The 65,982-nt window shown below is 66.0% G+C and overlaps 4 protein-coding genes across 8 annotated transcripts in view; all 4 read right to left on the reverse strand.

Annotated features, from left to right (window-relative positions):
- Positions 1–13,135: 13,135 nt before the first annotated feature.
- ETV3 (ETS variant transcription factor 3) lies at positions 13,136–23,164 on the reverse strand. 4 transcript variants are annotated; one of them, XR_012766364.1, is made up of 5 exons: positions 21,094–21,506; positions 19,929–20,166; positions 17,443–17,558; positions 13,776–15,018; positions 13,136–13,673 (listed from the first exon to the last, which is right to left on the reverse strand). XR_012766364.1 is itself a non-coding variant. In XM_075445166.1 (5 exons), exons 2-5 carry the CDS (start codon positions 21,137–21,139, stop codon positions 13,835–13,837), a joined length of 1,584 nt encoding a protein of 527 aa, XP_075301281.1. In that variant the 5' UTR covers positions 21,140–21,156; positions 23,059–23,164; the 3' UTR covers positions 13,136–13,834. The 4 variants fall into 4 exon arrangements, 3 of the variants coding, with proteins under 3 accessions (XP_075301281.1, XP_075301280.1, XP_075301282.1); XM_075445166.1 differs by adding an exon at positions 23,059–23,164 and having other exon boundaries at positions 13,136–15,018; positions 21,094–21,156; XM_075445165.1 differs by having other exon boundaries at positions 13,136–15,018; positions 21,094–21,505.
- A 1,242-nt stretch (positions 23,165–24,406) lies between these two features.
- On the reverse strand, positions 24,407–26,642 carry LOC104336208 (uncharacterized). Its single transcript, XM_075445023.1, has 6 exons — positions 26,315–26,642; positions 25,777–25,957; positions 25,582–25,701; positions 25,287–25,378; positions 24,804–24,888; positions 24,407–24,708 (listed from the first exon to the last, which is right to left on the reverse strand). The coding sequence occupies exons 1-6, from the start codon at positions 26,640–26,642 to the stop codon at positions 24,414–24,416; spliced, it is 1,101 nt and encodes a 366-aa protein (XP_075301138.1). The 3' UTR covers positions 24,407–24,413.
- Positions 26,643–30,100: 3,458 nt separating this feature from the next.
- On the reverse strand, positions 30,101–36,724 carry LOC142364930 (SLAM family member 8-like). Of its 2 annotated transcripts, XM_075445196.1 has the most exons (7): positions 36,179–36,715; positions 33,075–33,416; positions 32,212–32,505; positions 31,961–32,080; positions 31,770–31,861; positions 31,044–31,168; positions 30,101–30,936 (listed from the first exon to the last, which is right to left on the reverse strand). In XM_075445196.1, exons 1-6 carry the CDS (start codon positions 36,354–36,356, stop codon positions 31,052–31,054), a joined length of 1,143 nt encoding a protein of 380 aa, XP_075301311.1. In that variant the 5' UTR covers positions 36,357–36,715; the 3' UTR covers positions 30,101–30,936; positions 31,044–31,051. The 2 variants fall into 2 exon arrangements, with proteins under 2 accessions (XP_075301311.1, XP_075301312.1); XM_075445197.1 differs by lacking the exon at positions 30,101–30,936 and having other exon boundaries at positions 31,050–31,168; positions 31,781–31,861; positions 36,179–36,724.
- Positions 36,725–47,176: 10,452 nt separating this feature from the next.
- Positions 47,177–65,982, reverse strand: part of KIRREL1 (kirre like nephrin family adhesion molecule 1) — a 24,842-nt gene continuing 6,036 nt past the window's right edge. The window contains exons 2-15 of the mRNA XM_075445364.1: positions 54,748–54,897; positions 53,534–53,683; positions 51,857–52,014; positions 51,596–51,746; positions 50,490–50,595; positions 50,185–50,333; positions 49,959–50,086; positions 49,741–49,867; positions 49,515–49,615; positions 49,215–49,413; positions 48,952–49,059; positions 48,702–48,841; positions 48,524–48,601; positions 47,177–47,670 (exon numbers count right to left, since the gene is read on the reverse strand). Coding sequence (XP_075301479.1) covers positions 47,200–47,670; positions 48,524–48,601; positions 48,702–48,841; positions 48,952–49,059; positions 49,215–49,413; positions 49,515–49,615; positions 49,741–49,867; positions 49,959–50,086; positions 50,185–50,333; positions 50,490–50,595; positions 51,596–51,746; positions 51,857–52,014; positions 53,534–53,683; positions 54,748–54,897 — 2,216 coding nt within the window. The 3' untranslated portion in view covers positions 47,177–47,199. The remainder of the gene's footprint in view (positions 47,671–48,523; positions 48,602–48,701; positions 48,842–48,951; positions 49,060–49,214; positions 49,414–49,514; positions 49,616–49,740; positions 49,868–49,958; positions 50,087–50,184; positions 50,334–50,489; positions 50,596–51,595; positions 51,747–51,856; positions 52,015–53,533; positions 53,684–54,747; positions 54,898–65,982) is intronic.

Here is a 65,982-nt window from a genome sequence, read left to right on the forward strand (position 1 = left end):
AGGAGCCCCCCAAGAAACAGGGGGCCGCGGAGCCGAGGCCTGCGGGCGGTGGGAGACGGTGAAAGCCCAGCCGGGGTCTCGCCGAGGGGTGCGGGCAGCACCCCGGGGTGGGTGCCCCGTCCCCCCTCCCAGCCCCAGCCACTGGGTGCTGCTGTGGGATCGGTGATGCCGGCGTCGCTGCCCGTGCTGGGGCTGCGGGCAGGGCCCCCCCTGCCCGCACCGAGGGCCCCCCCAAAACCCACAGCCCCCCCAGAAGCCCTGGCACCCGCTGCTCCCCGCAGCCCCCCGCCCGCCCCGCAGCCCCCCACCCTGCCTCGCCCCCAGCCGGTGTGAACTTACGGGTGCTCCCCGCCATGTCGGGGTGCCGGGGATCCCGGTGCCACGGCTCAGCGGTGCTCAGCATCACGCTCGGCACCCACTGCGGGGACAAAAGGGGACGTGGCAGCACTGTCCCCAACCAGGCTGGGGACCCCGGCCCCCCTGCGTGGCTGGGCACGGCGGGGGGCACGGCGGCGGGCAGCGAGGCCGGGCAGCGGGCGTCCGGCAGCGGGCAGCTGAGGAAGAGGAGTTGGCTGAAGTTGAACTTGTAGGTGAAGCGTTTGCCCTTGGTCTTGCGCAGGATGCGCTTGCTGTAGTAGTACCTGGGGAGGGGGGGGGGGGTTAGCGGACAGACGGACGGACATCCCGGCTGAGGGCTGGGAACAGCGTGAGCTGAGGGGTCCTGCGGGATGGCTGAGGGGTCCTGCAGAATGGCTGAGGGGTCCCACAGGATGGCCGAGGGGTCCCGCGGGATGGCTGAGGGGTCCCGTGGAATGGCCGAGGGGTCCTGCGGGATGGCCGAGGGGTCCCGCGGAATGGCCTAGGGGTCCCGCGGGATGGCCAGGGGTCCTGTGGGATGGCTGAGGGGTCCTGCAGAATGGCTGAGGGGTCCTGCGGGATGGCCAAGGGGTCCCGCGGGATGGCCAGGGGTCCCGTGGAATGGCTGAGGGGTCCGGCGGGATGGCTGAGGGGTCCCGCGGGATGGCCGAGGGGTCCTGTGGGATGGCCGAGGGGTCCTGCGGGATGGCGGGTGCCACCCCGTGGGGTCCTCCGCGCCCCCCCCAGCACCTGAGCGCCCGGCTCAGCTTGTCGTAGTTCATCTGGGGTTTGCGTTTCCTCCTGCCCCACAGCCGCGCCACCTCCTCGGGGTCCTTGATGACGAACTCCCCCTCCTCGCCCCGCTGCCAGGCGATGACATGGCGGAACTCCTCCTGCTGCAGCAGCTCCAGGATGAAATGCCAGAGCTGGATCTGCCGCGACCCGGGGCTCCCCTCGCCTTTGTACGCCCAGTCGGGGCAAACCAGCCCTGCGGAGCGAGCAGGGCCAGCTTAGGGGTCTTGGGGGGCCGGGGGCCGTCACCCCAAGGTCACTGCTCCCTCCCAAGGTCACTGCTCCCTCCCAAGGCTTTTTACACCATGCCCCATCCCGGAGCGGCTGCGGGTCTGCGGAGAAGGAGCGAGCCCGGGCGCAGGCAGGGATGGAAGCGGGGGGCTGAGGGTGGGCGCTGCACCCCTGGGCTGGGTGCTCACCTGAGACCCAGCAGGAGCCGGGCAGGACGGGCAGCCCCGGGGACAGGCAGACGCGCTGCATCCTCCAGCCTGCGAGCAGAGAGCAGAGGGGGTCTGTGGCCAGCACCCAGCGCCCGGGGTGCACCCAGCACCGGGGGGATGCACTCAGCACCGGGGGGGTGCACCCAGTACTGGGGGTCTGCACCCAGTACTGGGGATTCACCCATCACTTGGGGGACGCACTCATCACTGGGGGTCTGCACCCGTTATGGGGATGCACCCACCACTGGGGGGATGTACCCAGTACCGGGGGGCCGCACCCAGTACCGGGGATTCACCCATTACCGGGGGGATGCATCCAGCACCAGGGATTCACCCATCACTAGGGGGCTGCACCCACCTTTGGGGGGAATGCACCCAGCACCAGGGATTCACCCAGCACCAGGGGTTCACCCATCACTGGGGGGCTGCACCCAGCCCCCGGGATGCTCCCAGCGCCGGAGGATGCTGCCGGGGTGGTCCGTGACCCCCCGGCTGCGGGCTCACTTGCGGGGGGTTCGGCGTCACCAATAAAACCGAAAACCACCGGCACCGACCGCTTCCCACGGGGTCCCGGGGTGGGGGGGACCCCGACCCCCTCCCAGCCCCACTCACCTGCAGCCCCGTCGCGGGGGGATTCCCGGGTGGGAGAAACCCTCTGAGGGTCTCAGGCAGCATCACCTGGATATATAGAGGGGGTGCCGGGCAGGGTGTAAAGCTGCTTACCCCCCCCCCCCCCCGCAGCGAGCAGCGGCGCGGAAGGAGGGGGGGGGGAGTGGAGGGTTGGGGTGCAGGGGGGAGGTTTGGGGGTCCCTGCCCGGTGAAGGATCCCGACTGGTTCATTCACAGCCCTTGGGGTGCAGGTGCCCGGAGGTGGGTGCTCCCCATGCCCCCCCCCCCGGTTTTATCTGAGTGGGATTTCAGATTCAGCCAAAAAAAAGCAGGGGAAAAAAATGAGGGGGGAGCGACGGGGCAGGGGGATGGCAGCTTCGTCCCCCCTCCCGCTCCCTCCTCTCCCTCGCCCGAGCGGCCGCGGCCGTTCCCTGGTCTGGGTGGGGGGCGATTTGGGGTATCTGGGTCAGAGCCAGGGGGTGAACGGGGCCCCGAGAGCAGCAGATCCGAAGGGCAGGGGGCTGCGACCCCCTCGTCCCCCCCCAGGGGCTCCGGCAGCGATGGAAAAGCTTCGTGCCCGTATTTTCCCTCTCCTAATCTGCTTTCCTCTCCTCTTTTATTCCCCACCTCGCGCTAACGAGGGCCTCGAGGCCTCTTTCAGGTCTCTGGTGGCGGGTGGGGGTCCGGGATCCCCGGGGGTGTCTTCCTGGGGTGCCCCATCTCTGCGCGAGGGTCCCCCCCCAGGTTAGCGGGAGAGGAGCTGAGCGGGGACCACAGACACAGAGTTGGGGGGGGGGGCTCCGAAGCGGGGCAGGGGGTCCACAGCGCCCTGCTCCGGGGGCGCGCAGGGAGCCAGGGCGCCTGGGGCCCCCCGGGACGGGAGAGGGGGACAGCGGGGGGGGGGGAGGGTGTTTGGGGCTGATCCCGCAGCTCTGGCTCTCCGGGCTGGGATTTGGCCGGGTTCCTGCCCCTTTATCTCTCCCAAATCCCGCTCCAATCTCCTTATCGGGGCCCCCCCAGCCCTGGGGGGCCGCCACCCCCGCCCCGCGAAGGCAGAGGTGCAGGGCCTGTTGGTTTAAAAGCATTTAATGCTATTAAAACAAGCGGCTTAGGGAGCATCGGAGCAGCCGGGAGCTTGGGGGGGACCCCAACGGGGCCGAGGCGGGGGCCCGATCCCGGGGCTCATCCCAGGTAGGGGGCCGGGGAGAGGGGCTGCTGCAGGGGGATGGGGACCGAGCAGCACTGCAGCCACCCTGGGTGGCACGTCACCCCCTCATTCCCCGGGGCCGGGAGCCCCCCCGTGCCGTGGGGTCTGCCCCCCACCCTGGCTGGGGGCCCCATCCCGGGCTCGGAGCATCCTCCGACGCTCACGGCGGTTTCCCCCTTTCCTCCCCAGCCCCTCTCCTGGGATTGTGGGGTTTAAAAGGTTTCAGACAGAAACTCTAACCGGCCAAGTAGGGGGGGGAATGAGGATGACGAGGGGATGAAGGTCACATCGGAAAGTCACAGCCCTGGAAACATCCAGGCGAGGGGCTGAGAGGGGGTCCCTGTGGAGTCAGGCCGGTCCCTGAGCACGCTGCATCCTGCGACGATGGCATCCCCTGTCCCCTGCTTGGTCCCCTCCTGTATCCCAGGGCTGGATAAAACCCATCCCGGGGCTGGATGTGTCCATCTGGGGCTGGATACGGCCATCCTGGGGCTGAATATGTCCATCTTGGTGCTGGATATGGCCATCCTGGGGCTGGATATGGCCATCCTGGGGCTGGATGTGTCCATCTGGGGCTGGATATGGCCATCCTGGGGCTGGTTATGGTCATCCCAGGCTGGATACGGCCCTCCCATGGCTGGATATGTCAGTCCAGAACAATGTCAATGGCAGAACTCAGAGGGTTGTCATCAGCGGCGCTGAGTCTAGTTGGAGGCTGGTAACAAGTGGTGTCCCCCAGGGGTCAGTACTGGGCCCAATCTTGTTTAACTTCTTCATCAACGACCTGGATGAAGAGTTAGAATGTACCCTCAGCAAGTTTGCTGATGACACCAAACTGGGAGGTGTGGTAGATACACCAGCAGGCTGTGCTGCCATCCAGCGTGACCTGGCCAGGCTGGAGAGCTGGGCAGAGAGGAACCTGATGAGGTTCAACCAGGGCAAGGGCAGGGTCCTGCACCTGGGGAGGAACAACCTCATGCACCAGTACAGGCCTGGGGCGGACCTGCTGGAGAGCAGCTCTGCGGAGAGGGACATGGGCATCCTGGTGGATGACAGGTTAACCATGAGCCAGCAGCGTGCCCTGGATGCCAAGAAGGCCAATGGGATCCTGGGGTGCATGAGGAGGAGTGTGGGCAGCAGGGTGAGGGAGGTTCTCCTTCCCCTCTGCTCTGCCCTGGGGAGGCCCCATCTGCAGTGCTGTGTCCAGTTCTGGGCTCCCCAGTTCAAGAAAGATGAGGAGCTACTGGAGAGAGTCCAGCGGAGGGCTACGAGGATGAGGAGGGGACTGGAACATCTCTGCTATGAGGAGAGGCTGAGGGAGCTGGGCTTGTTCAGCCTGGAGAAGAGAAGGCTGCGAGGGGACCTTATAAATGCTTACAAATATCTGCAGGGTGGGGGTCAGGAGGACGGGGCCAGACTCTTTTCAGTGGTGCCCAGTGACAGGACAAGGGGCAACGGGCACAAACTGGAGCAGAGGAAGCTCCAGCTGAACCCGAGGAAGAACTTCTTCCCTCTGAGGGTGATGGAGCCCTGGCCCAGGCTGCCCAGGGAGGCTGTGGAGTCTCCTTCTCTGGAGATATTCCAGCCCTGCCTGGACACGGTGCTGTGCCCCCTGCTCTGGGTGACCCTGCTTGGGCAGGGGGTTGGGCTGGGGGACCCACAGAGGGCCCTTCCAACCCCGACCATGCTGGGATTCTGGGATTCTGTAATCCCAGGGCTGGATATGGCCATCCCGGGGCCGGCCATGCTGGGCACTGGGGGAAAGGGGGGCACTGGATCCGGCTGCTGACCAGGGAGCAATTACGGCCGCCCTGAGGAGTGGGGCTGGGATTTGGGCTGGGATTTGGGCTGGGATTTGGGCTGGGATATGGTCGGCTTCATCCCCCGAGCCCAGCCCTAATCCTCAAAGCTCTTTGGGGTTTTCCCTCACTGCCTAAATCCTCTTTGGAGCCGGCAGCGAGGGGGAGCGGCATAGGGGCACCCGCTCGAGCAAACGGGGTGCAACCCCACCCTCGCTTGGGTGAAACTGGTGAAACTGGGAAACGGACCCCGTTCCCTGCCTGCGGGCAGAGCTGGAGGCACCGAGCAGCTTCGGGAGCACGACGCCGGCGCGGTGACCCCGAGCAGAGCCACCTCCTGCGCCCATCATCAGCAAAGGGACAGCCCCGGGGCCGTGGCGGCCGGCATCTGACCCACTCCGGGAGCGAGAGGGGCTCCGAGGGGTGCTGGGACCCCGGAGGGAAGGGTGCACGGTGCCAGTCCCAAAGCGTCCGCGCCGGATCGCTTGGGGGTCTCCTACCTCCCGCTGGCGCCCGGCGTCTGTCCCGCCCGCGCGCTCCTCGCCTCTGGCGCACGCGGCCCAACGCCTTTCGCCGCAGCCGTCCTCCTCTTCCTCGCTCCCGGTCCCCGTGGGTGATGGGGATGTGGCTCCCCGTGGGACACCGGCCGGCGGCACCGATGGGGACAGCTGGGAAGGGCACCGATGGGGTGGGGTCCCGCCGGAGAAGCGGGGATCTGGCAGGGATGTTTGGGCCAGGATGGGGTTGCACCGCCGCGGAAAACCCTCCCGGAGCCCCGGACGAAGCCCGGGGGCACCCGAAGGACCGGCAGCCCGTCCCTGCCCGCACTGCCCATCGCCGTGATCCGGGCGGAGCAGGTGATGCCGGGCAGACGGAAAGGCGACGGGACCCTCTCCGGTTTATCCCCTCCAGCGGCGCGGGGTCGTGTCCGAGCCGGGAGGGATTCGTCCGAGGGGAAGAGCCGGGACCTGACGGGGCTGGGGGCACGGAGCCGGGTGCCATGGGGACAAACCCCGCTCGGCTCCACCGTCCCAGGAAGGCGACAGCTGGGAGCAGCGTCCCTCCCCGCTCACCCCAGTGCCGGGGAATTAAATCCCGGTGCTGTTTGCTGGTTAAATCAAGCACGGCTAACGCGATGGGAAGCGCTACAGGTCCGGGTGGGGGGCACCGACTGACGGCGGTGGGAGAGCATGGTGGGAGACGGGTGGGGGGACGGCTGCGGGCGGTCCCACGTGGGTGCTCATCCCCTCGGGACCCGCAGCCATGTTGCAAACTGGAGCTGCCCATGCCCACAGCGCCTGGGAATCTCCCGGCTCTCCGCGCCGCATCCGTCCCCGGACCGTGGCACAGCTTGGCCGGTGCCGAGAGCCCCCATCCCTGTGCCCGGCTCCCACCGGGATCCAAGCCCATGGCACGCTGCGGCGGGAAGCACGACCGCCCTGCATGGCCACTCTCACCATGGGCAGCCGCACCGTGCCCCCGGCACCGCTCCAGCACCCGGGCCAAGCTCCCGGCCGCCACGGCTCCGCCGCCATCGCCCCGAGCCCAGTCGGAGCCAGGCAGCGCGGAGGCCGGGTGGAGCCGGCGAACGTTTCTTGCCGACCCGGGATCTGGCTGCGGATCCCGCAGGGCGTAGCCGGCTCGCGACTGCCCACCCATTGCGACACCGTCAGCCGCCCCGGCGCGGTGCCAGGGCCCCGGGCGCTGAGCTCTTTGCCAACCGAGGCGCCGGGCGAGTTCCTGCTCCTTTGCCTTCCCTCTTCGTCACCGGGAGGAAGGGCCCGGGCGGCTCGCTATCTGTTCAGACTTGAACGTCGAGAGCGTGCCGGGAACGTGCCGGGGCGAGCGGGGTGGGGAGGGAGCAGTGCCGGTGCCGGACCCTCGACCCATGCATGGCATCCCCCTGCCCGCTGCGCCGGCACGGAGCTGGGGGGATGCTCCCGGTCCAGCCCCGGCATCTCGCTGCCGACAACCCAACCGCCGGCAGCTGCCGGGACGTCCCCATCTCCCCCGGGACGGAGCCGCACAGCGGGAGCTGGGATCGATAAGTCATTTCTGACGGGTTAATTCCCCCCCCACCCCACCGGGAGACCTCGCAAATTAAAATGATAATGAGATGGGGTCGGGAGGGAAGGGGGGGAAAGCAAGCGGTGGGTCGGGAGCTGGGATGAGCTGGGATGAGCTGGGATGGCGGTGGGCATCGGCGGCTGAGCGGTGGGGTTGGCACTGGGGGGAGAGGCCAAACCTGGGGGGAAAGATGGGGGGGGGGGGGTAAAAGAAAAAGGGAGAAATGGGATGAAAAGGGAAGGAGGACGAGCAGAAGGGACAAGCGGAGGGGAGAAGTGGAGGGGAGAAGCGGAGGGGGCTCAGCTGAGATGAGGATGAGGGACGGGGTGAGAGGGGGAGATGAAGAGCGAGGACGCGGCGAACTGGAGATGGGGAGAGAGGAGTGAAAGCAGAATGGGCAGAAGACGATAAAAGAGCAAGAAGAGGAAGGGAAAAGGGAGGACGGAGGCAGGAGCCAGGCGAGGGGAGCTGGGAGACCATGCCGGGAGCAGGATGCGGCCCCGGTTCCCGAAGCCCCTTCAGGTCCCATTAGCGGGGATGGAAGGTGACAGCAGCCGATCGATGGCAATCGCGCCGACAGACTCCCGGTAATAAACCCATTTCACTCACATTTCCCCCCGCCCCAGCCCCCTCCAGCACCCTCCCTCCCCGCCACGACCCCCCCCCCAAACAACAGCCACCCCCAGGCCCATTTTCGGCTGCGGGCCACGTCGTGCACAGCCCACGTGCTGGGCAGGATCGGGCACTGGGGGCTTCGCAGAGCCGGGAGGACGCGGCTGATCCCCGCTCCTCCGCCTCTCGGGGGGCCCTTCGGGTGCCAAGGGGGGGTTACCAGCACCCCGGGCAGCAGCGGGGCTGGAGGCGGTTTTAATTGCCGTTAAGAGGAGGTTGGGACTGGATGAAAGAGCTTTGGGGTTTTCTTGCACCGGTGAGTTCGGGTGGTTCCAACAGCAGCAGGCTCCCGCCGAGCCGGGGGGTGCTCCCGGCCCAAGCCCCGCGGGGAGCGGAGACCCCCGGGAGAAATTCTGGGGGCGGGGGGGAGGGATGCCAAGAGCCCCAGGGGACTCGTGAGCGCGGGGCGGCGAGGGCGCGGGGAAATCCCCGGTGGGTCCGCGGGCTTGCTGCCCTCGGGGGGGGGACCTCCCACGCGCCCAGCTGCGCACCAGCATCCCCCCACCCCGCTGAGCCGCGCAGCCCCCCCCAAAAAGGCTTCGGAAAGTCCCGGAGAGTTTTTTCCCCCCCCCTCCCATTCCCAGCTTTGTGTTTTCCAGCCTACCCTGACGCCGGGCTCCCCGCACGATGCTCCGGCGTCGGGGGGATGCTCGGCCGCGGTGCGGGGCTGCGGTGCTGGCCCCTGGTGCTGTGCCAGGCTGTCTACCCCCATCAGCCGTGGGGTGCAGACCCTCACCCCCCTGTTCCCAGGTCATCTTCCCCACCTGCAAGCAAGAGCACGGGGACAGCGATGGCCTCGGGGTGACACGGAGCAGGTTGGGGACAGGGGACCCCCCGTCCCTGCCCCAGACCCCGCCGGGGCTCCTGCTCCTCCGAGGGAGAAGGGAAAACCCCGTGGGGAGGTTTCTGAATCCTTTTTCCTTCTCCAGGGCTCCGACTGATGCCCTGCGGCGCTGGAGCCGCAGAACCCGGCACCGACTGCGCCAACGCAAGGGAGCTGGGAGCCGGGGGACGCAGCGGGGACCCCCGTCCCACCCCGCGAGGACACGGCGCCGGGGAGCAAAGCCGGGCTCACCTCGCCCCAGGCCTATTTTGGGACGGAGCGGGCGAAACGCGGCCGTGGGCACGGGCAGAGGCCGGGCTCAGCGCCCGTTAGGTCACGGCGATGGCGTCGGCTTGGCGTGACCGCCGCGGGATTTGCCCGGGGGACGCGAGGCGCGACGCCGGGATCATCAGCATGGCCATCGGCGCCCGGCACGAGCTGCTCCGGAAAATTCCGGCTTGGATGTTGCTGGAAATTGCTAAAGACGAAGCTTTGGTTTTCGAGTTTGGGCTCTGATCTCTTGTTATTTCTCCCTGGAGAGCAGACGGCGTTCTGCTCCGGAGCAAACCTCAGCGGGACTGGAATGGGGCTCGTCTTCGCCGTGGGATTGGAAGAGCGTTTGCCGTTCTCCCTTCTAATCGAGAAGCTGGAAAAGCGCCTGTAAAAGTGTGGATTTTGCCCTTATTTTCCTGGCCGCTCTCTCCCTGAGAGGGGCCTGATCCTGCACAGGGGCTGGCAGCATCCCCAGGGTGGGGGACGACTCCTCCAGTCCTCCAGCCAGGACCTGGTTTTCCCGAAAATGCCTCAGATCCCCCCAAGATGGGGCTGGGATCGCCCCACCGAAGCCACTGGGCTCGCCGCGGCCACCAGCAAGAGCAAAGCCCGGCTCTTAACCTCACCCCTAATTGATAAGGACTGATCGAGAAGCGAAAAAAACCCACCCCGAGGATTAGCCGGCTGGGAGGGCCCTGGCGCCTGTGTCCTTGAAATTAACGGGCGTTTAATTAAATACATTTCTTAGGAGGTTAATTGTTTGTCTGAGGAACGGAGCGGAAAGCTCTCGCCAGGCAGCTCGGGGTTTCAGCTGCCCCACGCCCGGTGCTGCTGCCCCAGCAGTTCCGTCGCCGTTCAAAACAGAGTAATGATAATTAATAATAACGATAGAGGAGTAAGAACTGCCGGGAAAGGGGCCGGCCGCGGAGCAGAGCCGGGTGTAAGCACAGGGCTGCGAGCCAGCAGCTCCGTCCCCTTATCCCCTCCTGACACAGATCCCTTTCTGTCCTCGGAAACAAGAGAGAAAGAAAATCAAAGAGCCCCGAGTGGGGACCCCCGCGCCAGCCCCGCTCCACCGGAGGAACCCTGGCGGGGGGAGCCCCGTGAGTCCCTGCGCAGGGAGCGAGACACCGGTTTGAGTCAAATTCACAGAATCACAGAATCCCAGCATGGGGGGGGTTGGCAGGGACCTCTGTGGGTCCCCCAGCCCAACCCCCTGCCCAAGCAGGGTCACCCAGAGCAGGGGGCACAGCACCGCGGCCAGGGGGGCTGGAATATCTCCAGAGAAGGAGACTCCACAGCCTCCCTGGGCAGCCTGGGCCAGGGCTCCGTCACCCTCAGAGGGAAGAAGTTCTTCCTCGGGTTCAGCTGGAGCTTCCTCTGCTTCAGTTTGTGCCCGTTGCCCCTTGTCCTGTCGCTGGGCACCACGGGGAAGAGTCTGACCCCAAAATCCAGACTCTACGAGGGCGCAGCTGGGGCCGTCCCAGCCCCACATCCCCCCTCGTCCAGCTTCAGCTCTGCCCAAAGCCGCGCTTGGAGCAACGCTCCGTCCATCCGTCCGTCTGTCCCGGGACGGCTCTGCAAGCGGCAGCACCGACGCTCCCCGGGATCGCCCCGGCGAGCTCCCGGCAGCAGCGCGACCAGGGCCAGGAGCGACGCGGCCCCCGAGCAGAACCCGCCAAGAACCGAGCCGCTGGCAGAAGCGCTTATTTAAAAGGTTTATTTAACTTTTTAATTTGAGGTAAAATACTTTTTTTGTTTTTTTTTTTTCTTTCAACTTCCATAACAAAATACAGAGCTATCAGATACCCCTGGAAAAAATATGTATATTATACATATATTTCTATAACATTACATCATATATATATAATATATATATGCAAACTTTTTTTTTTTGAGACTTTATAGAAAGTGGAACGTCTAAAGGCACTGCACAATGGAGTATTTCAAGACTACTTTACACGGGTATGTACACATACGCACACGCTCCACCCCGCTCTCCGTGGGCAGCCGGCTCACGCCGGCCCCGCCGCACGCGTACGCATCCCTCCTAATCCCTGCTGAATCAAGTCTAGGAAAGTCAAAGAACATGCCTCAGGAAAAGTGATTTCTTTTTTTAAAATATATATATAAAAAAAAAAACAACACAAAACCCCAACAGCTTTCTATCGGTAAATACTTTCTCCTTAAAAGCACTCTAAAAAAAAAAAAAAATCAATTTTTTTTTTTAAACAATCTGATTACAATTATTCCAAACCAAAAGAAGAAATTAATTTTTTTTCTTTAAACCCACCAGGATCCATAAGAGAGAAAAAAAAAAAAAAAACCAACCCCACAAGTTACTTTAAGAACGAAAACATAATTATGGAATAAATAAAAACAAGGGACAACCGAGCAACGGGTGGAACCTCCCGAGGTTAATGCTTCTGGAGAGGGGCTCTTCCTCCTCCTCCTCCTCCTCCTCCCCTGGATTTGGGGGGCGGCCGGGCAGCGCGGGGCTCGTTCCAGCTCTGCAGCTCGATCAAAGTTCCGCCGGGCTCGGCAAGGCGCAGCCGATCCTCCCGGCCCCGGCTCGCTCGCGTCCGTCGCCACCGAGACAGCGGCTCGTTGTCCCGGTAAAAGTCTCTTTCCTACGGATTCTCTATGACTAAACAAAGCAAAAATGGTTTAAACATTAACATGCTCTTGATTAATTAATTAATACAGGTGGACGTTGAGATTTCAACCATTTAAACTTTACAAGTTTAAATATTTTGGCACATCGGAATATATATATATAGATTTTTTTTTTTTTTTTTCTGCTCGTTTATTTAAAACGTATTTATAAGCGCCCTCCGCCGAGGTCGCCGCTAGGCAATGGGAAGCCTGGTCGGGAGGAGCCCCTGCCCCACGCTGGGGGGGCTCCCCGCCCGCCCACCCCCCGCTCACTGGTCCGGCGGCCCGAGATCCTGAGTCCTTTATCCCTGAACGCCGAGCTCCCGGTTTTTGCAGTGCAATGGCTATGAAGACAACCCCCCCTCCCCTCCCCAGCCCTCCAAACCCACCACAAACTCTTAAAGCCAAACCAGTTCAACTTTTTTTGGGGGAGGGGGACTTTTTTGGGGGGGTTTTTTTTTGCCTTCAGCGCAGGGCGGCTTCCCCCCGTCCCCCGCCCCAGGCTCCGGCACTTGGGGGGTGACGATTTGCATCGCTGCTGGGAAAGGCCTCGTGTTTCTAATTCCTGAGTTCACTCGCCGAGCCCCTCGCCGGGGGTCCGGATCGAGGGGGCTTCTTTCCCCGTCTCCTCCGCTCTCGGCTCCGGTAAATCCCAGCACCGGGGCGGGGGGGGGTCCGGAGCCCGGCCGGGGAAGCCGAGCTCGCCCGGGTGAGCCGATGCCGGCGTCGCCGCGTACCACCACGGCATCTCGTCGCGGCACGGCCCGACCAGCCCCGTGCCCGCCCGCCTGCAGCGTCTCTAAATAATCCTCGGCGACCGAGTCCTCGACCGGAGGAACCCGCCCGCGCCCGCCGCTCGCCTCCGCCCGGGACGCAGCGCTCTCCCCGCAGAGAACGGGTGGTTCCAAGCTCCCTGCGAGGAACCGTTCGGGGATTCTCCCGCCACGTTCCTGGGTGTAACCCGGCGCCTAAGTTAATCAGCCTAACGAGAAACGCGGCTGCGTAGGGAAATAGCAAGATTTACAGCGGGGGAAAAAAAAGCCAACACGGCGAGATTTACAGCGCGAAGCTCAGCCCTGCAGAGACGGAGCCGCCCCGTCGCTCCCACCGGGCCAAACCCCGGAGCTCCCGCGGCACCCAAGCTCGGCGCGGGCTGCGTCCGCCACGGACCCCGCTCGCGTAAAGTGTTCGCGTAGTTAAGGCATGAGTCAAAGTGATAGGGGAACCAAACAAAGGGAATTGGATCGAACAACGCTCCCGTCATTCCTCCGCCATGAACTCACCGCAACCACCTCAGCGCTCGTCTCCCAATCGCTCCCAACTCCACCCATACAATTAGGGGGGGGGGGGGAAAAACCTAGGGTACATTTTAATGCGTCTATTAAAGGCATTAGGTTATTTTTTTTTTTTTTTTTCCCATCCCACTCCCTTCCCTGAAAGATTTTGAAGGTTTTGCTCATGGCTTCTGCAGTATTTCAGCAAGGCGAAAAGGGACGACTTCGCCCACCCCGAAGCGCTCCCGCGCTCCGCCGGCCGGGACCGCGGCGGCTCCCTCCGCGGCAGCGTCCCGCCTCGCCGGGCGCCTTCTGCCCCTTCTCCCCCGCCCCACAAGAGTGCAATATTCCCTCGCCCCGGCCCCGCCGAAATGCAGACGGCTCCCGAGGCCGACGCACGGCACGTCTCGGGCGGGCGGGACATCCTCTCCCACCATCGCACCAGGCTCCGTGTATATATATATATATATATATATATACGTGTGTATATATATATATATATATAAAAAAAGGGAACTAGATGAATTTGGAGATTCCTGCTTCTATAAATACTAGAGCGCATATAAAATAGACCGTGTCTGGAGTTCCTCCGGCCTGGCGGAGGGCCTCGACCCCGCTGGAGTTCGTGCAAGGCCCGAAGCTCGCGCGCAAGGGCGGCCGGCTTCCCTCGCCTCTCCTCCTCGGAGCAAGACAACCGCGTCTCACCTGCAAGTCAACAACGAAAACAAAGAACACAAAACCCCTAGTTTCTAGAATTACCAAACCAGGCTAGCCCCAGCCCCCCGCCCGCCCCCCACGCTCTGCAACCTTGCTACATAAATACACAGATGTTTTCAGCGCAGACGGACCGCGAGGCTCCTCCGGGCTTAGGTGTCGGAGGCGGCAGTGGCCGACACGGCCTTGGGGCCCGCCGCGAGGTGCGGGCTGCCCAGCGCCCCGTTCCAGTGGACGCGGCCGTTGGGACGCTCCTCGGGGATGTCGGCCTGCCGGTCACCGTTCCAGCGGCGCTTGAGACGCAGCTTCGGAGGCATCAGGGCGTCTTCTCTCTTCTCCTGCGCGCCCAATTCTCCGGTGGACTCTCGGGATGGCTTCTCCCCGCTGCTCTCCCCTTGCTCCTGGGATTCTTCGGCCGAGAAAGCGGCCTGGCCGGGCGCCGGCGGGGCTGGGTGCCACGACGGCGCAGCTGGTCTGGCAAACACAGGCCCCTTCTCCTCTTCCAGGCCGGCTGCCGCGCCGGAGCCTTCCTCTCTCTCGCTCTTGTCTTTGCCTCTCGCCGGTGGCTCTTCGGACTCCGCTTCCTTGTCCATCGCGGGCTCGACCTTGACCCTGGGAGGAGGAGTAGCTAGCTGGGGGGCCGCCGGCTCCTCCGCGCTTTCCAGTCTCTCTCTGTTTTTGCGTCCCACGGGGGGAGGCTGCAGCTTGATGGGGAACTGGGGCTGCTCCTCGAGGGGCATTTGGCACTGTAGTGGTGGCACCATGAGCGGGTAGCGGGGGAAAGTCCGCGGACTCAGGTGGTAGTTGAAGACGGAGCAGGCTTGCGAATGCAGGTAGTGTTTCATTTCCTCGGGGTTAAAGGAGAAGCAGCTGCTGCCTGTGAAGGGGCTGAGGCCCGGAGAGGGGCTGTAGGAGAAGAGGGTGGGAGTCAGGGACAACGCCGGAGAGATGGGGACGTTCAGGACCCCGCCGCGCCCCGGCAGAGGGGACACGGCAAAGGGGCTGTGAGGATCCGGGTAGATCCCAGGCCTGCTGAAAAGAGGGAGCATGATATCGGGCTTGCGCTTCTGGTGGTTGACGCTCCCGGCGCCCACGGCGTTGCGCGAGGCCATGAGATCCACGCCACGGCGCCAATCCGAGGAGCTGTCCTCCAGCTCCGGCATGTCCGGCTTCCTCTCGCCGCCGTCGCCCAAGGCTTCTGGGTTGGGTGGGACCAGGGAGCCGCCGGAGAAGCGGCTGGGCTGGGCATCGTCGGTGGGAGAGTGGCTGTCCAGCGGCGGGAAGTGGAAGCGGGACGAGGCCGTGGGGACGGGAGGAGCGCTCTGCGGCACGACACCTGGGGCAGGGGAGAAAGAGAACGGCAGAGAGTTAACGAGCGCGGCTGCCGAGGGAGTTAAATCAGAGGTAAAAAGCTGCTTTTTTAGGCTGCGCCCGCAGGCGTTTGGAAGACCAACACAAAAATACCACGCGCTATCAACGACGCGGCAGACGATTAGATGGGAGGTGCCTTCCCCATCTGCTCCCTTCCCCTGCCCACCCCCAGACCTCGCCACTGCCGGGGATGGAGCCTCTCCTCTCCGCCCCGGCTGAGGTTTTGTGAACCTCCAGTGCCACCGAACTTCCACTTTTGGACGCCCTCCCCTGACCTCCTCGCTCTGGTTTAACCAGAAAACGTCTCGCCGCCGGTGCGTTAGGAGCGCGGTGAAGCAATCGCGCTCGCACGCCGCCGGCAGAAGCGCTGCCGGGAAACCTCAAGCTCTCGGGGCTGACTGAACGTCACGGATTTGTGCTTTTCTGGGAAGACGTCGTCTCTCCCGACGCTTCTGCCGGTAACGCTGCCAGCGCTGGCTCCTCTTCCACCACCTGGCTACAACCCGCTCGTGCCACAGCCAGCCATATTGCAGCAAGCTCCTCCACTTGCTTTCTCCCCTTCACAACGCGCCCGGTCGAGTCTCCCTTTCCTTCCAACCTGCCAGAGTCGAGAGCAGAAACCTGATTCCAGTGCCCCGAACAGGTTTGATATCCCAACCCCCATCCCAGCCAGAAGGAAAGAAAACAGGTTGTAATTAGACAAGTGCATTCCAGTTCTCCAAACTTCTTTTTTTAAATGCGTGCCCCAGAGATAGGAGGGAGTGGCTGCAAACAGGGAAAAGGAACAGCAGTGAGCAATATTGAGCTGGAACTGCCCAGACTCGTCGCTGCAAGTAATTATAGATTCGCAGCGCAGCTCCGTACTACATCTTCCACCCCCACGCTTTGGCTACGGGCTCCTGGCGAACACACTTCCCCCTCCGCGCTGCCATAAAGGCAGCGTGTCCCACACAGGTGAAGCAGAACGCCTTTATGGAGATCTCTCTTCTCCCAGCCCCGTTTCGGGGTTGCTCTTTGCTCAGAGGACAAAGCCTCCTGCCCGGCTGGGGCTGCCCAGGGCCGGGGAGGGACGCAGGTCGCTCCAACCGCCGAGCGCTCGCCGCAGTACGGAGGCACAGCCTACACGAGCAGCGGCGAGAAGCGCTCTTGCCCACACGTAACCTGTTTTTCTCAGCCGCCGGGGTTTCGGAGTCAACATTCAAACCCCACTTTCCCCTGCCCTCTCCCTGCCAGACGGATCTTCAAGGCTTGCCCCGGGGCGCTCCTCACGAGGTGAGAACTCGGCGCTCCGCACTGTAAGAAAGGCTGGTCCAGGCGCCTCCGCGCTCTCTTTGCCGCGCAGAGTTCGCAGCCTCGGCCCTCGCTCTAATGACTTCCAGAAGGGGTGGTGGTTTTTTTTTTTGACAGACTTGATGGCCACTAATTTCCCTGGTTGCGTGGGGGCTGTGCAGTTACGGAGGCAATCGCCCCAGCTGTGGAAATCTAGCTACGGGGGGGGGGGCTTGGCTCCACCCAAAAGGATCGTGCGGGCAAAGGACCCTCTTCCGGAGAAACCCCGGGGCTGCTGGCTGGGACAAACCCGGGGCGAACTCCTGCTACTGCTCCTGGCAAGAGACTCCAAAGGCCTTCTAGGATGAGAAGGGAACAATGATGCTCCATTCCCAAACTCTTTTTCATTATCCTTGAGTGTCAGCACGCCGTTCTGTCGCAGAGAGACTCGAGGAATACCCGAGATTTCAGTCAAACCCAGACGAGTTACTAGTCTTCTCTGGAAACCGCTCTGCGCTCGCTACCGCCTTCCTCTGAACTCCAGCTAGGAGCTGGTGAAGCAAAGTTCCTTCTGACACAAAAGGAGCAGAACTGAAGCAAACAAGGGGCCTTTGCAGCAGCAGGGAGGAGAGCAAAGTGCTGCTAAGCCGCGAACTTTCCGACAGCGCTCACGTGCGTGCCCTGCTGCGCACCTCTAAGCTCCTTGTCAAGAAGGGTCACATTTATATGGCCCCATAAACTTAGGGACAAGCACGTGAGCCAGGCAAGGTCCCTGCAATGGAACAAAACCCCTCTTACCCCAAGGCCGCCCGCCCCCCGACAGCAGAGCAAAGCAAACCCGCGGCACCCATGAAGCCAGGCCCACAAGCAAGCTTGAATAGGAAACCCTAACGCCTCCGGCCTCCCCTGAAGACAACCACAGCCGCGTCGGTGACAAACCCGAGGGAAAGAGCGCTCCAGATAAGGCTTTATCAGCATCCAGGCATTCCCACCGCAGCGGCGCTCATTGCCCCGGCGGTCTTTCGAGCGTAGATGACTGCGAGGGGATCTGCAGAGGCTGCGGGGCCCGCGCTCCGGGAGCGGGGCTGGTTCAGAGAACCAGCCCCCAGCCCGCACTCACCATTCGGCCGAATGTTAATGAAGGGGTAGTTGGGCATCACCAGCTTGTTGAAGTTGAACTTGTAGGTAAACCTTTTGCCTTTTGTCTTGTGGAGAATCCTCTTGTTGTAATAGTATCTGCGAACGAGAGTTAAGGAGATCGATCAAAGCAAGCGGGGATCTGTTTAAAGGTCTCGTTGCTTTTAGCGCCGTCAACATCCACCTCTGACGTACCGACAAAAATGACGCTGCCCAGAGAATTTCTGTCATTAATACAAGAAAATATGCAGTCGAGCGGGAAGTTTCCGAACGACACCCGCTCCTTTCCGAAGGCGTTCTTTAGCGGGTACGCTTCAAACCGTTTCACAGGTCATTGTGTTCCTTAGAACATGTGGGAAAAGGCGAGATCCCGAAGGGAAGTGAAAGCTGAACAACAGGCCAAGCCTGTACGTGCTGGCCTCACCCCTGTCCAAACTGGGACCAGTGCCACGGGTTGGGAGGGGGGGGGTCTCCTGCAAGCATTCCGCGCTGCGCCGGCACCACCTCCCCATTGCCAACTGCCCCGCAGCCAGGGAAGCAGGCACGGTCGCTCCGCGGGGGCTGTGACTGCCGGGGGAACGCTACAGGACCCAGAACCGGAGAGGAAAATGCCGGTGAATCTGTGAGAGGGGAACATGTAGCCGGGCTGGGGCAGCACAAAACTCAGCGCAACGATGGAGCGGAGCAAAAAAGGGACCAAATCACCCAGCCAGCCTCAGATTCGGTTTTTATTCCTGCGATCCCCAAGGCCCAGGGCATCAGGCTGGAAATGGGGAGAGCTGGTTTCCGCCGCTCTCGCGCCTGTGAGCAAGCTGCGTCCCTTCTAGTCTCTTTTAGTAGAGACAGCAGTGACAGGACGAGGGGTAATGGTTTTAAACTAAAACAGGGTAGGTTTAGGCTGGATATAAGGAAGAAATTCTTTACAATGAGGGAGGTGAAACACTGGAACGGGTTGCCCAGAGAGGCGGTGGAGGCCCCATCCCTGGAAACATTCCAGACCAGGTTGGACAGGGCTCTGAGCACCCTGATCTCGTTAGCGGTGTCCCTGCTCGCTGCAGGGGGGTGGGACTAGATGACCTCTAGGGGTCCCTTCCGACCCAAAACTTTCTCTGATTCTACGATTCTGTTCACCTTCGGATTAAAAACACCCCCTGGCCTTCGCAGGCAGCGTCGATGAGGGAGAGCGGGTGCCCAGAGCCAGGCCTGACGGCCTGCCCACCTCCCTTCCTCACCCTCACGGCACCGAAGGCAGAACTCGGCCGCCGAGCCGGCGGGCGTAATCCCCACCGCAGCCTCCTCCCCGCTTACACCCCCACTGTTTGTCCTCAGCCTCCCAACACCGGTGTACAAACAGAGGCGTCACGCGCGGCCCAGCGCCGCCGCTCTCTGTACTTAGGGGGTGGGTTAACGCACGCTGCCACTAAACAAAGCAGGGCCGGCTCCGCGCAGGAGCGGGGAAGGAGCCGCGGGTCCCGAGCTGAAGCGGCTGCCGCTACCCGCAGAGCTCCTGCCCCGCTCGGCACCGAGATGCCAAGAGCTGAGCAGTGTTGGTAAGTGGAGTTGTTTTCCACTCCCGTGCACCAATTACGGCCTCGGTGCCATTCAATTTATTGTTTCCTTCCTGTTCCAGTATGAGACTCTCGTGTTTGCTGCCTTGTTTGTCTTTGTCAGCTCCACCCAGGAGGTATCAGAGGGCGTGAGGCAGCGAAGTCCACGTTACAGGCTGATAATGCCCGGACCTGTCAGGAACCCAGCCACTCCTGCGGGTCACAGCCTTGAAATGCTGCAATACTGCAGAGGGTTGTGCCGCTTTTCCACCGTCTGACTTCAAAACAGGAAGGCTCAAGGCCTTGTCTCACTCCAGGGGACACCGGTGACCAGAGGGTGTCCTTAAGGATCCCCAAACTGGTGCCACCAGGGCTTGGGAAACAGCCAGTGAGGGTCCTTGCCATGAGACCAGCCCTGAACCTCTGCGTGGCACAGCTTGAGCAGTAGAGAGACAAGCACAAGTTCTGTTAGAAAGGGGAGTTGCTTTCTCTGAAACCCTTGATGGTGTGATAATAGAGTAACACCTCTGGTTTCCTCCCACACCTTCCTTGCTCAAGCCAGCGGCGGCAATAGGAGCTGAGAAGAGAGACAGAAAAGCTCCCCGGGAGGAAGGAAGGACGGAATGAAGGACGGACGGCAGGCATCGTGATAACGACACCCTGAAGGAGAGGTGCACCTTCATATCGCGGCGTGGTGAACCAGGGCCTCCCTCCCCCACTCCTCTCATCGCACCCAAGCCCAGCCAGACCGACCCGAGCACTCAGGCACCCCAGAACTCACCACCCCACACAAACCTCGCAGAAACGCAGGTGCCACCGCACCAGGGACGGAAATATCTACGACAGTTGCCCAACGGAGGCAGGGGAGGATGGGAGGAGGGCTTGTTACTGGCCCCCCACCTCCATGGAGACTCCTGCTCACCTGAGCGCCCGGCTCAGCTTGTCGTAGTTCATCTGGGGTTTGCATTTCCTCCTGCCCCACAGCCGGGCCACTTCGTCGGGGTCCTTGATGACGAACTCCCCGTACTCGCCCTGCTGCCAGGCGATGACATGGCGGAACTCCTCCTTCTGCAGCAGCTCCAGGATGAAATGCCAGAGCTGGATCTGCCGCGACCCGGGGCTCGACTCGGTCTTGTAAGCCCACTCTGGGAAATGATAACCTTGGAAAAGGGTGAAAAAAAGGCAAAAAAAAGTCATTCAGACAGCGACAGGAGCTCGCAACCGCTGAGCTCCTCAGCGTATTCATCGTGTTTTCTCCAGAGCCACAAGCGTCGCTGGGGGCTGCGATTCCATGAAACATTCACCGTGGCAGCAGAGAAACCCGGCTCTCCCACTCCACCGCTCGTTTTCTTACTCATGTTAGCCCCCTCTCCTTGGAGCAGCCCCAAACGCCACCGAAGAAAACACCAAAAAGGGTAAAACTGAAAGGGCCGTAAGCGTGAGCAGCAGCGGAAAGGAGCCCAAAAGCTTCAGCCACCACTACCATTTGGGCTCCAGGTGGCTGAAATAAGGCGAATAATCCAGATTTGAGCATTTGGAGCGCGGCTGTGCAGTGCCCGGCGCCTCCAGCTCCCCCCGCTCCCCGAGCACGGCGCCCGCAGATGTTTCTGAGCGACTGCCAAGCCCGGCTTTCTCAGAAGAGTTTCCCAGCACAACTACTACCGCGAGGGCTTGGGGGTTTTTTTTGTTGTTGTATTTTTTTTAAATTTTCCAAATCCTCGTGGCTGCAATTTCAGGCTCCGGCAGCGTGGAAGGAGTTGCGGCACGCTCCAACGCCACCCGCCCCACCATCGCGGGCGGCGACGGGGACAAACCCCCGCCACGAGCTGCGGATCCACCTCCGAGAGCCCAAATCCTCCCGAATCCAACATCCCCCGGGGAAGATTTATTTGCATATTCAACCCGGCGCTCTCCCAAACTCGCCGCCAACCCACCGAGCAGACGTCTGATCGATCCTCGCTCGCACGCGGCTTTTTGCCCACGTAAGAGAGCTTTGGGGAGAGGTGGAATTAATCCCTCCCCGAGCTCTTTTATCCTGGGAGAAGAATTCGTAACAGCTGAGCGACTCGGCCTTTAGACTTCCTTACCTCCTCCTCCTTCTGGCTTATCCACAATGCTGCAGCCTGCTTTCATTTTCTCCCTCCTGCTGACTGCGGAACAGAAGGAAACCGGCATCAGCGACACCGACGCGCACCGTTAGCACCGGCGGCACTCGGGATTTCTCCGGAGAGGCCGCCCGGAGCCGGAACCCTGCCCGTCCCCAGAGACGCCGCCCGGGCTCTCCCCGACCATAACCACCCCCGGCCGGTTTTCCGCCCCAAAATAAAGCCGGAGTAATCCCCGCCGTTAAAATCCGGCGAAGGGAACGCGGCGGCACGGCGGGGCCGGCAGACAGACAAAACAAGCCCAACACAGTTTGTCTTCTGTTAGCAGACGGGCCCCGCTGCCAAGATACACACGGGGCTGAGCTCGCCCAGATGTGCCAGCGAGGGGGGGGGGGGGCGGGGAAAGGGGGGGGACGGGAACAAAACCCCGGCTCCTGCCGGAGCCCCCCGGGTCAGATTCCCGGCGGTTTAGGGCTCGGCTCGAAGCGGTCGCTGCCAGCAACCCTGAAAATCAGGCGTTGGGGTCCGTGCCCCCTGAAAATCAGGTGCTGGGGTCCGCGCCCCCTGAAAATCAGGCGTTGGGGTCCCTGAAAAATCAGGTGTTGGGGTCCCCCCTGAAAATCAGATGTTGGGGTCCCTGAAAATCAGTTGGGGCCCCCCCTGAAAATGAGGTACTGGGGTCCCTGAAAATCAGGCGTTGGGGTCCCTGAAAAATCAGGTGTTGGGGTGTCCCCCCCCTGAAAATGTGGTACTGGGGTCCCCGAAAATCAGGTGTTTGGGTCTGTACCCCCCTTGAAAGTCAGGTGTTGGGGTGTCCACCCTGAAAATGAGGTACTGGGGTCCCCGAAAATCAGGCGTTGGGATCACCCCCCAGAAAATGAGCCATTGGGATCCCCTCCCCGAAAATCAGGAGTTGGGGTCCCCCCCCGAAAATGAGGTACTGGGGTCCCCGAAAATCAGGCGTTGGGATCACCCCCCCCCCAAATCAGGCGTTAGGGTCCCTGAAAATCAGGTGTTGGGGTCACCCCCCGAAAATGAGGTACTGGTGTCCCCAAAAACCAGGCGTTGGGATCCCCCCCCCAAAAAAATCAGGCGTTAGGGTCCGTCCCCCCAAAAAATTAGGCGTTGGGGTCCTCCTCCCCCAAAATCAGGTGTCAGGGTCTGCCCCCCCCCCCGAAAATCAGGCGTTGGGGTCCGTGTCGCCCCCCCAAATCAGGTGTGGGGTCCCCGAAAATATGACGTTGGGGTCCCCCCCCGCGGTAAAATGGGGTCCCCCGGGGTGGGGGGGAGCCGCTGCCACGGCCGCCGGCTCCCGCTCGGCCCCGTTCCCGCCGGGTTTTCCCGTCCGAGGAGGTTCAAAGGCTGCAAATGGCTGCCGGGAGGGGCCGCGGCGCCGCGGCGGCGGCGGGGCCCGGGCTCCCGTTACCGCTCCCTGCCGCCGGCCTGTCCCGGCCTGCCCCGGCCCGCCCGCCGCTCCCGCCCCCGCGGCTCAGCCGCCCGGGCCCTCCCGGTCACCGGATCCCCGCTCCCCGCCGCCGGTGGGAATCGTACGACCCCCCCCCACCCCCCGCCATCCCCAAACGTCCCCCGCCTACGGAGCGAGGCGCCCGGTTACCGGGGCCTCCCCCGCAAGGCTCCACGCAGCTGGGTGCTGAGCCCGCAGCCCTCCAGGTAACCGGGAGCTCCCCGTTACCCCCCCTAAGGACTCCAATCGGCGCCGCACCCCCCCCCATCGCCGCCAAAGTCCTCCGGTAGCCGGGCCCGCCGCCTCCGCCTCGCCGAGGGTGTCCCCCCCCCCGGTAACCGGTCCCCTCCCAGCCGAGGCCTCGCCAGCAGCCGGGCCCGCCGGGTCCCGCCGCCGCCACTCCGAGCCTGCGCGTACGGAGGCCGGGAGGAGGAGGAGGAGGCGGCGGCGGCGGGGGGGCCGCGCCCGGTACCGGGACCCACCTGCGGGGCGGCGCGGGCCGGGCGGGGTGACGCGGGTGCGGTGGGGCGGCGGAGCGCGGCCGAGCCGCGGTGCCGATGCGGGGTGCGCTCCGCCTCGCCTCGCTGCTGCCGCCGCCGCTGCCTCCCCCGCACCGCCGCCGGAACCGGAACCGCCGCCACCGCCCACACGCTTCCGGGCACGCGCCCACGCGCTTCCGCTTCCGGCCCGCGGCGGGCGGGAACCAGCATGGACGGCCCCGCCTCCCCGGCCCGCCCCCCTGTGGCGCTGCGACGGGTGGCGGCGCGGGACAAACGGGGGCGGAAAGCGAAGGGCGCGGCGGGCGGTGGGGGGTGTACAGGGATCCAGCTGTGCGGGGATCCGGCCGTGCGGGGATCCAGCTGTGCGGGGGTCCCGGTGTGCCGGGTCCCGCTATATGGAGATCCAGCTGTGCAGGGGTCCAGCTGTGCGGGGGTCCAGCTGTGCGGGGGTCGTGCTGTATGGAGCTCCAGCTGTACAGGGATCCAGCTGTGCGAGGGTCATGCTGTATGGAGATCCAGATGTGTGGGGGTCGTGCTATATGGGGGATTCAGCTCGGGGAGGATCCAGCTGTGCAGGGGGGTCAGGCTATATGGGGCTCCAGCTGTACAGGGATCCAGCTGTGCAGGGACCCAGCTGTGCGGGGATCCTGGTGTACAGGGGTTCCAGCTGTGCAGGGACCCAGCTGTGCGGGGGTCCTGGTGTACAGGGACCCAGCTGTGCGGGGGTCGTGCTATATGGAGATCCAGCTGTGCAGGGATCCAGCTGTGCGGGGGGCTCGTGCTGTGGGGGTATCCTGCTGTATGGGGCTCCAGCTGTGCAGGGGGCCCACGTTACCAGGATCCAGCTGTGCAGGGCTGCTGCTGCATGGGGATCCAGCTGTGCAGGGGTCCCACTTTGCTGGGCTGCAGCAGTGCACAGGGTGTGACTGTGTCAGGATCCAGCTGTGCGGGGATTCAGCTGTGCGGGGGTCGTGCTGTATGGGGGATTCAGCTCGGGGGGGATCCAGCTGTGCGGGCGGGGTCAGGCTATATGGGGCTCCAGCTGTGCAGGGGTCGTGCTATATGGAGATCCAGCTGTGCGGGGATCCAGCTGTGCAGGATCCGGCCACACAGGATCCAGGCCCACAGGGACGGGGCTGTAGGGGGGGGTCCAGCTCTTGCAGGATCCCATCCCATCCATCCCAGTGCCGGCCCCATCCCTGAGCGTCACCCCATGTGTCCCCCCCCCATCACCCAGAGCCCCCCACCCCACCACAGAGCACCCACATCCCTGTGTACCCTGGGGGGGGGGGGCTTTGACCCCCATAAAGCACCCCACACCTCGCCTTCACCTTCCTTTATTGGACTGAGCAGTGAGCCAAGGGGGGCGGGGGGGGTTGGGCCCCCCCTCCAGCCTGTCCCACCCTTGGCTTTGGGGAAAGGGGACGTGGCAGCCCCCCAGGATGCTGCTGCCCCCAGACACCCTCCCCCCCTCCCCCCGAGTCCTGCTGTGCTCCCCCAGCAGAGCGGGGGGTGACAGAGACCGGGGAGGGGGCAGGAGGGGGGACGCGGGGGGGACACGCCGGCGGCCGGCACTCCACGGCGTCGAGCCCTGCCCGGTGTCCTGAGCGCTCGGTGGTCCCCATCCTGCTCCTGCTCGGGGACAAAGCGGGGTACAGTCAGTGCGGGGACGGAGCTGGCTCGCTCCGGGGGTGGGGGGACGAGGACGGAGCCCCCCCAGTACTCACCGGCGGCGGTGGGCTAGGCGAGGGTCTCGGCATGGCTGCCGGCGGCCGCCTGCACCTGGCTGTAGATGGTGGTGGGGTGGTCTCGCTGCTTGGGGCCGGAAAAGAGGGAGAAGCCCCCCCTGAGGTGCCAGCCCTGCGGCAGGGACCCGCCGGCGGCCCCGGGGACGGGGTGACGTGCCTTCAGCGTCCCCTCCCCGGCCACCCCCGGCGAGGCACGAGGAGCTTGGAGCGGAGCTGGGCAAAGGGTCGGGAGCCGAATTCGGCCCCGGCATCACCAGGCAATGGGGCAGGGGGGGAATTCGGCTGCAGCGTTGCCGGGCAATGGGTCAGGAGCCGAATTCGACCCCGGCATCGCTGCACAACGGATCAGGAGCCAAATTCATCCCTGGCATCACCGTGCAACGGCTCAGGAGCCGAACTGGTCCCCGGCATCACCACGCGATGGGTCAGGAGCCGAATTCGGCCCCGTGCCCCCAGCCTCACCCACTGCTCTGCCTGCGGCGGGGGTCTCCTCTGGATCTCGGCATACGCTGGCTCCGGCGCGGTGTCCTCGCTGGAAAGGGAACCGAGGGCGGCTACGGAGAGAGGAGCAGGCGGGGGTGAGCCGAGGGGTGCCCGGGGAGCCGGGGTGTGGGGAAGGGGGGGCTGGAGCCACCCCGGTCCAGGCAGGGCAGGCAGGGACGGGCAGGGAGACCCACAGCCAAGGACCAAAGCCCCAGGTCCCTCTTTCCCGGCTCCGTTTGCCGCCGGGACGGAGCCTTGACCCGGCAGCGCCCACCTCCCTCCGCCGCTTTCTTCCTCCTCTTCTTCCTCCAGAGCCAGAAGATGCCGAGCAGGGCTCCGGCGCTCAGGGCCAGCAGCACCAGGCACACGTACCACCTCGGCCGGCCGCGCGACGCTGCGGGGACAAGCTGTGGTGGGTGCCAGCACCCCGCTGGCAGTGCCACCGGGGTGCCGGGGGGGTCTTTTTTACCCTGCTGCCAGCACAGGGCGTCGAGGCGGACGGAGACGTTCCGCTCCTGGATGGCATTCCGGGCCACGCACGTGTAGCTGGAGTTGAAGGCGGCGGCGGGCACGGCCAGGCAGAGCGTGTGGCTGTCCCCGCAGAGCTGTCCCCACGGCGTCCCCGGGGAGCTGCCGAGCTGCCAGGAGGGCTCAGCCCCGCTGCCGGCCGGCACCCAGCACCGCAGGGTGACGTTGCATCCCTGGGACGTGCGGGAGAGCACCCGGGGCTGGACCTTTGGCTCCGGCACGGGCTCTGTTTGGGGTGCAAACAAAGCCCGTCACGGGACCGAGCCTTGCCTGGGGACACCCCGAGGACACTCCGGGGATGCCTGGGCTGGGGGGACGGCGAGAGGGCACGGCGAGGGGAAGTGCAGGTGGGGGTGGCTCGTGGTTAGTCATAAACCCAGGAAAATCCCCGTGACAGACGCCGAGCGGCAAAAGCGATTTCTCTTCCCCTTTCCCGGGCGCGGGAGGCGTTGATCACCTCTCCCGTCCCCAGCGCTCACCGTAGACGGCGAGGCTGAAGGCCTGATCCTCCACCAGCGCCGGGTGCAGTTTAATCCGAGCCCCGTAGACCCCGCTGTCGCCCCGCTCCAGGGCCCTGATCCTCAGCGCCGTCTCGTTGAACATCTCCAGCCGATCCTTGAACCGATCCTTGGGGTCCGGGCGCTCGAAGCCCCCGGGGCCAAACTCTGCCACTTGGATGGTGGCCCCGGCGCCGGCTGAGAAGCTCCACTCGATCTCCTTCACCATCTTGTTGGGGGGCAGAGCCGGGGAGAGCAGCACGGACCCCCCCAGGACCCCTTTCAGCTGCCGGGGCTGGGCGGCCACCATGCCTGGCCGGGACCGGGAGAGGCTTGAGGATGGAGACCCCCCCCCAGCAGCCCCCACCCGAGGCACCCGTGGGTGTCTGCCCACCCGTGCCTCAGTCACGAGAGCGTGGCGCCCGCCCGGGGTGATTCATTTTATCCTCCACCCCCCTGCCAGCATCCCTGGCAGCCGGGTACCACGCGCGGGGCTGGGCATCCCCAGCGCTCGCGGTGCCTTCCCAGCGTCGCCCCGGCTCGTCCCAGCGTCACCCCGTGTCACCCCACGCCATGCGGGGGTCACCCTTACGCTGGGGCTTCACGGAGAGGGCGGGGATGCCCTCCCCACCACGCTTGTGCCAAAACGGAGCTCATTTGAGGTTCAACCTGCGGGGAATGTCCCCACGGGTCCCCGGGGGGGGACAGGGACCCTCCCTCGGGGGCTGTGTGGCGGCTCAGCACCCAGCTTTTGGGGTGCAGCCCCTGAGCCGCTCCCGGCAGCCGAGCTTCCCATGCCGGGGGCCGCGGCTCCGCGACGCCGAACGCCGCGAGAAGGCGACGCAGCGTGCCATGGCGTGGGACGGACGGACAGACGGCCGCGTCCCCACACCGCAGGGCCCGTCCTGCGCCCTCGCTCGCAGGCGGCTGGCTTCCGGCGTGCTTCGGGGCCGAGCCGGCGTCTCCCCCCGGCCCCGCTCTCCGCGACGGCTTCGGTTAGCGAAGAGGAAGGCGAGGTGAGGGGAACCGCGCGGCCGGCACGTAGCCGGCGCGGTGGTGTGGGGGGGTTCATCGCCCCATCGTGGGAGCACGGCTGCGGACCCCCCACCACCCGGGAGCGGAGAAAGCGGGGGATTCGTTCGGGTACCACGGCGGCGGGTGCCGGCGCGACGATGCCGCGCTTGGTTCCGCAGCCGGGCGCGGTGATGGGGAGCGGGACCGCGGCACCGCCGTGTCCCGGCCGTCCCTGGGGCACCCACCCCGGGCGGTGGTCAGACACCGGGCAGCACCCGATGCACCCATCGAGCGTTTTCCAGGTGACGGCTGCGAGATGCAAAACTTCCCCCCGGGGGAAGCGGGCATGGAGCGGTGATGCCGCGGCGCAGCCGGAGCAGCCCAGGGCCAAGCCGCCCTTCGGCCTCCCTCTTCCTCCTCGCGGAAACTCACAGGCAAACAGAGAGGGGCGACCACCCCTCCTTGCCTTCCTCCATAACTTCCCAAAATGACTTTTCCCTGTTCCTATGGCGGGTGGGCCCGGCCGAGCGCGCCCGGCAGCAGCCGTGGAGCAGAAGAAGGAGCCAACAGCCCCAGCGTCGCAGCCGTAAACCTCTCTCGGGGGCTGATTTACGTGGGCAATAAAGGGGGGGGGGGGGGGAGTGCTGAGCGTCGCCTCACATCGCTTCCCCCCACTGCCTGCAAGCCAGCAGCCCCCGCTCGCCCCGGCTCGATCCCCGAGGAACCGCCGGTGCCCCGGAGCATCGCTCCCGGCTCCTTCGCCGGGGGAAATCCCTGTTCTCACCCCAAATATTCCACGTATTTTCGAACCCCCCCGGGGCTAGCGTTCATTTCGCAACTGGGACCCGCAGCCGCGCTCCCCAGCTCTCTCCTTCGTTGCTAAGAAATGGGGGTCGCTGATAAACGGGGTCGGGGGGGGGGTCGCCGAGAAGTGGAGGTTGCTGATAAACGGGGATCTCCAGCGCTGGAGCAGCCGTGGTCCCCTCCCAGCGCGGTCCCCTCACGCCTACCTGCCACCACGCAGAGCAGCCAGGGGACGCGGGGACGTGGGCGGCCGGGTGACACCCCCATCGCTCCGATGCCGCCGGCTCGGAGCCTTCAGCTCAGCTTTATGTGCGGGCTCGGAGGGAGTGAACATGCAAATCTCCCCACGGCCAGCAACGCACCTTCCCAGGGGAGTGGCGACGCGAGGACACCCCGGGGACATCGCCGGGCCCCAGCCGGCGTGGGTGGGGGGCCACGGGGCAGCCTCGGGGGGAACCTCACCTCCTGCTGCGCCCGGGGCTTGATGTCCAGCCCTGGGCTGGTCGCTGAAGCCCCCAGGCTGGGTTCTGAAGCCTCCAGGCTGGGTTCTGAAGCCTCCAAACTGGTCCCAGTTGCCCAGCCCCTTGTTTTTCCCCCTGGGAACGAATCGCAGTAAAGGCAGGAGCCGGATGCTGCCCGTTGTTGCTGGCTGTTGGGTAAATAATGGCAGCTGGGCTGGGTGCCGCGGAGCCCAGCGCGCCCGGGACGAGGAGGAGTCCGAGCTGGGGTGGCTGCTGCTCCCGGGGAGGGTCTGCCCGGCTTCGCACCGAGGGCAGAGGGTCCTTGTCGGCTTGGAATGTCCCGGTTGGGTTCCTGGCACCCGGGGTGCTCCCATCCTCAGCACCTGGGATGCTCCTGTCCCCCGCAACCGGGATGTCTGTCCCCAGAGCCCAGGATGTCCCATCTCCTGCAGCTGGGTTGTCCTGGTCCCCATAGCCCAGGATGCCTGGTCCCCAGTGCCTGGGATGTCCTGTTGTCTACAGCCGGGTTGTCCTGGTCCCCAGCGCCCAGGATGTCGGGTCTCCAGTGTCCAGGATGTCCTGTCCCCTGCAGCCAGGTTCTCCTGTCCCTCACAGCTGGGATGTCCCATCCCCAGCACCCAGGATGTTCCATGCCCTGTAGCCAGGTTGTCCTCGTCCCCAGTGCCTGGGATGCCCTGTCCCCTGCAGCCAGGTTGTTCCGTCCCCAGCACCCAGGATGTCCTGTCCCCAGCACCCAGGATGTCCTGTCCACCACAGCCAGGATGTCCTGTCCCCTGCAGCCAGGTTGTCCTGTCCCCCAAAGCTGGGATGTCCCATCCCCACAGCCGGGATGTCCCATTCCCAGCACCCAGGATGTCCTGTCCACCGCAGCCGGGTGGTCCTGGTCCTCAGAACCCAAGATGTCAGGTCCCCAGTGCCCGGGATGTCCTGTCCCCCGCCCCGGGGCTGCGTTTCCCGTTCGGGGCTCGGCTGCTTTCTCCCCACCAGCACCGAAGTCTTCACTGGAGAAGCTTTCGCTGAAGCAGGACGCGCGCAGCAGCTGCAGCGGGAGACACGTGAAAGAGGAGCAGGTCCCTGGGGACAGCCCAGCCCCGTCCCCACAGCGGTCGTCACCCCTCGGGGCTCCCCGGCTGCGATGAGGAGTGAGGCTGCAAGAGCCTCCCGGGTTTTGGGGGGGACGTGGGGGGCCCCAGGCAGCGCAGGGACCACGAGCGGAGGTCACGCCACCGCCGCCACGCTGAAAAGGGAAGCGAGAGGCGGCTGCGTCCCCCGCTCTGCGCACGGGGGGCCGGGCTGGGGTTTCTTGGGGTGCAGCCTCGAACCTGGGTGCTCTGCACGGCCCCGGGATGCTTGGACTGCGACGGGTCCATGTGCGGATGCACAGGGAGGCACAGCCATGCACGTGCACGCACGCACACGCGCACACACGCGTGCCCACGCGTGCCCGCTCCGCCGCCAGCTCTCCCCCTGTGATCTCACCAACATTTATTTGCTCTTTGTACAACGGCGGGGGGGTCCGGCCGAGCGAGGGGCCCCGTGGCAGGGGGTGCTGGACACACAGGCAGGGAGATACCCCCTTCGTCGCGACAGGCTACGCGGGCGACGGCTGGGGGGGGGGGGAAGTGAGGGTCCTTCATGGCAGATCCGCGTGGGCGATGGTCCCTTCTGTGTCCCTCCGTGGCCCCGGAGATGCCGCCCGGGTCTGCTCTGGTGGAGCCGCGTGGGACGGGGTTGGGGGGCCACCCTGTTGTCCCCCCTCCCCGTGTCTGCACGGCGGTGGTGAAGCGGGTGGGCAGGACCACCCGGCGTGGGCATCTCCCCACGGAGGGGCCCTGCGAGACCCCGAGGGGTGCTGCAGGCTGGGGGAGGGGGTGTCAAGCTGCCCCAGGGGGGTCTCATCCTGCACCCGCAGTGCCGTGCTGAAGCGGCACGGCCCAGCCAGCACCGGGATGTGCCCCTGCCCTCCCTGGTGCCCCCAGCCCCAGCCAAGCCGGCAGCGGCGGCACGTGGGAGGTGAACCTTGGGGGTCCCCCCCCCCCCCAATCCCGGAGCATCTGGGGACCGTGGAGGGTCCCCCAGCTTCGCCGCTGCCTCGGTCCGGGATCCCCAAACAGTCTCGGAGGGTTTCAGACAAGGAGGTTGGAGAGAAACCGGAGGTGGTGGGGAAAGCGTCCGTCCGGCTGTCGCCCCGAGATGGTGCCCCCCCATCCCGGAGCCGAAACCGGGGCTGGAGGGTTCGGATTTGGCACAAAACGCACTTTACAGCCCTTCCGGGAAATCCCGATGCTCCGGCTCTGCGGGTGCCTGCGGGAGAGAGGAGCCCTTCAGCCTCCGCTGCGGAGGTTGGGGGGGTCCCCACACGGACCCCCCGCCATGGCTCCGGTCCCCTTTTGGGGGCACCCCCCCCGCACCTGAGGGCCTATGTCACCTCCTCGGCCGTGTCCTCTGGCGCCCGGCCGATCTGCTCGTAGACGGTGCCCACCGGTGCTTTCTGCGGCGGACTCTGCTCCTGGTTATTTTCGGGGTGACCCGGGCCCTGCAGCAGAAATCGGGGAGCTGGGGAGGGGGCTGCTGGCCCCGCTCCCCTCCCCGGGGAGCCCCCACGGGGTGCTCTGCCCGGCACGGAGCCCAACCTGCACCCACGGGTGTCCCCTGGGGCTGGGACCCCGGTGTGGCTGGGACCCTGATGTCGCCAGGACCCCCAGTATGGCTGGGACCCCCAGGGCTGCTGGGTCCCCCAGTATGGCTGGGACTCCCAGTATAGCCATGACCCCCGGTGTTGCTGTGACTCGAGTGTGGCTGGGACATCTGCTGTGGCTGGGACCCCCAGTGTGGCCAGGACCCCCTGCCATGGCCGGGACCCCCAGTGTTGTAGGGACACCGGCATGGCAAGGACTCCCAGTTTGACCAGGACCCCCATTGTGTCTGGGACCCCCAGTGCTGCCGTGACCCCGTGGCATGGCTGGGACCCCCGATGTGGCCAGGACCCCGACGTGGCCATGACCTTGCAATCGCCAGGACCCCCGTGTGCCTGAGCCCCCCGGCATGGCTGTGACCCCAGCGTGGCTGGGACCCCCCAGCATGGCCGGGACCCCCCGGCACAGCCCCCCCGCCCCCCCCCCCCCCAGGGGCCTCACCTGGTCATTACCTTCCGGGGGGCTCCGGCGCACGATCTCGGCGTACTGGGGGTCAGAGGGGCTCTCCTCGGTGGGTGCTGTGGGGGTGGCAGCTGCAGGGGAGTGGGGGGTGAGGGGGGGCTGGGAAACACCCCTCCTCCAGCTCCCCCAAAGCCGTGCCGGCTCTCAGGGCGGGGGGGGGCTTCACTTACCTGGGTCTGCTGCCTTCTCGCTGTTCATCCGCCAGCACCAGAAGGCTCCCCCCAAGCTCACCGCCAGCAGGATGAGCGTCAGGACGATGTACCCCGACTTCGAGAAGGACGTCTGTCCCCCTGGGAAGGCAGAGAGAGGCACTGAGCGGTGCCAACCCCCCCACCAAGGGCTGTGCTGCCCCCCCCCTGCCCCGTGCCAAGCCATCGGGCTGGTGCCGGACCCCCGAGCATCCCCGGGGCGAGGGGCTCACCTCCGCTTTGGCAGATGGCTTGCAGGTCGAAGAGGACGACCTTTCGGTCGGCGGGGTTGCTGACAGTGCAGGCGTAGGTGACGTTGGCGGCGGTGGGTGGCAGGGCCAGCCGTAGGGTGGTCCCGTCCGCGGAGAGCTGGTGCCGGTCGGAGGTCAGGTCCCGGATGACGTTGTCCCTCTTCCAGGTGACGTTGACGGCGCCTTTGCCGGAGCCCTGGCATTGCAGCGTCAGGTTGCACCACTCCAGGGTGCTGGCCAGGAGCTGGCTGCGGGTCCGGGGGCTCGGCACCGACTCTGCGGCCGGGCAGGGGGGGACAGACCAGGGGGCACAGATCAGTTTTCTCCACCCTGCTCATCCCTGCTGTCACACTTGTCCCCAGCTGGGCACGGCACGGCCAATTCGGGGACCCCCGGGGGTGTCAGGATTTGGCTTTGCGCAGAGCTTGAGGGGCTGCAGGTGCTGGGGATGCAAAGGTTGGGGTCTAACCTAATCCTGCTAAACCCCACCATTGCTCCGTGCCTCAGTTTCCCCACCTGGAAAGGGGTTGGTGCTCACACTCGGGGCTTTCTGTTGACACTGGTAAACCCTATCATTGCTCCGTGCCTCAGTTTCCCCACCTGGAAAGGGGTTGGTGCTCACACTCGGGGCTTTCTGTTCACCCTGGTAAACCCTATCATTGCTCCGTGCCTCAGTTTCCCCACCTGGAAAGGGGTTGGTGCTCGCACTCAGGGCTTTCTGTTCACCCTGGTAAACCCTATCATTGCTCTGTGCCTCAGTTTCCCCACCTGGAACATGCTCACCCTCAGGGCTTTCCATTTTTGCCCCCAGCATCTCTGCCAGACCCCAGCGTGCAGCCGCTCACCGTAGACGGCGAGGCTGAAGGCCTGATCCTCCACCAGCGCCGGGTGCAGTTTAATCCGAGCCCCGTAGACCCCGCTGTCGCCCCGCTCCAGGGCCCTGATCCTCAGCGCCGTCTCGTTGAACATCTCCAGCCGATCCTTGAACCGATCCTTGGGGTCCGGGCGCTCGAAGCCCCCGGGGCCGAACTCTGCCACTTGGATGGTGGCCCCGGCGCCGGCTGAGAAGCTCCACTCGATCTCCTTCACCGTCTTGTTGGGGGGCAGAGCCGGGGAGAGCAGCACGGACCCCCCCAGGACGCCGTTCAGCTGCTGTGGCTGCGCCCGGGCTTGGCCGAAGAGGAGCTCTGTGAAGAAGGCAGAAAGTCACGGGGTGTGGGAGGACAAGACGGGGACAGCGGGGACAAGTTGGGGACCGAAGGACCCTGGGGGACGGGTCCCTTTTTGCGGGGATGAAGCGGCGTCGCCCTGCCCTGCCGCGGCCGCCCGGTCTCTGCTCCGCCAGCCGGTGCCTCTCGGGGCTGGGGACAGGGATGTCCCCCCCAGAAGACCCCGTATCCCGCTCTGGCAGGGAGGGAAGGATGCTGGGCTTGGAGACTGGTCGCCGGAAGAAAAAAATTAGGCATCTACTGGTTGGGATGGGGGTGCCCCATCTGAAGGCGGCGGGGGCTGCGGCCGGGCTCTCACCGGAACAACGCTCCAGCAGAGCCTGGGAGGAATTCCCAGGCGGCATCTGCAAACCCTCATCGTCCGCCCGAAAACGCGCCGCGGCCGAGATGCCTGCGAAAGATCGACACGGGTTAAGGCGAGTGGGGTGGGGAGCGGGGACAGCTGCGGGGGTCCCTGCGTGGGGAGGGGGATGTTGGATGCGGGAGGGATGGAGCCAGCTCCGAGACGCGGGACCGGGGCGATTCCCGCAGGGATGGGGTTCGCTGCCCACATCCCGGCCGGCTCCCCCGAGGCGAGGGGCAGGTTTCCAAGCCCCTCCATCTTGAGCCTCCACCGTGGTTGATTATTTTTTTTTTTGGCAGCATCCACCGTTCTCTGCAAAATCACGCCGGGAGCTGCTCGGCACCACCTCCCTCGCTCCTGGCAGCTCTCGCCTACCCACAAGCTGTCTGCTCTGCCGGCCCCGGCCCCCGCAGCCCCCCACGCTCCTCCGCCGCCGGGATAACGGCCTCCCCTTCTCCCTGCCGCGCGCCGGGACCGGGATACGGCGAGGTCGGGGCGAGCGGCTTTGCCCCCATCCTGGGCTGGGGCTGGGTCCCCACCATGGTGACGGGTCCTGCGTCGCCTCCGTGTACCCCCCCGCCGCCTCCCCTCCTCTCCCCCCGCCCGCAGAAGGCAGAAGCAGATGCGCCTGTGTATTAAAGCAGATTAAACACAGAGATCTGAGTGTTTACTCTGTACAAAACCCTCCAGCAGCCCCAAATTACGAGCCGCCTCTTCGCTTCGCTTTCGAAGCAGCGCTCCGCGTCGCTGGAGTTTTTCTTGCTCCGATCCTGCTTATCCCAGGCTCGATTCCCATTCTTCCGGCCGAATCTTCAACCCGACGGGATTTCTGATCTCCCCCGGCCGACCGCGAAGTTCTCGGGGCTCTGTGAAGCTGCCCCGGCCGCGGGAGCCCGTGGCAGCTCGGCTCTTCTCCAAGCGCGCCGGGAGGATGCTGAGCCCGGGGTTGGGGTGGGGGGATCAGTGGGGTGGCAAGGGGGATGCTGAGGGTGCTGAGGGCACCAGGTTTGGGGTCCGGGGTGGGGACAGGAGGGGACAGCCACCACCCCAAGCAGGAGAAGGGAGCTGGGGGGGGCTACTGGGTGGGCTCCTACAGAGAGATCAGGCAGATGCTCTCTCCCCACCCCACCCCTCGCCGCAGCCCGCTGTCCGTTGGCCGTGCCCTGATTTAAAGGCGGTGGGCCCACCACCTTTAAACCAGGGCACGGCACAGACGCCAGCATCCTCCTTGCACCCCCCCCCGGCATTTTCCACCCTCCCGTGGCACATCCACCAGCTTCTTCGACAGAGGGGGGGGTCCCCGCCGGCCGCCCCCCGCACCGTTGTACGAGCAGCTGGAGGAAATGACGGCCGGGGAAAGCCGGCCGGTACCAGGCCTCCGGCGAGCAGCTCGGTTGCCTCGCCTCCCCGGCACCCTCATCCGGTTTACCCCGGGATTCGGGGAAACTCAAAGGCTCCGACCCTGTGGTGGCGGGGGGGGGTCCGGCGAGCAATGAAGACGCCGACGTCAGTGCACCGCGACGCGTCCGGCCACCCGCGTTAGACCCACTTGGGTCTCCATCAGCCCCTAAAAAGCAGAGCTACGGGGTTGATTTTAACCCGGAGTTTATCCACCATGAGCCCAGGTTTTGCTCTTTCTCATCACACCCCCCCCCCCGCCCCAATATCAAATAATTTTGATCAAAGGAAGCAGCTGGAAAACTCCGAAGCACCGTTAACAGCTTCTTTTTCCACCTAGCTGGGTCAGATATTTGTCATCAGCGTGGCAGCGCTGGCACCTTGTGCCACAGCCCGCCGGCTGCCGACAGCCCGACCTGCTCGTGAAGCCAATTAATCGTTAGGAAGATAAACCGCCCCCCCCCCAGCCGCTAATCTGCCCGTACTACGAGACGCTTTCTGTAGGAATCGGAGGTTTTATGGGAATTATTAAACGTCTGGATTAGCACGCTGGGAATTAAGGGGATTCCTTGCTCCCGCTTTACGTAAGGAGCCGCTTCGCAGCCGGATCCAGCACGGGGTTTAAAGGGCTCCGTGGGGCAGCGGCGGCACCGGGCAGAAGCCACCTTTGGGGCGAGGGGACCCTCACCGGCGAGGGATGGAGCCGGGGAGGGGGGGGGTCCGCAGCCGCTGGCTCGCCGCTTCGTTATGAAACCTCTCGTTAAGGCCGGAGCGCGAAGCCGAGCGCTCCGGAAAGCACCGGGGGATTGCGGAGGGGCGGCAGGGCAGCGGCGGGGTGGGCTGCGAGCCACCCGCAGCGGGGCGGGGAGACGGCGGGGTGGCGTGGGCACCCCTGCCCGCAGCCCACGCTGCCGCCAGCCCCCCCGCCACGAGGCTCCCCGGGGCGCGAGGGCTCGGTGGCGGCCGCCCGTGCACTCACCTGGGCCGAGGCCGAGCAGCGCCAGGAGCAGCGAGGGCAGGCGGGCTCTGCTCCTGGCCAATTCCCCCTCCATTTCTCCTCCTCGGCTCTTCGTGCGGCTCAGCGGGCAGAGGCAGCGGCAGGAGAGACGGGGAGGAGCAAAGCCGCCTCTCGCCGCAACCCGTAGGAAGCCGCGCATCGCGGGGCACGGCCAGCTTATTAATTAGCTCGCCATAAATGATGAGGCGGCCGGGGGAAGCGTGCCGGACCAGCACCGCCAAGGATGCTCAGCCAGCATGGCGGGCGCTGCCGGTGACCCCCCACCCTGCGGCAGCCCTCGTCAGCCCGGTTCGGTGCCCGGATTAACGGCGGCGATGCCCGGCACAGCCCTGCCAGGTCCCCGCTGACCCTGGGGACGACCAAGGGCTCGCTGGGATGGGGCTCCGAGAAACGCAAGGCGGCAGGAGCATCCTGGGGCTGGGTGGTGGGAGGACCTGCAGCTCTGCTCCCGAGGGGGTACGGGGGTGCCCGAGCACCCCTGGGTGCAGAAAACAGCACGGGAGGGGACGTCCCCGAGCAGACACGAGGTCTTGGCTGAATCACAGGGGATACACTTGGGGAAAAGATGCCCTTGCAGGGTCCAGGGGTAATGCTGAGGCAGCTGTGGACCTGCCAAACCATCCCCACGGCCTCCCCCCTGTCCTCACACACCTCCCCCCCTCCTTGGGGGGCTGCAGAACAGCCCCCCCGAGCCCTCCCAGCCACGACTTAGATGCCCTGAGCTGCTGCGGGGGCTGTGGCTGGAAGGAAGCGCTTTCCATTAGCAGCACAGAAAGCTTATTTTTTATTTAAAACCTCCAGCAGCTCAAAGTGGAAAATGGGGGGGGGGGGGGGGGGGGGGGGGGGGGAAGCAGCCTCCACAGCAGGGTTGCTCTCCCTGCGGCAGGATGGAACGGTGGGGACAGCGTTCGCTGCTCCTCATCTCCACACAAAATCACAAACCTGCACCCAAGGGCTGATGAATTAACTCCAGCCCGTCTCCTGGGGCAGCTTTAAACGAGGATCCTCAAAGCGCTGGGGAAACTGAGGCCGGCACGGGCAGGGACCTGCGCTGTTCATGACCAGCGAATGCCCCAGAACTGCCCGTCGGGGTCCCCCCGAGGGGAGTGGGCAGCGAGCAGGATGGGCCCCCCGCTCTGCCAGTTCCTCCCACGGCTCTCGAGGGCAGAGGGGAAACGAAAGTGGCCGAGTTGAAATTTCCAGCTAACGGGGAAAACCGGCTGGTCCTCCGAGAGCTGAGGAAGAGGAGAACTATGCGGCTGGATGGCACGAAGGCTGTCCCTCCGCAGACGGGAGCCCACGGCAGGCGCTCGCCGGGGATGACACCGGCTCTTGTGCGAGACAGGTGCTTCCTCCAGCCCTTCCTTCCAAATCCTTGCGCCTGCGAGCCGGCGCCGAGGGGTTTCGTGGGCTGGGACATCCCCAGCGAGGTGAAGCATCGCTGCGCCGGACATCCCCCGCGGTGCCCACGTGGCAGGGAGACGGGTGGCATCTTGCCGGGTGGGCTGAGGGCGTCGGGCGCTGGCTCAGGACTTTGGGAAAGTACAGGCTTGGGGTGGACCTGCTGGAGAGCAGCTCTGCGGAGAGGGACTGTGAGTGCTGGGGGACGACAGGGTGACCATGAGCCAGCAGCGTGCCCTGGGTGCCCAGAAGGCCGATGGGATCCTGGGGTGCATGAGGAGGAGTGTGGGCAGCAGGGCGAGGGAGGTTCTCCTGCCCCTCTGCTCTGCCCTGGGGAGGCCCCATCTGCAGTGCTGGGTCCAGTGCTGGGCTCCCCACTTCAAGAAAGATGAAGAGCTACTGGAGAGAGTCCAGCACAGGGCTACGAGGATGAGGAGGGGACTGGAGCATCTCTCCTACGAGGAGAGGCTGAGGGAGCTGGGCTTGTTCAGCCTGGAGAAGAGAAGGCTGCGAGGGGACCTTAGAAATGCCGATCAGTATCTGCAGGGTGGGTGTCAGGAGGATGGGGCCAGGCTCTTCCCAGTGGTGCCCAGCGACAGGACAAGGGGCAATGGGCACAAACTGGAGTAGAGGAAGCTCCAGCTGAACCCGAGGAAGAACTTCTTCCCTCTGAGGGTGCCCAGAGGGTTGTGGAGTCTCCTTCTCTGGAGATATTCCAACCCCCCTGGCCGCGGTGCTGTGCAGCCTGCGCTGGGTGACCCTGCTTGGGCAGGGGGTTGGGCTGGGGGATCCCCAGAGGGCCCTGCCAGCCCCCCCCATGCTGGGATTCTGTGATTCTGTGAAACACCGAGCAGATCCGCTGCGTCCGTCACTCCCACACCACCGTGCCGGGAAATGCCACCAGCTTGGTCCTCTTTGGGGATGTCAGGGCGTCCGTGGGAGCCAGGGGAAGGAGACGGGATCGGTCCCAAGGTCGTCGCTCCCGTTGGCACGTGCCGCTGCCAGAGCCGCTCCCTGCAGCGGGGCCACGCCGGCCGTGGGAACGGGCTGCGGTTCTTGGCACGCGACGGCGAGGGCTGTCCCCACGGCACGGGGAGCCGGCCCGAAACGGCAGCCACGCAGCGCCAGCGCAAAGCTGAGAGCGTCGGCGAAGGTGGGCACGGAGGTCTGCGCCGTCACCGCGTCCCTCCAACAGCCACGGGGCCACGAAGGGAATTCGGGAAGCTCCAGCGTGGCGGCACAGGCTGCCGGGAACATCAGCGCAGGTCCCGTGGTCCAGAAACCAAGCCCGATGCTGTCCCCTGCGATGGGGAAAGGATCGCGGTGAGGGTTCGCCTGGCTGCTAGAACAGCCCTTTGGGGGCAGGAGGGAGCTCATGGGTGCTTGGAGATAAAGGAGACCCCCCCAAGCCCCTCACCGTCCCCTCCACGCCGCCCTCACCTCTGCTCCAGCACATGCCGGCCGGATCAGCTCATCTCCTTCTGGGCACGCCAGGCCCGGCAGACGAGGCTGGTCTTGGGGGAGCTGGGATGCACCCCAACGTGGAGCACCCCGCTGCAGAGGGGACGCGCCTTGACACCCCCCGGATCCCCCCGAGCTCTCACCCAGGTGACGATGCCGCCGGGTACGTGGCACCGCGGCATGAGGTGGCACCACGCGGGGCTCTGCGAAAGCAGCCGGCTCTGGATTTCGGGGTCCAGCAGCGGCTCTGCGACGGGAAGGGATCACACACAGCGGCGCAAGTGGATCCTCCCCGCTGCCCTCCCGTCCCGGGCGCAACCGAAAGGTTTGGGAGAAGCTGGGAGCTACTGGGACGCGGGAAGCAGCCGCACGCCCCGTGCCGCAGCCGCTGCTGGAGAGGATTAGCTCGAGCCCGGGCACGGCTGCAGCGCGCCGGAGCCGGGAGGTCGGGAAACGGTGCAAGGAGCTGAGCGCCCCAGCTGCCTACGCGCTCAGCGGCCTCGGCTCGGCAGCTGCCATTCGGCAAGCGAGGGGCAGCGTGTGTGCCGTGGCGAGGGCAGCGGGGCCCCGGCGCGTGGCCGATGCCGAGCGGCGCTGAGCCCCGGGCGGGTGGGGGGGCAGGGCCCGCGCTTGCTCGCAGGCAGGAAAACCACATCGTTTTGCTTAGAATTCAGCTCAACGTGACCACAAATCGTCACTTGGCACGGACGGAGGGAGGGGCACACGGGAAGGAATCTGTTCCCGACTCCACTAGCGGAGGGGCGACCGCGCCAGCGTTTGGTGCCGAAACGGGAGAATTTCGGTGATCTCCACCCCACCCTTCGCAGCCGCTCACCAGAGACGGCGAGGCTGAAGGCCTGATCCTCCACCAGCGCCGGGTGCAGTTTAATCCGAGCCCCGTAGACCCCGCTGTCGCCCCGCTCCAGGGCCCTGATCCTCAGCGCCGTCTCGTTGAACATCTCCAGCCGATCCTTGAACCGATCCTTGGGGTCCGGGCGCTCGAAGCCCCCGGGGCCGAACTCTGCCACTTGGATGGTGGCCCCGGCGCCGGCTGAGAAGCTCCACTCGATCTCCTTCACCGTCTTGTTGGGGGGCAGAGCCGCGGAGAGCAGCACGGACCCCCCCAGGATGCTGTTCAGCTGCTGGAGCTGCGCCCAGGCTTGGGGTAATTCCACATCAGAGAATCAAGCTGCAGAGAGAAGTTAAGGGAGACCCCAGGAGCTCGTCGTCCCCTCCCTCACCCCAAGACTGCAGGCACGCGACGATGGTGGACCCCAAAACCACCCACAGTGGGGGATCTGGCTGCCAGACAGCCCGGCGGGTGGTGGGACGCTGCAGCTCACCCGAGCCCTCCGCCCCGGCACCCACCTGCAGTGCCGCCGGCCGCAGCCTCCGAGGCGACCCCGAAAAGGCAAAACGCGGCGCCCGGCCGGCCCCGACCCTCGCCGACTTCTCGGGCAGCAACAAATGAAAGCGCAAAGCCAGGGGTTCCTCTTCCACACCCCGGCATCTGCAAACAGCAACTCCCCACCGCGATTTCACACCTCGCCCATCACCAGCAGCCTCCCACCCTCACCTCCCGCCCCGCAGTCCCCACGGCAGTGGGGTCGCAGAATCCCAGCGGGGGGCGGCTGGAAGGGCCCTCTGTGGGTCACCCAGCCCAACCCCCTGCCCAAGCAGGGTCACCCAGAGCAGGGGGCACAGCACCATGGCCAGGGGGGTTGGAATATCTCCAGAGAAGGAGACTCCACAGCCTCCCTGGGCAGCCTGGGCCAGGGCTCCATCACCCTCAGAGGGAAGAAGTTCTTCCTCAGGTTCAGCTGGAGCTTCCTCTGCTCCAGTTTGTGCCCGTTGCCCCTTGTCCTGTCACTGGACACCACTGGAAAGAGCCTGGCCCCATCCTCCTGACCCCCACCCTGCAGATATTTGTAAGCATTTCTAAGGTCCCCTTGCAGCCTTCTCTTCTCCAGGCCGCTTGTCCCCCGCTGCAGGCAGAAACCACGCTGTTTCATACGGACCTCGCAGATCCCGCAGCGCTGCACCAGCCCAGAGATTTGCCTTCAGCCCCCGCCCCCTGGGGTCACCCCACTCCAGCGCAGGGTCAGGGTCTCACCCCCCACCCCCAGGATTTGCCCCCCACCGCCGCCATCTCACACACGAGGAGGAGGAACCCAGGGCCAATGCCGGCTCCCGTTCCCCTCCAGCACACGCTAACGACCAAAAACCCGACCGTGTAAATCCAGGAGGGGCTCAGCAGGTAACAAAAACTGGGGGTGCCTGTGCCCTCCACACCCAGAGCTCAGCCTGCCAGGGTCGGGGCTGGGTCCTGGCCTTCCCCCTCACCGAGGGGCAGAGGCAGCTGAACTCATGAGAGCTTAGACCTTTTCGCTCCTTAGAAAAAAAAAAAAACAAACAGAGTTGCAACACGTTTAAGTACCAAAGGTCGCTGCAAGTCACTCCGGCACGCACTAAGTGCTCCCCCAGCGAAAGCGTGTCGTGAAATAGGCCACTGCTCCCGAAACAGCTGCCGGAGAGGGCCGAGAACGCGGGGAGGAGAGAAATGCGGTGTTTTATTATTTATCACACGCGATTAGGGAGCGAGATGCCCTCTCACGGAGCGCTCCCTCCCGGGGCCAGCCCAGCAGGAACACTGCCTAGCACTTTGTGAGGAGCATCTTCGCCAGGAGAGCCCCCGCAGCACTCAGCAAACCCCGTCCCATCCCCTCCTGCCTCTGTTTGCGTCGCTCCAGGGCGCGGGCCTGGCTGCGGCGGGCGGCTCTGGGGCTTGGCCGTGCCCTCCGGACCACCACGCTCGGGGACCGGCAGCTCAGGGCTCAGCCAGAGCCTGGGGGTGAGGCTGCAGGTGGAGGGGGGGGACTCAGCGCTGGCTGCTGCCCCCCAGCCAGGGTGCAGAACAGGGCTATGGGGGTAGAGGCCCCCCCACCAAGGCCCTCAGTGCCCCCCAGCCTTGGGTCTCCCCAGCTCTGGGCCCCCCCAGAGCCTGCGGGATTGGATCCCAGCCCCAGCCCCAGGTTCACCCCGGCCCCACGGCCGAGGCTCTTCAGCCCCCCAGGCCCATCCCAGCCCCGCGGCCCAGGCCCCTCAGCCCCAGGCCCCACAGCCCAGGCCCTTCAGCTCCCCAGGCCCACCCCAGCCCCCCAGCACTGGTCCCCCACCCCGGCCCCACAGCCCAGGCCCTTCAGCCCCCCAGGCCCACCCCAGCCCCAGAGCCCCAGCCCCACTCCAGCCCCAGGCCCCTGGGACCAGGCCCAATCCAGCACCAGCCCCTCAGCCCCACAGCCCACCCTGGCTCCTCGGACCAGGCCCCTCAGCCCCAAGCCCCCCCCCAGCCCCACAACCCAGGTCCCTCAGCCCCCCAGGCCCAGTCCAGCCCCAGCTCCTCAGCCCCACGCCCACCCTGGCCCCTCAGGCCCACCTCAGCCCCACAGCCCCTGCCCCTCAGCCCCAGGCCCCGCCCCCACAACCCAGCCCCTCAGTCCCAGGCCCACCCTGGCTCCTCGGACCAGGCCCCTCAGCCCCAGGCCCCTCAGGCCCACCCTGGCCCCCCAAGCCCCAGCGCCCCCGGAGGCTCCGGCCCCCCTCAGACCTCTCCGGCCCCCCCAAGGCCCGCCCCCCAGCCCCGGGCTCCCGGGGAAGCCCCGCTGTCGCCCTCGGCCCCAACCGCCCACCCTCCCAAGACCCCGCCGCCGCCGGGCGCCCACTGATGACGCACGAAGCGGGCACGGGAAAAGCCCCGCCCAGCGCCTCGTTCTCACCTAGCGGCGGCGCCGTCCAAATCACGCGGGATTTCCGAGGCTATAAATAACCCCTCCGGTGGGAGGTGCGGCGCTCTGTGCGCGGCCGGGGGGAGGCGGGGGCGGAGCGCGGAGGGGGCGGGCCGGGCCGGGCCGGGCCGGGCCCGGTGATGACGGTGCTGGGGCCAAAGTCCTGGGGCAAAGGTCTTGGGATAGCACGGTAGAGCCCGGGTGGGTGCCCTGAAGGGGCAAGGCCGAGGCCTGTGAGGGCTGAGGCCTGGTCCTGAGGCCTGTGAGGACTGAGGCCTGGTCCCGATGCCTGGTCCTGAGGCCTGTGAGGGCTGAGGGCGGGTGCTGAGGCCTGGTCCTGAGGCCTCATCTCAAGGCCTGTGAGGGCTGAGGCCTGGTCCTGAGGCCTCATCTCGAGGCCTGTGAGGACTGAGGCCTGGTCCTGAGGCCTGGTCCTGAGGCCTCATCTCGAGGCCTGTGAGGGTTGAAGCCTGGCCCCAGAGCGTGGTGCTGAGGGCTGTGAGGGCCAAAGCGGGTCTGGACCCCTCGGTTCCCCTCCCCGTTCCACGCAGCCGTCCTGCCTGGGGCAGGCCCGCGAGGGGCAGCGGCTGTGTCGCGCTGTCCCACGCTCGCTGCCCTCGTGGCTGGCCCCCGGTGCTGACCTGGCCCTGCGGCAGCCCCAGGCTGGGGGGAAGCGGAGACCCGTGGGCAGCGCCTGCCTGTAACCTCCGCTGAGGCCAAGCGCCGAGCTGGGGCGCTGCCGTTAGCCCCCGCTTTTCCATCCCTCTGCCATGCAAACGACTTCGGGGAACCTCAGCCCTCCCTCCGTCTCTTTTTTTTTCCTCTCCAAGAGCTGGTGATTTATTGGGAGCGAGATCAAATTATATTTTGTCACCAGCCTGGGTAACAGAGGGCTGAAAGATTAAATCCCAGCATGGCAGCCGGTGGTGAGGGAAGGGATGGGAATCAGATCTCTGTTTGGTTACAGCATGTCACTATCGGGCGCTGGCCTCGGAGAGACAAATTGCAGTTTGCTGGAGGGAATCTTTATTTAATTATATTTTTGCCCCCGCTTTTAACCTGCTGCGGATGTCAGGGTGACTCAGAGTTAAATCACGGCTGTCCGTTCCCCCCCTCCACCGCTGAACAAGCTCCGAGCTGCCAGGTTGTGTTTCTCTGCCTGCCCGGCGGTTTTCCTGGCATTTCAGAGAAAATCCTGGGACCCGAGGGTCTGCTGGTCCCTGGGGGGGGGGTCCTCCCCCCCAAAAAAAACCCCACATAGGCTAGGGCAGGGGTTTCACCTGCACCCACAAACTTTGCAGAGACGCTCCGCTCCCGCCCGTCGCGCCGAGGGATGGCAGCGGGATCAAATTGCGCAGCCCACCCCGACTTCTCCCGAAGGTTGCAGCGGGAGGAAGAAACGAGGCGAGAGATTTCTGCGCGCTGCGAGGAGGCGGTGAGCCTTGCCGCCATCCGGGGGAATAAATTAGAATACATCTTGGGAATAAATTTGCGAGGAGGGGAGGGTTGTTTCCCGAGGGGAGGAGGCTGCATCTCCGGCGAGGCAGAGACACCTCGGGGCTTGGGTTTCGGTGCTGAGCTGATCGCTTTGAAGCTTCCTGGCCCGGTGCGGAGTTAGAGGGGTTACGGACGGAGAAGAAACTTAATGTCTCTCCCTCCCTCCATGTCCATCCATCCGTCCAGCCGTGCTTCCATCCGCCCGCTCCTCGCTCCGGCGAAAGCCATTAAGAATGACAAAGCGCCTTTTTGGGGTTTAAAAATGGGTCCCCGGGAGCAGCAGGGAAACCGCTGGGTTCATGCATAATAAACCAGGCGTGGAAAGACGCCGAGCGAGAGGCTGCGTTTGTAGGGAAACGAAATCGTTAAGCGAGGCTCTCTGCAGGGTTTTTCTGGGAAAAAAAAAAAATATGAGCTGAAGTCAAGCCAGGCTGGGAGCGGAGGGGCTGGCAAACCTCCCGTGCCCCTCTTGGCATCGGCTCCGGCTAAAAGCTGCGGTGAATGGGGTCAGCGGAGCCCGGCGCGCGTCCTGCCGCCCCGCCGGCCGCCGGGTTGGGGTCCCCGGGCCCGCGGAGCCCCCCAGCCCTGAAGGGTTGGCCTGTGGCGGGCGGGGGAAGGAGCTCGCTCCTCCCCGGGGCCGCCGCGGCACCCACGTCCCCAAGGCCGCCGGCCATGTCACCGCCCCGAGCCGCTCTGTCCCCTCCATCACGACGTTCCCGCAGAACAAAGGCGACCGGCAGCCTCTTTTTTAACATTTATATTTATATATATATATAAAAAAATTAAATATATATAATATATTGTGTTTAAGACTAAAAATATAGTACATAATATTTAAAAAAAAAACATAAGGAAAATGAAAAATAAAAAAATGGGAGGCCGGGGCAGGGTGGGGGATCACAGATACGTGTCTCTGGGGGGGGGGGTCTAAAACAGCCTGTGCTAAGGAAGGGACCCGCTCGCCCGGTGCCGGGGGGCTCGGCCGGGGCCTCAGGGGGGGCCCCATTCCCACCGCGGGCGGGGGGAAGTTTTAATTTAAAGCTTCGGCTTCGATTCGCGGCACCCGGGGATGGCTGGGGCGGGAGGCCCGGCCCGCGCTGCCGCGGTGGCTATTGCTATTGAGGTGGGGTGCAGCACCTGGAGCGGGGAGCAGCCCCCCCGAGACGGGGCTGTCCCCCGGGGTGGGGTGGGGGGCGCGGTCTGAGGGTGTCGGGGCGGGACGAGGAGGGGGGGAAATGAGGCACCATTGCGAGAAATGGCACGCAGTCCTGCAGTCGGAGGCTGGGTGCAGGCTCAGCACCGTCCAGGGTTTGGCCTGTCCTGACAGTACCTTTTTGGGGGGGGCGAGGGGGAAAGGAGAGGGGCAGGGGACCCCCCCTCCCTGGGTCGTGCCGCTGGGGCTGCGTCGGCAGCACGGCTCTGCCAGCCCGTTCCCAAACCCTCCCAGAATCGTACCTGCGGGCGACGGGGCCGGATCCAGCCCGCCAGCGTCCGGCTCTGTCGGTGCGGGGGGACGGGGACCGCAAAGCACGTGTGTGTCCCCCCCCAGCAAGGGGAGATGTTTCGTACCTAATCCCGGGGACAGCTTCAGGCAGCGCCGTCGCCGGGAAGGGCTCCCCAGCCTCCGCTCTCCCTCCGCAACTCATCACACCCCGGCAAGACCCCCCGTCCCCCAGCTCCCGAGCCGGCAGGCGGCGAAATCGGGGCGTCCCCATCGCCCCAGCCGCCCCAGTGCCTCCCAGTCCCTGGAGCTGGGGGACCGGCCGAGCTCCCGCTCCCGGCTAGGTTTGGTTTGCCGCGGCTCAAAAAAACATTCGCCAAACCCTCGAGGCCAGGCGGTGCCGGGGATGGGGCTGCGGAGCGGCAACGCTTGCTGGGGGCTGCGAGGGCGCTTCCATCCCTCCTACACGTCTCGATATGCATTCGCGAGGGAGCCCACCGCGTCCCCACGCCGGCGGGACAGAGCCGGGCGGTCCAGCGGGTGTTGCTCGGGGGGCTGCTCGGGGTCAGGCTGGCAGCAGCGGGCCGGACACCCACCGCTGCCTGTCCCGCGGGTGGGAGCGTGCGTATGGAGAGGGGGTGGGGGACGCGCAGGGGGCTCTGCTGCTCCGAACTCGCTGGGACGCCCCTTCTCGCGGCTCCGAGGGGCTGTCGGCGGGTGGGACGGATGGGGAAGCAGGGAGCCGGTCCCGAGCGGGGGCTGTCCCCGACGTCAAGGCACAGGAAAGGGGAACGGGCCGGGACGGGGCTTTTTTGGGGCGAAAACAGAAAGGAGGCGTTGCATTTACGGATGTACATACAACACGTATGCACACACATGTAGCACCTCCCTGCTCCCGCGCACAGGGGTCTGGGTGCAATGGGGGGGGTTTGTGGGGGCAGCTCGTGCGCAGCCCCTCGCTCCTGCTGCCTCGGGGATGCTGGGGACCCATCGGCGAAGGATCCAGCCCCGTGGAGCTCGGGGCAGGGGGATCCAGGGCGGTGGGAGAGCGGGGGCTGCAGAGCCGGCCCCGCATGCACCCGCTGAGGCTGGGTGGGACGGGGGCAACGGGGTGGGCATGGCAGGGAGGACGGCCCCCCACCCTCTCCCTCCTCCGGGAAGGTACCGAAAAGAAAGAACTGAACGAGTGGAAGCTCGAAGAGACTCGGGGCGCGTCCCCGCCGCCAGCACACCCTGGGGAGGGGTGGCACGGCACATGGAGTCCAGCCGCCGGAGGAGAAGCGGGGCAGGAGGGTCAGGATGAGCCCCTGAATATCAGGGGACAGTCGTGAGGTACCTGTGGACCCCCGCCGCCCGCGCCCCCCTCCTTCGGCGCTGCCTGCCAACCCCCGCCCGCCCTAGACGTGCGTCTGCATCCGCTGCTGGAAGCGCTGCCCGTAGTCCGAGTGCTGGGAGGTGTAGGAGAAGCGGGTGGCACTGGCGTACTTGCCCATGGGGTCGTAGGCGTCGTAGGGTGCCCGGTCCAGGCTGGGGGGCTGGCCGTACCCCAGGCGATACGTGGCGTAACCGGCGCCGGCCGGGAAGGCGGCGTGACCCCCGTAGTTCTCGTAGGAGAGCTGGCTCGCCGTCTCGCCGCCCGTCGTGCCGGGTGGGGGTCCGGGTCCCGGCGCCGCCTCGGCGTTGTAGTCGGACGCGGGGCCGCGGCTGTAGGTGTTGAGCTGAGCGTAGCCGCTGGAGTGCGAGAGGCGCGAGGGCGGGCGGGTGTCGTAGCGCGCCGGGCCGGGGTTGCGGTAGTCGGCGTAGAGGACGGTGCGGGAGGACGGGCGGTCCTCGTGGGCGCGGACGTTGTAGTAGCCGTTGGTGGGGTCCTGCGGGGAGAAGGGGACGGTGGGGGGGGGATGTGCTGAGACTGGCAAGGACCGGGGTCCCTTTCACAGAATCACAGAATCCCAGCATGGGGGGGGTTGGCAGGGACCTCTGTGGGTCCCCCAGCCCAACCCCCTGCCCAAGCAGGGTCACCCAGAGCAGGGGGCACAGCACCGCGGCCAGGGGGGTTGGAATATCTCCAGAGAAGGAGACTCCACAGCCTCCCTGGGCAGCCTGGGCCAGGGCTCCGTCACCCTCAGAGGGAAGAAGTTCTTCCTCGGGTTCAGCTGGAGCTTCCTCTGCCCCAGTTTGTGCCCGTTGTCCCTTGTCCTGTTGCTGGGCACCACTGGAAAGAGCCTGGCCCCGTCCTCCTGACCCCCACCCTGCAGATATTTAGAGGCATTTCTAAGGTCCCCTCTCAGCCTTCTCTTCTCCAGGCTGAACAAGCCCAGCTCCCTCAGCCTCTCCTCATAGCAGAGATGCTCTCATCCCCTCCTCATCCTCATAGCCCTCCGCTGGACTCTCTCCAGTAGCTCCTCATCTCTCTTGAACTGGGGAGCCCAGCACTGGACCCAGCACTGCAGATGGGGCCTCCCCAGGGCAGAGCAGAGGGGGAGGAGAACCTCCCTCGCCCTGCTGCCCACACTCCTCCTCATGCACCCCAGGATCCCATCGGCCTTCTGGGCACCCAGGGCACACTGCTGGCTCATGGTAACCCTGTCGTCCACCAGGACACCCAGGTCCCTCTCCACAGAGCTGCTTTCTCCTCCACCAAGCATCCCGCAACCACCCGAGCCGGGACAGAACCGGGATGTGCCCTTCTACACCCCACGCGCCCCGGCACCATCACCGGACCTTGAGCTCGTACTCCTCGCGGGTGTCGATGGTGTCGCAGCGCAGGTCCTGCTTCAGGTCCACGTCGTCCTTGAACGACTGCAGGAGAAGGTGGGAGAGAGACACACGCTCGTTCCTCCACGGTCCCATCCCGGGGACGGTGCCGTGGGGTGCCCCCATGGCGTGGGGTGTCCCTGACCGAGTAGATGGCCTTCATGACTCGGGTGGCCGTGGAGACACTGGCCGTGTCCTCCTCACGGTCCGCGTGCAGCGTCAGGGGCTCCCGGTTCACCGTCTCCACCTTGATGTCCAGCTTGCGCAGGGTGACGTCCTTGCGGCCTGGGGACACGCAGGATCGGGGATGGATTGTCCCGCCCCTGCCCTGTGGGTAGCACCCGCGGTCCCCTCTGCCGTGGCCGCAGACCCCCCCCCCGTACCCCCCCACTCACTTCCTTTCCGGCGCCGGTAGAGGAAGCAGGCGAGTGCGACGAGGAAGCTGATGACGAGGATGCTGGCCCCGATGGTGGCACCGGCAATGATGCCCACGGGCAGGACCTCTACAGGAGACGGGGAGACGTTAGCTGGGGACACAGGGGCACTGCCAGGAGGTGGCCACGGCAGGAGGGCGTTTGCCCTCGCCGAAGCCCCAGTGCCCGCAACGCTGGAGGCCCGGGCGGGCTCCCCGGCGTCCGCGGTGCCGTGCCGGCGTTACCTTTCTCTTCCAGCTGGATGATGGCGGTCCCCGGCCCGAAGCTGTTCCAGGCCGTGCAGTTGTAACGGGTCTGGAAGTCGGCGTCCATGACGTTGTTGATGGTGAGGGTGGAGAGGACCCCGCTGCCCGTGTTGGTCCGCTCCACCGTGTACCGCTCCAGCGTCCCGGCCTCCAAGATGTTCTCCTTCCAGGCCCACGCCTGGCCCCGCCGGGGTGGGGGAGAGGGGGCTGCGTCAGCACCCGCAGCTCAGCGGCGTCGCCAGCAGCCCCCACCCCGCCGGCCCCCGCCGCGGCACTCACGATGCGGTCCGGCGGCGGCGTGCTGCCGATGAAACACTCCACCTTGCCGCGGTCCCCGCGCGCCGCGTACTGCACGGCCTCGCTCGAGATGATGGGGGGTCCTGCGGGAGGCAAGGAGTCGGGGGGGCTTGACCAAAACCCTGGGTGGGAGGGGGACCCACCGCGCCGTAGGCACCGCATCAACCCAGCCGCGTCCCGGGTCGGGGTCCGGTGGGGCGGCACTCACCGTTGACGAAGAGGGTGACCTCGCGCTCGCCCACGCCGATGCGGGGGACGATGGCTTTGCAGACGTACTGCCCCGCGTCGGCTTGCGTGACGGACTTCAGGTAGAGTTGGTTGCTGTTGCTCAGGACCTGGGCGCAAGCGCCGTGGGGGGCATCAGGAGGGGGCACGAGACCCTCTCCTCCCGGAGCACCCCCCCGCAGCTCAGCCGCCGCACCCTACCATGTTGGACTCCTTTTTGGTCCAGGTGAGGGTCAGCGGCGGGTTGCCGGACCACACGCACGTCAGCGTCACGTCGGAGCCGATGTCCGTGACGGTGGGTTTGGGGTCCACCACGATCCGAGGGGCAACTGGAGAAGAAGGGGGAGAGGGTGAGGGGCAGAGCTGGGGGGGGCGGCGGCAGCCTGGGGGTGCCGGTTTGGGGGTTGGGGGGGGCTGCCCCACTCACAGTGCACGTCCACCAGCGTGCTGACGTTGGTGCTGCCGATGTCGTTGTGCACCTCGCAGGAGACGGGCTCCGTGAAGAAGGTGTAATCCACCTGCGTGTCGTACTTGTTCTCCTTGGCGTCCTCGATGATCACCCCCCCCTTGGCCCACCTGAAGGGGGGGGGCAGAAACCCAAGGCGGGCCCTTCAGGGGGTGCACGGGACCCCCAAGGCCTCTTTTGCCCCCCCCACCCCCCAGCCCCATACGATGCTGAAACCAAGCCGGGAGGTTGGGGAGGGACCTCCCGGGGTCCCCCGGGCCCCTCACCTGTAGCCTTTGATCTCGGGGTTGGCGGTCGCCATGCAGGTGAACACGACCCTCTCGCCCTCCTGCACTGTCTGGGGCTGGATGGACAGGGTGACGGTCGGGGGATCTGCGGGAGGGCGGACGGAGCCGTCACGGGCGCTGGCACGGGTTCAGCGTGGCAGGGGGAGAGGGGACAAAGGGAGAATCCCCCCACCCAGCGCTGCCCGGGCATCGCCCTCTCCCCGCGCCGCCACCCAGGACACGACCTGCGGTGTGGGAGAGCCTGAAAGCTCTGATGCTCGGCGTGGGTGCCCAGCATCCCTGCCTGGGGTGGGTGCTGCCCTTGGGCATCCATCATCTCTGCCTGGTGTGGGTGCTTGCTGTGGGCGCCCTGGCATGGGTCCTTGCTGTAGGTGCCCAGCATCCCTTCCCAGCGTGGGCACCCAGCATCCCTGCCTGGTGTGGGTGCTCGCCATGAGCACCCAGCACCCCTTTGCAGTGTGGGTGCTTGCTGGGGGGGCACCGAGCATCCCTGCTCGGTGTGGGTGCTCACTGTGGGCATCCAGCACCCCTTCTCGGTGTGGGTGCTTCCCTTGGGCACCCAGCATCTCTGCCTGGTGTGGGTGCGCGCCATTAGCACCCAGCACCCCTTCTCGGTGTGAATGCTTGCCATGGGTGCCCAGCACCCCTTCTGGGTGTGGGTGCTTGCTGTGGGCACCGAGCATCCCTGTCCAGGGTGTGTGCTCGCCTTGGGCACCCAGCATCCCCGCCCATCGTGGGTGCTGGCGGTGGGTACTGGTGATGGGTACTGGCGGTGGGTGCCGGTGGTGGGTGCCGGCGGTGGGTGCTGGCCCCGGCAGGGCAGACCCTTCCCTCAGCAGCCACTGGAGGTCGGTGTTCACCACCAAGTCCCAGCCCGGCCTCGCCTCCAGCCTGGCACCAACTGGGTGGGACTGGGCGAACCCCCGCCGTGGGCACAACCCGTCTCCAACCACCGAACCGGGGTCCCCTGGGCACCCCACCATGCCCAGGTACCCCCAGAACTCATCTCCGACTCCCTGCCCCGGCTAAACCCCTGTGCCACCCACACACCGGGATCGTCCCCTCCGTCCCCGGCACCGACTCACGGTGAACGTTGAGCTTGACGAAGGTCTCCTTGCCCGCCGGGATGGCGTCGTTGGTGCTGCGGCAGGAGAACACCCGCCCGATGTCGAGGTCCGTTGGGTTGATGGCGAGCTGGCTGGTGGTTGTCTCCCGCTTGCCGTCGGCCAACACCTCCTGCCAGGGAGAGGAGACGGTCCCCGTCGGCTCCCAGCACCGCGCCGGGGACACCGAGGCACGGCGCAGGGTGGAGGGGATGGGCACCGGGTCCCGGTGCGTCCCCGTACCGTGCTGGTGATGGCTCCGTCCTGCTGGAGCCCATCCCGGTACCAGACGATGGTGGCCGCCGGCTTGGCGCTGCGTGCCCGGCACGTCAGGTTGTACGGCGTCCCGGCACGGAGCAGGATCTCGGGGGCTCCGTCGATGGTGGGGTCCTCGGGGGGGACTGCGGCGGGGAGAGGGGACACCGGGTGGGTGCCGGCTGCCCGGAGCCGGAGCTCCTGCCCGCAGGCGCGGGCACAGGCAGACCCCGCTCCACGCCACGGGATGCTGAAAAATGGATGGTGGTCTGATAAAGGGGGGTGATGGCGGGCGGCGGAGGCAGACCTCCTCCCCGTCTGGCAGCGCAGCCTCAGCTGCCCGTGTGCTAAATCCCCTTTTTGATCCGGAGCTAAAGCCCCACTGCGGATTTATTAGGGCTCGGCTCTGGGGTGGGGGGTGGGGGTAAAAGACATCGTTTGGGGTCGGGAAATGGACCCTGTGCCAGCAGAAGCCGGACAGGAGGCTGGCCTGGGGTGTCCCTGATGTGGGGGCTTGGAGAGAGGGGCTCGGGGGGGGGGGGGGGGGGGGGAGGGGATTTGTGCCACGCATGTGGCGATGGATGCGCTGGAATGGCCTCGGCTGATTGCAAATCGCCCCAGGGAGCTGGCGGGAGCGACGGAAATGGGGACAGGGTGGCCGGCAGAGGAGCTGCGGCTGTGGGACGGGCAGAGAGGGAGGGGTCCCCTCTGTCTGGGGACCCCAATAGCCACAGGAGCCTCCTCTGCCCAGGGACCCTTCAGCCTGGGGACCCCTCTGTCTGGGGACCCCCATGCCCGGGGACCCTCCTGCCTGGGGAACCCCCTGCTTGGGGAATGCCCTCCCCAAGGACCCCCCTGCCCAGGGACCCTCCTGCCCAGGGACCCCCCTGCCTGGAGAAGCCCCTGCTTGGGGAACCCCCTGCCCAAGGACCCCCCTGCCCAGGGACCCTCCTGCCTGGGGAACCCCCTGCTTGAGGCACCCCCTGCCTCAGGACCCCCCTGCCTGAGCCCCACACTGGGCAGGGGATGCAGGGGGACCCTGCTGAGCTCAGCAGGCGATGGAGGAGACCCCAGGCACCCCCACCCTCGGCAGTGCCACCCCAAAGACCTTGCGGCAGGGCTGTTCCCACCGGCTCGCAGCCCCCCAGGCCCCTTCGGGCTGGGGGTCCGCGGGGACTGTCCCTGCCTGGGGGCACAGGGAGCTGCTCCAGCGGCTGTGGCACGGGGAGAGCCACGCTGCTCAGTATCCCAGCCACATCTCCCGCTCACACGCCTTTTATCTCCCGTCTTTCTAATGGGAATTTCAATGCCAGTGGAAGAAGGAGAAAAGGGGGGGGGGGGAAATTAAGCAAAGCAAGAAATCCGCCCCAAAACCCCATTCGTGCAACATTTCCGCTGCGGCTCCAGCATCTTCTTTCCTTTTTTTTTTTTTTTTACAAGACACAAAAGTCAGGGAAATCAAAGTTACTGCACTCGTAGGTCCCATAACTCAGCCACGGCGTGAATATAGATTAAGGCATTAAAGATAATGGCACATCCAGGCTGCCGGAGCGAAGGGGGAGGGCGGCAGCGCGGGCAGCGCCAGCCTTTCCCGCGCCTACCAGCCGCCGCGCCGCCTGCGATGGCTCCGGGGACGCGGGGTACGGTGGGGGTCTGGTTCCTTACTCAGCACAGTGAGCTTGGCCCGGCGGGACCGCAGCGCGGCCTCGGTGGCCTGGCACTCGTAGACGGCGTCATCGGAGAGCTCGGCGTCGGTGATCTCCAGGTTGTACTGGCCCGAGTCGGCCGTGCCCACGATGCGGTAGCGCGGCCAGGCTGCGGGGACAGCACGGAGGGGACGGGGTTCACCCCGATTCTCCAGGGTGGGGGGGGGGGATGCTCCTGAGCCCCCTTTTCAGGGAGGAGAGGCTGGTGCGGAAGGGACCCCCCTGTTCACAGAGAAGCAGCTCCTGCCCGGTTGGGCACAGCCGGGGCAGAGCCGGGGGGCTGCCGGGGGGCTGCCGGCTTGCAGGCAGGGCTCTGCCTGTGCCCGGTGCCAGCCCCGGCGGGGACACGGGTGGCCAGCGGGGACCTGGCACGTGTGGGATCCCAGGCACATGTGGGATCCCCGGTGCACACGGGATCTCTGGTGCAGGTGGGATGCGCCGTGCATGCAGAGACCCCAATGCATGCAGGGACCCCGGTGTGTGCAGGGACCCCGGTGCACACAGGGATCCTGGTGCATGCAGGGCCCCTGGTGCGTGCAAGACCCCCAGTGCATGCAGGGACCCCAGTGCCTGCAAGACCCCCAGTGCACGCAGAGACTCCAGTGCATGCAGGGACCCTGGTGCATGCAGGGACCCCAGTGCACGCAGGGTCCCCAGTGCATGCAGAGACCCCGATGCACACAGGGACCCCGATGCACACAGGGACCCTGGTGCACGCAGGGCCCCTGGTGTGTGCAAGACCCCCAGTGCATGCAGGGACCCCAGTGCACGCAGGGACCCTGGTGTGTGCAAGACCCCCAGTGCACACAGAGACCCCAGAGCATGCAGGGACCCAAGTGCATGCAGGAACCCTGGTGCATGCAGGGTCCCCAGTGCACGCAGGGACCCTGGTGCACGCAGGGCCCCTGGTGCGTGCAAGACCCCCAGTGCATGCAGGGACCCCGGTGCCCGCAGGAAGGAGCAGAGCGCGGGCGCCCAACCCCAGCCGGTGCTTGGCTGCCGGGGCACGTGGCACCAGCCCGGCAGCAGCCGGGGACGCTGCACAGGGAGCTGGGAAACAGGGCGGAAGGAAGCGGTGCCGCAGGAGATACAACGCCCGAGAGCCTCCCGCGCCGTGACAGCCCCTGCCTTGCGCGGTGACGTCCCCAGAGCCACCCACCGCCCCGCGGGTACCTTTGAGCCCCTGCCCCATGCCCAGGGCGAGGCCGTCTTTGGTCCATTGCACGATCCCGGAGTAGTTGAGCACCACGCAGGAGAGGACGATCCTCTGGCCGGCCACCACCGTCTGGTCCTCCGGCTCCTCCACGAACCGCGTCTGCGTCACTGCGGGCAGAGGAGGGGGATCGGCCAGGGCGCGGGGTGCCCCGCACGCTGGGTGCCGTGCCGCCAGCACCCGGTGCTCCGTCATGCCGCCGGCTCCAGCGCCGCGGAGCTGCCTCCAGCACGGCCCCGCCGGGGGCCCCCCCAAGTTGCCCACGGTCTCTGGAGGGGCTGCCGGGGGGGTGGGATCCCCCAAGCTGGGCTCCACCACAGCCCCGAGCCCCCGCCCTGTGCAGCAGCTGGGATCGATCTCGGTGCTCCGGCACGGCGCCCGTCACGCGGCCGGCGGGTATCGACCCGGTGGGGGGGACGCGTGGGGTGTGCCAGCCCGACACCCGGGGCAGGCGATGGGGCCCGGGACCCCGGGAGGGCAGCGGGGCGAGGAGCATCGCCTCTCCCCCCGCGGTCCCCCCCCCCCTTAAAAGTCTTCTTTCTAAAATATTCAAATTATTTCCGCCACGGCGCGGGAGAGGGGGAGGCAGAAATCCCTTCTGGGGCTGAGCGAGCGGTGGATAACGAACCTGCGAAGCCCCCAGCACGGCCCCCGCCTACGTGGCTCAGCTGGGCCTGGCACGGCACGGTTGTGCCGCTCGTGGGGAGCCCCACGCCCTTGCCACGGCCATGGGGGGCACAGCCACAGCTCGGCCACCCCAACCCGCTCGGGTTTGTCCCCAGCTTGTGCTGCGTCCCCGGAGAGGGGGGGGCTCCGGGTTCCCTCCTGCCTTTGATCCTGCAAACAAAGCCCCCGCCACTTCCCGAAATCCGGGCTGCCTTCCCGGCACCCGCTGCTCCCACGCCGGCCCTGAGGATGCCGCGGTGCCCAGGCGCAGCCGGGCTCCTGTCCCCGCCATGGGACACCCTCCTCGCCGTGCCCAGCACAGGGAACCCGTCTGCCGCCATCGCCCCGGCGCCTGCCCGCGGGTCCGGGCACCGGGAGGGGTACGGCAATCCCCAGGGTCTCGAGCTGGAGAGACCCCACAACCCATGCATGGCACCCCTAGGTGCCAGGCTGTGCCGACAGGTACAACGGGAGAGCCAGGCAGCCCCAAAACCCGGGAGGGGGCACCCCAGGATCCCCGGGACGGGGCACCCCAGGATCCCCGGGATGGGGCACCCCAGGATCCCTGGGGTGGGGTGCCCCAGATTCCTCAGGACATGGCATCCCAGTATCCCTAGGACAGGGCACCCCAGGATGATCCCCAGGACAGGGAAGCCCAGGATCCCCAGGATGGGGCACCCCAGGATCCCCGGGATGGGGTGCCCCAGGATCCTTGGGACATGGCATCCCAGTATCCCTGAGATGGGGCACCCCGGGATCCCTGGGATGGGGCACCCCGGGATCCTCGGGATGGGGCACCCCACTATCCTCGGGATGGGGCACCCCGGGATCCTCAGGATGGGGTACCCTGGGATCCCTGGGACAGGACACCCCCCAGGTCAGGCACCCCAGGATCCCCGGGACGGGGCACCCCGGGATCCCTGGGATGGGGCACCCCAGTATCCTCGGGACAGGGTACCCAGGGATCCCTGGGACAGGACACCCCCGGATCAGGCACCCCAGGATCCCCGGGACGGGGCACCCCAGCACAGCAGGGTGCAGCAACCAGGCCTCGCAGCACCGCTGGCCACGCACCAGAGTCCTGCAGCCCGCAGCAGTGATTTGGGGACAGTCCCCACTCCTGGCCTCCCGCCATGCCACCGCCCTGGCCCCCCCCCAGCCGACGCCTGGTCCCCCGGGAGGGAACCGAGCAGGGATGCAGGGAGGGAGGGAGATGAAGGGAAGGAGGGAGCGGGAGAGGCGGGGGAAGGAGGAGAGGGATGGAGCAGCAATGGGGGGGCCGAGGGGAGAGGGAAATAAAAAGGCGAGCGGAGATCAAAGCGGAAGGTGCCTGGAGAGAGGTGGGCGGGAGGGAAGATCAGAGAGGGAAGCGAGACGGCGGGGAGGAGGCGCAGGCAGCGGCGGTCGCCCGCCAGACAGCATGGCGGGACCGGCAGCTTCTGCCTGCCCGACGGGCAGCGAGGGCCTGGCACCGGGCTGGCATGGCACGGGGCTGGCACCGGGCTGGCATGGCACGGGGCTGGCATGGCACGGGGCTGGCATCGGTCTGGCCTGGCACCGGGCTGGCATGGCACGGGGCTGGCACCGGGCTGGCATGGCACGGGGCTGGCATGGCATCGGTCTGGCACCGGGCTGGTCTGGCACGGGGCTGGCATGGCACGGGGCTGGCATGGCACGGGGCTGGCACCGGGCTGGTCTGGCACCGGGCTGGCATGGCATCGGTCTGGCATGAAACTGGGCTGGTGTGGCACTGGGCTGGTGTGGCACTGGGCTGGCACCAGGCTGGTCTGGCACCGGGCTGGTCTGGCACTGGGCTGGCACTGGGCTGGGCTGGCACTGGGCTGGCACCGGGCTGGCATGGCTCCAGGCTGGCATGGCACTGGGCTGGCACTGGGCTGGCATTGGGCACTGGGTTGGCATGGCACTGGGCTGTCCTGGCTCCAGGCTGGCATGGCACCAGACTGGCACCGGGCTGGTCTGGCACTGGTCTGGCATGGCATTGGGCTGGCCTGGCTCCAGGCTGTCCAGACACTGTGTTGGCAGGGCACGGGGCTGGCACTGGGCTGGCACTGGGCTGGCAGGGCACGGGGCTGGCACTGGGCTGGCACTGGGCTGCCAGGGCACGGGGCTGGCACGGCACAGCGTGGGTGATGTTTTCGGCAGACGAAGGTGCCAACAGCAGGCAGCGAGGAGCTGCCCGCTCCGGATGCTCTGCCCTCCGCCAGTAACCCCAGTGCGGGCGACGCTGCCTCTGCCCAGCCCCGGCTTCGGCAAACTCCACCTCGGCTGCTCCTCCCGGCCCCGCGATGCCGCGCCAGCCGCCAGCCCCCCCGTGCCCATCACCGCGCCCTTGTCCCCCAGCACAGAAACACCCATCGACGGGACCCTCCTGCGCCCCAGCGCCCGACGCGGTGGATCCCCAGGGCAGGGACGGATGGGTGCCGGTGCCACCCGCCCGGTGCCAGCCACGCTCAGAGCATGGCAGCCGTCACCGCACCGGCTGGCATCGGCCTTCTGCCTCCTGCCCTCCCCCCCTGCCTCGAAGGGGCTTTGCCGGGTGCCCCAGGGGACCGGGGCGGGGGGGTTGGAACGTCCCCCCCCGTCCCGCCGCCCGTCCTGCCGGGCAAAGGGCTGTTTGGTCTGGAGGAGGGCGATACGGGGCCGGCGGGCGCGGGGGAGGCTGCGCGCCCAGCGAAGTCTTCCCATGTCACGGGGCCTTGACCTTGCGCCGAGGAGACGGGCGGCAGCCCGAAGGCCGGGGGCTTCAGAGGCGCGGGGTGCCCGCGTTGCCGCCATGCTCGCCTCGTCACCGTGCCCGCCTCGTCACCGTGCCCCCCTCACCGCCATGTCCACCTCACCACCACGTCCACCTTGTCACCATGCCCACCTTGTCAACATGAACCCCTCACCACCATGTCCACCTTGCCACCATGTCTACCTTGTCACTACAGCCCCCTCATCACCATGCCCACCTTGTCACCGTGCCCCCCTCACCATGTCCACCTCGTCACCATGTCTACCTCATCACCGTGTCCCCCTCGCCTCGCCACGCCGTCCCCCGTGAAGCATTGGCACCTCGGCACAGCCGATCCCACCCGCTCCTCACGCTGTGGTGGGCACGGCGGGGACCATGGCACGGTGGCCCTGGGCTGTGAGCAGGCATGAACACGTATGTGCATGGGTACACGTGTGGGTGTGCATGTGTGCATGGGAACATACCTGTGTGCATGAGAACATGCATGTGTGCATGGGAACACGTGTCTGTGTGCATGGGAATGTACCTGTGTGCATGAGAACATGCATGTGTGCATGGGAACACGTGTGTGTGTGCATGGGAATGTACCTGTGTGCATGAGAACATGCATGTGTGCATGGGAACACGTGTGTGTGTGCATGGGAATGTACCTGTGTGCATGAGAACATGCATGTGTGCATGGGAACACGTGTGTGTGTGCATGGGAATGTACCTGTGTGCATGAGAACACGCATGTGTGCATGGGAACACGTGTGTGTGTGCATGGGAACACATTCATATGTGCATGGGAACATATGTGTGTGCATGGGAATGTGTCTGCGTGCACGGGAATGCATGGGAACACATGCACGTGTGCATGGGAACGTGCCGCTGAGCAGGGGAACACGCGTGTGTGAATGCACCCGTGTGCACAGGAGCACGTGCGTGTCTGCAGGGGAACACACGTGTGCACGGGAGCACATGCCCGCGTGCACAGGAACACGTGTGTGCATGGGAACACACATGTGGGCACAGGAACACGCGCGTGCCTGGGAGCGCGTGCCCGTGTGCGCGGGGTGGGGGGCCCTGCGGGGCTCTCGGTGCCCCCGGCGGGCTCACGCGTGGCTCTGGTGTGGCCGCCCGGGCGCGGGGCGGGGACCTGGGGCGGGGGGGGGGGCCGGGGACCCCCACTCCCGGCCCTGTCTCCCTCCATTTCTCATCCGAAGGCTGATTAAGCCCCGGGGCTGGCGCTCCAATCTCCCTCTCTCTCCTCTCGCTATTAAACTCCGGGTTCAAAGAAAAGCTTTTTATTCGCGCTGACAGCTTTCAGATGGAGCTCAAGCTCTCCACGCTGGAGGGGTTTTTATTTTTTTTTCATTATTATTATTTTATCTCTCTCCCTCCTCCCCTTCCTCTTCTCGCTGCTTTTTAAATTTAAAGCTTTCCCCCTTCCTCTTCCCAAGTTGTTCCCTTCTATTTATACTGAAAAAAAAAAAAAAAATAAGGAGGGGGGGAGGGAAAAAAAACCCCTCCCCTGGTTTTATTCTGCGGGAGAGAAAAGAGGATTTGGCTTCCCTGCGCCTGGTGGAATGGGAGCGACGGGAGCGGAGCGCAGGATGAGGCCGCGGCTGGGTGCTGCGGACGGAGCATCGCTCCCGGCCCCGCCGCTGTCCCCCCCTCCGCTGTCACAGCCCCGGCGCCGGCGCCCCGAGCCACTCGTCACCCAGAAAAAGCGCGTGAGGGCCCTGCAATAACCCAGCAATGGAGGGGACCCCGCGGACCCCGCCACTGGCTGCCTGGGGAAACTGAGGCACGGGAGGGGGCTGGGCTCAGTGGCACCGCGGCTCGCCCACGGATCCCCCCGCCCGCGGGGTCCCATCCTGCCGAGCTGTGCCTCGCCGGGGGGATGCGCCGGTGCTGAGACGTGATCGGCCCTGGCACGTCCCCGCGCTCCCCCCGCTCCGCCCGGCGTCGGGGGCTATTTTAGGCTCCGGCAATTTGGGTCTTTCAGCTAAACCCGGCCACGTCTCGGGGCAGGGACGCGGGCGGCCGGTGGGGACGGCAGTGAGGCCGGGGACCCCCCACCCCACGCGTCCCTGGGGGTCCGCGGTGGCAGCGGGGCCCCATCCTGACCCCAGCGCTGGGAGCGGGGCTGGGACAAGGCTCCGGCGAGGTTTCCCAGGAAGGAGTTGGGGGGGGGGGGGAACATCGCTTCGGGGGTGTCCCCAACCATCTCCCACCGCATCTGCCCCGGTCACCGCCGGCCCAGCAGGACCCGGCGACCCAACCGGCAGCGCGCCGGCCAGTAAATCGATCTTGGCGAGAGGGGGGTCCCTGAGAGGGGTCCCTGATGCCACCGCCAATTTCTGAGCCTCCTTCACCGCGATGACGGTGGCCGGGAGCAGCATGGCAGGAGGAGCCGCTTCCGCTCCTCGCTCGAAGCCGCTCGCTGCCCTCTGCTATTTTCTTCTCTTCCCCTCTTGGCTTTTTGACGCTAACGTGGCCGGACGGCGGGTGGCAAAGCGGGAGCAGCTCCAGCGGGAGGGACCCCGGGATGGCGACGCCGCGGGTGTCGGGAGCCGGGGACGCGTCCCGGTGCCGGCCGCGGTGTTTGGGGATCAGCGCTCTGTCCCCCCCGGCGCAGCCTCGTCAAAAAAAGCCCTCGACCCCCCATTCGGCCAAAACGTCTCTCCCATAATCCCACGCTGATTGACGTTAATTGAATATCTCTGTAATTCCTTGTTAATTGAATCCTGCGGCCGCTGCTCCGCGGGGAAGCCGGCAGCGTCCCCGCCGCACCAGCATCCTCGGCGCCCGCTGCTCCGCGTCCCCGTCCCGGCTGCCTCTGGACCCTGCGCCCTGGCTCGGCTCCCGGTGCTGGCGGGTCCTCCCCGGCCCGGCAGGGACGGAAAGTATTTCGACACCATCATATGACGCCGGCGCATCGTTGGCGAGCGCCCAGCGCCCGGGCTTGGGAGGCACCGGGATGGGGCCACATCCAGCCTGGTGTCCCCCCCCGCCGCCGTCTTGGGGGACATCACTCCGCCGCCGCTGCATTTGACCCCGTTACTTCTGTGTGTGCCATGGCGGTGGCAGAACCGGGGCTGTTCTAACCCAAACCCCTCCCCGGGGTGGAAAAACCAGGCGTGGGGGGCATGGAAGCCCCCACAAACCGCCCACGGACCCCGCCATGGCTGCATCGTGCCTCAGTTTCCCCGTGGCTGCACCTTGGGCGTCCCCAGTGTCCCCGGCAGGGTGGCAGGGTGCTGGTGGGGGCCGCTCCGTGCCTCCCCCTCTCCGCTTCCGGCTCCCGATGCCGGCGGTAGCGAAGCTCTCCGGGGATAGGATGCTCCAGTTATTTTCATTTTTTTAAAAGGCAAAATTATAAAAACAAATGAGGAGGAGATCGGTTCCCCTCCCCCGGCCCCACCACCTCTCCTCCCCACCCGCTTTCGCAGCCCCGGGTCCCCACCGCCTCCCTGTGCCCCGGCCGGGGTCACCTTGACCGTGCCACCCCCACCCAGCATCCCCCGGCGCACCGGGATGCGGGACGGGCGCCCATCGGGACCGTGGCTCCTTGTCCCCTCCGTGTGCCACCGAGGTGCCCACGCTGACCCCGGCTCTGCCGTCCCTCTGTGTCCCCGGCAAACCAACGCGCCACGGCCCCCCGTGACCTTCTCCCGTAACCTCCCGACTCCCCGTCCCGCCGGTGACACCAATCTCACACCGAATTCCGCAGCTCTTGCTGCCCAGCCCATCAAATATTCCACCTCCGTTATTCCCCGGGCAGGGAGACGGGCGCTGCCGTGCCGCGCCGGCATCTCCGCGTCGGACCCCAGGGTGCCCGCGGCGGCGGGGACCATCCCCGGGACCCCGGGTACCGCTCCCCGGGCAGCATCCTCCCGTTGCCGTGGTGCCCGGGAGAGGCTGGGCATCCTCCCGGGGAAACTGAGGCACGGGGAAGGGAGAGAGCAAAAGGATTTGGGGGTCTCTCAGCCCGTGGAGAACCCCGTCCCCTCCGCCGCCAGCGTAACCCATCCCCAAATTTTCCACCCGACCCTCCGGTGTTTTACAGCCGGCGAGGGGGGCAAAGGGGGGGCCGAGGCCCCGGGTCGTCGGCAGAGGCAGGGTAAAAATACGCAACGCGGGGCCCAGGCGCAACAATTTTCAATTAGAATCTCGTTGGGAAGAGGCATAAATACCGGGGGAGATGACGTGGTGGAATTGGGTTCTATTTTTCCTTCCCGAGGAGCCTTAAATATTCCCCACCTCATAATAATAATATAAAAAAAAAAAAAAAAAAATGAACTCCCGACTTACGAAACAACATATAAATTCCCCTCGTAATTACATTATTTTCAGCGCTGCAAAGATGCCAATAAAATATAAACCGGTGCCGGGCAGAGCGAGAAAATAGAGAAGAAAATAAATTAATTGCTTTAGCGCGGTGTGGCAAACGAGGCAGGCTGGGGGAGGACACGACTGGGGGGGCTGGGACCCCTGTTGCTGCCCCACGGGAGCCCCACGGGGCCACCACTGCTGCCCCATGGGGCTCGGTGCCTGTCCCCAAGGCCACATATGGGGGGTCCAGGGTTGGGTACTGAGGGGGGACCCTGGTTTGGGGGTCCCGGTGGGAATCTCTGCTCCCCGACATCCCGCCTCCTGCCTGCAGCTCCTGCCCCCGCGGTGCAGGCAGGGGTTGGGGGGCGGGTGGGGGGCTTTGTCTGCCCCCCGCCTGCCCCACGCCGGGGAGGGACCCCCCGGCCGCCCAAAGTTGGTGGAAAAACTCGGCCCCTTTCTCCTGCCGTTAATCCCGGTGAAAGGGGGCAGCCAGGCAGAAAGACAAAGGGCTCGGTCGGCCCCGAGCAGGGCGACGCGGGGGGCACGGGGCGACGTGGGGGGCACCGGCAGATGTGGGGGCACCAAGCAATGCGGGGGCACGGGGCGATGTGGGGGGCACCAGGCAACATAGGGGCACTGGGAGATGTGGGGGCACTGGGCAATGTGGGGGCACGGGGTGATGTGGGGGGCACTGGGAGATGTGGGGGGCACTGAGCAATGCGGGGGCACGGGGCGATGTGGGGGGACCGGGCAACGTGGGGGGCACAGAGTGATGTGGGGGGTGCTGGGCAGAGCCAGTGGGCAAGGGGCAACGTGGGGGGCACGCGCCGGCGGTGCGCCCACACGTGTCTGTGTGCGTGCATGGGAACACCTGTGTCTCCGTGCCGGCCACGCGTGTGCACACGTGTGTGTCTGCGTGTGCAGCCATGTGCACGCCCCGCGCGAGGCAGGACCCCCCCCCCCCCCCCCGCCGCCCCCCGGTGAGGTCCCTCGGCCCTGCAGCACCCCTGGGTGGGGGGGTCCCCCCAGCGGGGCCCTTCGCGTGCTTCAAGCAGGGGTCGAGCTGCCTTCGCGCCCCAGCCTTCCTCCTCCTCCTCCTCCCGGCGCTGCCAGACAAAGGCCTGGGCTGCAGATGTTGCCCCCCCCAACATCCCCAGGGCCACCCAGCATCTCCCAGTGGGTCCCTGGGGCAGAGCCCCCCCCCCCCCCCCCCCCCGGGGAGGGCGCAGACCCCGGCCCGAGCCCCCCGAAGCCCTGGGGGGACCCAGGCGTCCGGGCACCCCCCCCCTTTGCCCCCCCCCCCCCGCAGACAGCAGGAGCTGCCGGAGCCTCTCCCCTCGTTATCTCCTCTTCATTCCGGGGGCTGTCAAAATTCGGGAGCAGCGCTGTTTATTGGCTTGAGTTTAATTAATTTGTGCAATATCCCCGTTAGGAACAATGTCTAATTAAGACTTTTGTTTGTGTGGGGAAGCTCTTCTTTGGGAAAAGGGAGGGGGGGGGAAATAAAAATCCCTAATCATTAATGAAGGGGGGGGGGAAATAAATATATATTGAAAGAGCGCTGGCATCCTTCCACCGAGCTGCTGGTGAGCGCGCTCGTTACAGATGTCTTAATGAGCCTCCGCTTAACGAAGGGATTCTCACTCCCGTTGAAGCGGGACGAGCAGCTGGGAGAGCGAGACGGGCCCCCGCGCCCCGGCGTACGGAAACGGACCGGGGGGGGCAGAGGACGAGCCGCGGCCTCGTTAGGGACGGGGACCCTCGCGTGCGACCGGGCGCCGTGCCTCAGTTTCCCCACGGGCAGCTCGAGCCGCGAGCATCGGTAACGAGACGAGGTGAAATTCGACGGCTGCGACGGGGCTGGCAGCGGCGCGTTCCGATCCCCTGGCGTTACTTATTAAATGATTATTAAATGGAATTATTTGATTAAGCCCCCTCCCCAGGGTTTAATAAAAAAACCCAATCCGGGAGGAAATGGGGTTGAAGGGGGAGAACCCAAACGCAGTCGACGGGGATGGGGCACGGGTTGGGGTCCCCGTCCGGCTGCACCCCGACGGCGGTGGGGACCCCAGGCTGTCCCCCCCCAAGTGGGGAGGGGCACGGGCCGGGATTTCGGCCTCTTGCCCCCCAGCCCTGCCTGGCTGCGGGGTCATCCCCGGTGGGGTGGGCACCCCCCACCTCCCCAAGAGCTGCCCACCCAGTCCTCTGCCGCCCCGTGCTGCCACGTGTCCCCCCCGGTGAGGAGCTGGGGGTCTCGGGAACCCCCGGGGACCCCCCACCCCACTTGAGGGGGGGGGATCCCGTGGAAGCTTGATCCCAGCAGACCCCACCCCAGTTTACCCACCCCAAGCTGGGTGCTGGGGTCCCCACGGCTCGGAGGGCATCGCGTGGGGGTCCCACCCTAGCGGGGTGACCTCGCTTTTGGGGGGACGTAGCCCTCCCCCCCCCCCCAGATCCTGCAGCAGGAGGAGCTGGAGCCGGAGGGAGCAGCCCTGGCTCCCGCTCCCGCTCCTGCGGTTGGAGCCCAGCAATGATCCCACGCGCCTGGAATTTGAGGAATTTCCTGCCAAGGCTCTGGAAGGGAGAGAAAGCAAAGCCAGAGTTAACCCCCAGCTCCCCGCGCCCGCCCCGCAGCGCCCAGGGGGCTCAGACCCCCCGGGAAGGGCCTGGGGGGGGCATTTCGGGGCAGGGAGGGTGTTTGGTTTCGGGGGTGCTTCTTGCTGCTCCCCGCATTTTTCGGGCTGAGGCCGCTGTGTGCCGAGCCGGGGTCCTGCACGGGGGTTTTCCGCCTCGACGGGGAATGCGAAGAGCTTCGTGCCTCAGTTTCCCCAGTGCTGCTCTCCTGCCTCCTCCCAAACACAGCCCCCTGCGTCCCCCACCCCATCACCAGTCCCCCCCCCCAGACGCCCACTGGTCTGCCCAGGGGGGCTCAGCACCCCCAGCCCTCCCCGGGGACCCCACGACGGAGCTCCGCACGCCCCGAACCGAGCCCGGCAGCGGCGCGCGACGGCAAACCCCCTCTTCAACCCTGAAGCCGTTATTTTAACCTAAATCCACTCGAGAAATCGGGATTTTTTTGGAATAAAAATCGAAAAGGGAAGGGAGGAAGCAAGAGAGGAGGCGGCTGGAGCCCCCCGCTCCCCCTGTAACGGGGTCCTGCTCTGCCCGGGGGAGCGATGGGAGCCGGGCACCCCGACCACCCCCGGGCACCCCGACCAGCACCCTCCGAGCCCGGCAGCATCACCGGGATGTTCCCATCTCCGGTGGGGACTCAGCACCCACAAGGATGCTCAGAGGTGACCTGGGGAAGGGGGTGGCCTGGGTGCCCCCCAACCCCGCAGCTCCCACGGGCTGGGGTTCCCTGGGTGTCCCCGGTGTCAGAGGCCAACGTGTTCCCCCCCCCCGGGGAGACCCCCCGCGACGGGGTGGCAGCCTTCGGCCCGCTCCTCTGCAT

Source organism: Opisthocomus hoazin, chromosome 30 (assembly GCF_030867145.1).
Source record: "Opisthocomus hoazin isolate bOpiHoa1 chromosome 30, bOpiHoa1.hap1, whole genome shotgun sequence".
In the NCBI taxonomy this organism is placed as follows: domain Eukaryota; kingdom Metazoa; phylum Chordata; class Aves; order Opisthocomiformes; family Opisthocomidae; genus Opisthocomus; species Opisthocomus hoazin.

What these genes read in the sequence shown, in the direction of transcription:
- LOC104336208 (XM_075445023.1), bottom strand. Translation starts at nt 26,642, where the DNA reads ATGGTGGCCGCCCAGCCCCGGCAGCTGAAAGGGGTCCTGGGGGGGTCC. An exon ending in CTTCAGCCTCGCCGTCTACG is followed by an intron (nt 25,958 to 26,314) that starts GTGAGCGCTGGG and finishes AGCGGGGCTGAG; the next exon opens with CCCTCCTGGCAGCTCGGCAG. An exon ending in CGCCTAGCCCACCGCCGCCG is followed by an intron (nt 24,709 to 24,803) that starts GTGAGTACTGGG and finishes GTCCCCGAGCAG; the next exon opens with GAGCAGGATGGGGACCACCG.
- LOC142364930 (XM_075445196.1), bottom strand. Translation starts at nt 36,356, where the DNA reads ATGCGCGGCTTCCTACGGGTTGCGGCGAGAGGCGGCTTTGCTCCTCCC. An exon ending in AGCCATCTGCCAAAGCGGAG is followed by an intron (nt 32,081 to 32,211) that starts GTGAGCCCCTCG and finishes CTGCCTTCCCAG; the next exon opens with GGGGACAGACGTCCTTCTCG. An exon ending in CCCCGGAAGGTAATGACCAG is followed by an intron (nt 31,169 to 31,769) that starts GTGAGGCCCCTG and finishes TTTCTGCTGCAG; the next exon opens with GGCCCGGGTCACCCCGAAAA.
- ETV3 (XM_075445165.1), bottom strand. Translation starts at nt 21,181, where the DNA reads ATGCCGGTTTCCTTCTGTTCCGCAGTCAGCAGGAGGGAGAAAATGAAA. An exon ending in TAAGCCAGAAGGAGGAGGAG is followed by an intron (nt 20,167 to 21,093) that starts GTAAGGAAGTCT and finishes CCCTTTTCCAAG; the next exon opens with GTTATCATTTCCCAGAGTGG. An exon ending in CATTAACATTCGGCCGAATG is followed by an intron (nt 15,019 to 17,442) that starts GTGAGTGCGGGC and finishes CCCCTGCCCCAG; the next exon opens with GTGTCGTGCCGCAGAGCGCT.